The sequence below is a fragment of the Triticum dicoccoides genome, chromosome 3B (assembly GCF_002162155.2).
Source record: "Triticum dicoccoides isolate Atlit2015 ecotype Zavitan chromosome 3B, WEW_v2.0, whole genome shotgun sequence".
In the NCBI taxonomy this organism is placed as follows: domain Eukaryota; kingdom Viridiplantae; phylum Streptophyta; class Magnoliopsida; order Poales; family Poaceae; genus Triticum; species Triticum dicoccoides.
This window is the reverse complement of record NC_041385.1, coordinates 563,770,114-563,842,202: the sequence shown is the minus strand read 5'-3', so window position 1 is coordinate 563,842,202 and position 72,089 is coordinate 563,770,114.

Below are 72,089 nucleotides of genomic sequence, written 5' to 3'. Positions count from 1 at the left end.
CGACAGGCAGTGATGTGGTTCAAGCCTTCAGGTTGATAGGTAATTGGGCTATTGCATCGAAAGGGTGGATTACTGGTGTCTCCGGATCACTGGTCACTGAAGCGGGGCTACAAATTATGATGGTGTTGGATCATCTCTTCGAATGCATGTTGTCTTTGCTACTGGTTCTGGATGGGTAGTTCTTTCTTTTGTTATGCATATTCCTTGTCATTTGCTCATCCTCGTCTATGTCACTCTTACTATGTAATAGTTGCTTCTGTTTAGAATGTCATTCTCGTCTGGATCACGTGAGTCTGAGCGCTGCAGATGGGTGCGTTTTGGTGGTGTAGCAAGACTTCTTATGAACTATCATGTCTTGCTGTTTATGTCAGTAGTAGTCACTAGTCAGTGTTTGAATGTTGTATATATCATTGTTTTGAACTGTTTATTGTCTCGAACTACTGGTGGGCTTAATGAGGGCATCACCATTCTCCAGTTTCAGAGTATATCTCCTTTTTTCAAGTTATATAATTTGAGCTCAATGTCTTTTCGATGATGTACACTTGTTTGGGCCAGTGAGGTGTCGTTGAATATGGGTTGAGTAGTAACGCAATGCCAAACAGGTCAATTATGACTCTCAGGCCGGACTCTCAAAAGATCCTGAAAAAAAAGGTCGGGCTCTCAAGAAAGAATATGGACTCTTAGGCCGACATGTGGGTGCCACCGGTGTTTTCGTGCGCTTGCGCGCCGAGAGCATATTGGCGCGTGCTCGAAATTCATCCTACCTTTTCATCCCCAGTCTCCCGCCCCTCCCCCACCTCTGGAATCTTGATTCCTACTCCAGTTCCCCCAAATCCCCCTCCTGTACTCCCTGAACTCAAGCGCACTATCATGTCGCCGGTCAATGCGGATCTCCAAGCCAGAGATCCTGAGGTCCGTCCTGCCGTCGGTCACTGCATGCTGTTGCTCAATAGTGGCATGGCGGCGCTTGACAACAAGTTTGTCGGCAAAGTGCTGATGGTAAGCATCAACGGCGACCGGATCCCGTCTCACCGGACGACCTTGTCAAAGCTCTTGGCATTGCACATGGCATCCAAATAAGTGACTTGCTCGTCGAAGTCTGTCCGCCACCGGCTGATTTCTTCGTCAGGTTCCGGACAACTTTCGACTACAGTCGTGTGTTCGAATCTTCCCGGTGTTTGTTCTATGATGGCGCGCTGGTGAGCTTTGATCGGTGGCACCCAGGATGGGGCTCGGTGCCCTCTGAGCTTGAGTTTTTAACAAATCTTACCTTCCACGGCATGCCTCGACGTGCTTGGAACAGCGAGTCCATGAACGAGCTTATCAACGACCTTGGAGGTGAGCTTGTATATGTTTGTTCCTCCAGACAGCTGGGCTCTGACGGTTATGGCATGGATGAAGAAGTCGTCCACCATACCGAAGGTGATTGGTGTTGAGATACGGGTGGAGGAACCGGGGTTGTACTATTCTTCGCCACCAAGGCCGCCGCGGACCACGTTAGGGATGTACCTGTATCGAGTGTTCGTGCATGTCGAAGAAGTGGTCAATCCATCAATCGAAGTCCTACCACCGCCGCTGGTGCCAGGGTCCATTGACGACGTCCATTACAGGAGTCAACATCAGACTTTCCCCGTGTTGCTCGAAACGATGGATGGCACAGGGCCTACTCCATCGCGCGGCAGAGGCCACTGCTTGTTTGGGAGAAGAGGCAGGGCTAGCTACCTGGATGTGCTCTAATTTGAGGTAACAACTGAATCTTGTCAGATACTAGTTAAATCCGAGCTATGGGTGTGAAGCACTGATATGCCAGTACATTTGATTGTGACCTATTCTAATTTTGTACCTGAACTTTTTTTAGAAAGGGTTGTACGTCAACTTAATGTGCTAGCAGAACTTATTGTGTTGTCTGTCTGTTTTCTGTGCACAACATTCAAGATATTTCCCCGTCATTAATAAAGATGATGAACCATTATGTACGACTTTGTTGGTTTCAACATAGCCCTTCCCGTAGCGATCCACTGCTTCCATCCTGATTGTGCTGCCTACGTGAAATTTTTGTATGCAAGTTCAGTGTGCTATGATGTTCTATATGATTGTGTCAACTATATAAGTTTTTACTGAGCATCAGCAATGCATATGGCTGAAAGATGTATTTACGAGCATCGACCGATGGGTCTCTCTCTCTCTCTCTCTCTCTCTCTCACACACACACACACACACACACACACATGTGCACACGCACAAGTGGGACCCGTTGAATTATTTATTTGCTCGTGATAGCTTTGAATTAGGTTCCACTGTAATCTAACTTTTTTCTTAAGTTATTAATTGAGCTCAGTGACTTCAAAAAGTTGTACAGAAGCCTTGTTTGGGCCTTTCCGGCGTCGCTGAATGTGCGCTGAGTAACCATGTTAGGTTGTACTGTACTACACAAGCCTTTTTTTTCAACATCAGCAATGCAACTGGGCCGACAGTTGTACACAATATCCGGGTCAACTTGTTATTCTCCGCCCCGCTGGGCTACAAACTTTCCTAGGAGGTATGCATTAGGCTTAACAAGAAAATGGACTTTAAGAAATAACAAATGGGATGTAATTATAATAACTGCACAGTAACTATGCACCAAACATGTAATTAGTTTAAAAAATATATTATTTTTGGAATTTGAAAATTTTAATTTCATTACTTGTTGCGCGTGCAATATTTCGTTGGATTTTAACGTAATACAACTTTATTTTGAAATTATATTTAACCTGACTAGAAATTTCGGATAAAAATATTTCGGATCCCATCAAAATGTGGGAATTTTTTTTGAATTATGTTTTGAGCGGTTGTTTGAAATTATTAATCGTTGTCCTAGCTACAAGTTGGGTTGTGCTTTTAATAAACTGTAAATGGGCTGTAGTAAATTCCATTAGAATTAAAAATTGGGATGTACATTCTTACAAATCGCAAATGGGCTATATGTTCTCTGCCAAATCCGAGCTGTGGGCCTACTAAGTTGATGCGTACCAAGGGCTTTGTCAACTTAGTCAATATAAACGATTCTAGCTGCAGCGATAGTACGATGTCCATCCAACGGCCGTAGTGCTTCTTCAACCTCTGGTCTTCTTGCTCCAGCCGCCCAAAGCAGCGCCGGTCGTGTCGCGTGCTCCTGCCTCCCGTGGCCGGTTGTGATGCCGCGGAGGCCTCATCGCCCCGTACTATTCCCACCGCTGGCCAGGCCCTGCGGCGACGGCAGCCTCACACTGTAGCCGAACCAGTGAACCCTCCTACTCCTCTCTGCGCGGGCTTCCACTGCTGCCTCTTCCACGGCTCTGCATCGTCCCCTTCCTAGGCCTCGCTGTCGGTGTCAAAACCGGCAGATCTCGGGCAGGGGGTCCCGAGTTGTGCGCCTTAGGATCAATGGTAACATGAACATGGGATTTTACCCAGCTTCAGGCTCTTTTGATGAGATAATACCCTACATGCTGCTTGATTGACTATAATGAGTATAGGGGTTACAAGAGTTGATCTACCTCGAGATCATATGTTGTGGTCTAAACCCTAGAGGTATGATGAGTAATGTCATAATCTATCGACTAGCCTGGCCTCGGTTTATATAATGTACCAGAGGCCTAGGATAACAAGAGTCCTAGCCGAATACACCGGTGGGGAGGAGTCCTTGTCTTGATCACCAAGTCTTGTGGAATCTTCCATGTATGCGGCTACTGTCCGAACTGGCCCATGAGTATACGGCCATGGGGGTCCTCGGCCCAATCTAACTGATCGGGAGACGACGTGGTGAGTACCCCCTAGTCCAGGACACCGTCACTCGCCGTCGTCCACCGCCCTGGTGCTATCGGCACGACGTGGTCAACGTGGTCAATGACCGACTTCCATTCGGAAGAGTACTGTACGTGGAGAGGCTGACAGCTGGGTCCAGGCGGCCGCGGAAGTGCCTCCTTATTACGCGCAAAATAATTATTCCTCCACCTGACAGCAGGGACCCACTGGACGGGCCACCTTATTTCGCAAAAAAAGGTTTCCCCCCTAACTGCTAGGACCCACCGGACGGGCCACCGTATTTCGCAAAAAAATGTTTCCCCCGCTGTCAACTCGGACCCACCGGAAGTGCCTCCTTATTACGCACAAAAAAAGAATACTCCCCCTGCTAGCCGGGACCCACCATGGTGGGAGGCTGACTTGTGGGCCTACTAAGTTGACTAGGATGGGGGCCTTTGTCAACTTTAGTCAATATGAACGATTCTAGCTCCAGTGACCGTACGATGTCCATCCAACGGCCGTAGTGCTTCTTCAACCTCTGGTATTCTTGCTCCAGCCGCCCAAAGCAGCTCCTGTCGTGCCGCATGCTCCTGCCTCCCGTGGCTGGCTGTGCTGCCGCGGAGGCCTCACTTCCCCCTACTATTCCCACCGCTGGCCAGGCCCTGCGGCGATGGCAGCCTCACACCGCAGCCGAACCAGTGAACCCTCATACTCCTCTACACGTTGGCATCCACTGTCGTGTCTTCCCTGGCTCCGCGTCGTCCCCTTCCTAGGCCTCGCCGTCGTCCACCGCCCTGGTGCTCTTGGCGCAACGTGGTCAACGTGGTCAAGGAACGGCTTCCATCGGACATGGACTGTACGTGGAGAGGCTGACAGCTGGGTCCACGACCGCAGCAAGGAAGTGCCTCCTTATTACGCGCAAAATAATTATTCCTCCACCTGAAAACGGGGACCCACCGGACGGGCCACCGTATTTCACGAAAAAACATTTCCCCCTGACTGTTGGGACCCACCAGCTACATCTTCACATGCAAGGAAGTGCGTCCGAAAAAAAACGATTTGCCCCGTCACTGCTGGGACCCACCAGTTACATCTTAGCACGCAGGGAAGTGCCTGACAGTCGGGACCCACCTGGTCGAAGCGTACGCAGCGTTGTCATTCTGGTCGCGAGTACATACTGGTGGATGTAGAGGCGCACATGTGTTGTAGTAAAGGCGCGCACGTGTCGTAGTAGAGGCGTGCACGTAGCATGTACACGTACGTACAACGGCTAGGGTGAAAGAAAGAAAATAAGGCCACGTATGTGTACATACGGGCGGGTCTCGAACACCTACTCGCGCATACGTACGGCCAGGGCTCGTGTACATGGCTGGGTCGGAACGGAGAAACAGCATCGTCGTCGTGTTCATGGGGAGCCAACCGGCTGGGTCGGAACGGAATGCGTCGTTGTGTTCATTGGGAGGGCTTGGACGGAATAGGCGATGGAAACGAGGCCTGGCGTACCGCAGAACGGAGGAAACGGCCTTGTGTTCGACCGGCCATGTTCAAAACGGGATCCTGTTCATCCGGAGGGGTCTGGCGTACCGCAAAACGGCGGAAACGGACCTCCTACGGTCGAAACGGGGGTCCTGTTGATCGGGAGGGGTGTGGCGTACCGCAAAACGGAGGAAAACGGACCTCCTACGGTCGAAACGGGGGTCCTGTTGATCGGGAGGTGTGTGGCGTACCGAAAAACGGACGAAACGGACTTGTGTTGGAGCGCTATGGTCGAAACAGCGGTCCTGTTCATCGGGAGGGGTGTGGCAAACCGCAAAACAGGACTCCACGGGATATTGTTCATCTCCACCGTCGACCTCCTCCAGCCTCCACGGGCTACTGTTCATCCACCGTCGACCTCCTCCAGCCTCCACCTGTGACTGTTCATCCACGGGCTCCTGTTCATCCAGCCTCCACCGCGTGCTACTCCACCGGCTACTGTTCAACCACCCCTCTCCATGGGCTCCTGTTCAACCACCCCTCCACGGGCTACTGCTCATCCACCCCTCCACCATCTACTGTTCATCCAGCCCTCCACAGGGTCATCCTGTTCATCCATCCCTCCACGGTGTCCTGTTCATCCAGCCTCAACCGGCTCAATCGATCGGGGTCTTATTCATCTAGAGGAAACGCCACGGGTCCTGTTCATCCACTCCCACTGCTCACTGTTCATCCAGAGAGGCAGCATCGATCGGCTTCAGTTAGCAGTAGCAGCAAAGGAATTGCTCGATCGGGTTCAGTTAACAGCCATCGATCGATCGCTCGGGTTCAGTAACGCGTAGCCTGCAGTGCAATTGCTCGGGTTCAGTTAGAGCCCAACGCCTAGCTCGGGTTCAGTTAGAGCCAACACCTCGCACACATGCGCTTACGTGTACGAGAGAAACGTGCATCACTCGGCCCCTGACCTCCCACCGTAACCGGAAACTCCCCGAAATTTTCCTCACCCTCGCTTCTACCATGGTTTTTTCCGTCATGGACGGCCCAAAGAATGTCATGCAGTCGCGTCTCCGGCCCGCCCAGGACGAAAAGCCCATTTTCTATCATGATTTTTTGTCATAGAAGGAGGAGCCCACCACATCTATGATGATACCGGGTTTTGTCACAATTATCGTCATAGAAGTGTCATATGTATGACAGGAAAAAAATTCGTTCGGCCCAAAATGTCATGGATGTGTCTTTTTTTTGTAGTGTCATTGCTGCATAGAAGAATTATGTCCTTGATGCACCGCTAGGTGACAGACCTATTGCAGGAGCAGATGCAGACGTTATGAACGTTTGGCTGCTCAATATGATGACTACTTGATAGTTTAGTGCACCATGCTTAACGGCTTAGAATCGGGACTTCAAAGACGTTTTGAACGTCATGGACCGTATGAGATGTTCCAGGAGTTGAAGTTAATATTTCAAGAAAATACCCGAGTCGAGAGATATGAAGTCTCCAATATGTTTTATAGCTAAAAGATGGAGGAGAATTGCTCAACTAGTGAGCATGTGCTCAGAATGTCTGGGTACTACAATCACTTGAATCAAGTGGGAATTAATCTTCCAGATAAGATAGTGATGGACAGAGTTCTCTAGTCACCATCACCAAGTTACTGGAACTTCGTGATGAACTATAGTATGCAAGGGATGTGAAAACGATTCCCGAGCTCTTCATGATGCTGAAATCGACGAAGGTAGAAATCAAGAAAAAGCATCAAGTGTTGATGATTAAACAAGACCACTAATTTCAAGAAAAGGGCAAAGGGAAATAAAGGGAACTTCAAGAAGAATGGCAAGCAAGTTCTCACTCCCGTGAAGAAGCCCAAAGCTGGACCTAAGCCTGAAACTGAGAGCTTCTACTGCAAAGGAAATGGTCACTGGAAGTGGAACTGCCCCAAATATTTGGTGGATAAGAAGTATGGCAAAGTGAACAATAGTATATTAGATATACAAGTTACTGATGTGCACCTTACTAGTGTTTATAGTAGCCCCTGGGTATTTGATACTTGTTTGATTGCTAAGATTAGTAACTCGAAACAGGAGTTACAGAATAAACAGAGACTAGTTGAGGGTGAAGTGACGATGTGTGTTGGAAGTGGTTCCAAGATTGATATGATCATCATCGCACACTCCCTATACTTTCGAGATTAGTGTTGAACCTAAATAAATGTTATTTGGTGTTTGTGTTGAGCATAAATATGATCGGATCATGTTTATTCTGATATGATTATTCATCTAAGACAGAGAATAAATTGTTATTCTGTTTACATGAGTAAAACCTTCTATGGTCATACACCCAATGTTGACGGTTTATTGAATCTTGATCGTAGTGATACACATATTCATAATATTGATTCCAAAAGATGCAAAGTTAATAATGATAGTGCAACTTATTTGTGGCACTGCCGTTTGGGTCATATCGGTGTAAAGCGCATGAAGAAACTCCATACTGATGGACTTTTGGAATCACTTGATTATGAATCATTTGATGCTTGCGAATCATGCCTTATGGGCAAGATGACTAAAACTTCGTTCTCCGGAACAATGAAATGAGCTATTGACTTATTGGAAATAATACATACCGATGTATGTGGTCCAATGAGTGTTGATGCTCGTGGCGGGTATCGTTATTTCTGACCTTCAAAGATGATTTGAGCAGATATGGGTATATCTACTTAATGAAACACAAGTCTGAAACATTTGAAAAGTTCAAAGAATTTCAGAGTGAAGTGGAGAATCATCATAACAAGAAAATAAAGTTTCTACGATCTGATCGTAGAGGAGAATATTTGAGTTACGAGTCTGGCCTTCATTTAAAACAATGTGGAATAGTTTCACAGCTCACGCCCCCTGGAACACTACACGTAATGGTGTGTCCGAACGTCATAACCACACTTTATTGGATATGGTGTGATCTATGATGTATCTTACCAATTTACCACTATCATTTGGGGGTTATGCATTAGAGACAGCTGCATTCACATTAAATAGGGCACCATTGAAATCCGTTGAGACGATGCCTTATGAACTGTGGTTTGGCAAGAAACCAAAATTGTCGTTTCTTAAAATTTGGGGTTGCGATGCTTATGTGAAAAGCTTCAACCTAATAAGCTCGAACCCAAATCGGAAAAATGCGTCTTCATAGGATACCCAAAAGAAATTGTTGGGTACACCTTCTATCACAGATCCGAAGGCAAGATCGTTGCTAAGAATGGATCCTTTCTAGAGAAGGAATTTCTCTCGAAAGAAGTGAGTGGGAGGAAAGTAGAGCTTGATAAGGTAATTGTACCTTCTCCCGAATTGGAAAGTAGTTCATCACAGAAATCAGTTCTACTGATTCCTACACCAATTAGTGAGGAAGCTAATGATGATGATCATGAAACTTCACATCAAGTTACTACAGAACCTCTTAGGTTTTCCAGAGTACGATCCACACCAAAGTGGTACCGAAATCCTATTCTGAAAGTCATGTTACTAGACCATGATGAACCTACGAACTATGAGGAAGCAATGATGAGCCCAGATTTCGCGAAATGGCTTGAGGCCATGAAATCTGAGATGGGATCCATGTATGAGAACAAAGCATGGACTTTGGTGGACTTGCCCGATGGTCGGCAAGCCATATTAAATAAATGGATCTTCAAGAGGAGGACGGACACTGATAGTAGTGTTACTATCTACAAAGCTCGACTTGTCGCAAAAGGTTTTCGACAAGTTCAAGGTGTTGACTACAATGAGATTTTCTCAACTGTAGTGATGCTTAAATCTGTCTGAATCATCTTAGCAATTGTCATATTTTATGAAACCTGGCAAATGGATATAAAAACTACATTCCTTAAATGGATATTTCTTAAAGAAGAGTTGTATATGATGCAACCAGAAGGTTTTGTTGATCCAAAGGGTGCTAACAAAGTGTGCAAGATCCAGTGATCCATTTATGGACTGGTGCAAGCCTCTCAAAGTTGGAATGTACGCTTTGATAAGTTGATCAAAGCATATGGTTTTATACAGACTTTTGGAGAAGCCTGTATTTACAAGAAAGTCAGTGGGAGCCCTGTAGCATTTCTAATACTATATGTGGATGACATATTGTTGATTGGAAATGATATAGAATTTTTGGATAGAATAAAGGGATACTTGAATAAGAGTTTTTCAATGAAAGACCTCGGTGAAGCTGATTACATATTGAGCATCAAGATCTATAGAGATAGATCAAGACACTTGATAATATTTTTTAATGAGTAAATACCTTGAAAAGTTTTTGAAAGAGTTCAACATGGATCAGTCAAAGAAGGAATTCTTGTCTGTATTACAAGGTGTAAAGTTGAGTAAGACTCAAATCCCTACCACGGTAGAAGATAGAAAGAGAATGAAAGTCATTCCCTATGCCACAGTCATAGGTTCTATAAAGTATGTTGTGTTGTGTACCAGACCTATTGTGCACCTTACCATGAGTTTGGCAAGGGGGTACAATAGTGATCTAAGAGTAGATCACTGGACAGCGGTCAAAATTAGCCTTAGTGAGGACTAAGGAAATAGTTCTCGGTTATGGAGGTGATAAGGAGTTCGTCGTAAAGAGTTACGTCGATGCAAGCTTTTACACCGATCCAGATGACTCTAAGTATCAATCTGGATACATATTGAAAGTGGGAGCCATTAGCTAGAGTAGCTCCATGCAGAGCATTGTAGACATAGAATATTTGCAAAATACATACGGCTCTGAATGTGACAGACCCGTTGACTAAACTTATCTCACAAGCAGAACATGATCACACCTTAGTACTCTTTGGGTGTTAATCACATAGCGATGTGAACTAGATTATTGATTCTAGTAAACCCTTTGGGTGTTGGTCAGATGGCGATGTGAACTATGGGTGTTAATCGCATACAGATGTGAAATGTTGGTGTTAAATCACATGGCGATGTGAACTAGATTATTGACTCTAGTACAAGTGGGAGACTGAAGGAAATATGCCCTAGAGGCAGTAATAAAGTTATTATTTATTTCCTTATATCATGATAAATGTTTATTATTCATGCTAGAATTGTATTAACCGGAAACTTAGTACATGTGTGAATACATAGACAAAACTTATAGTCCCTAGTATGCCTCTACTTGACTAGCTCGTTAATCAAAGATGGTTATGTTTCCTAACCATAGACATGTGTTGTCATTTGATGAACGGGATCACATCATTAGGATAATCATGTGATGGACTTGACCCATTCTGTTAGTTTAGCACTTGATCGTTTAGTATGTTGCTATTGCTTTCTTCATGACTTATACATGTTCCTATGACTATGAGATTATGCAACTCCCGAATACCGGAGGAACACTTTGTGTGCTACCAAACATCACAAGATAACTGGGTGATTATAAAAGGTGCTCTACAGGTGTCTCCGATGGTGTTTGTTGAGTTGGCATAGATCGAGATTAGGATTTGTCACTCCGATTGTGGGAGAGGTATCTCTGGGCCCTCTCGGTAATGCACGTCACTGTAAGCCTTGCAAGCAATGTGACTAATGAGTTAGTTACGGGATGATGCATTACGAAACGAGTAAAGAGACTTGCCGGTAACGAGATTGAACTAGGTATTGAGATACCAACAATCGAATCTTGGGCAAGTAACATACCGATGACAAAGGGAACAACGTATTTTGTTATGCGGTTTGATCGATAAAGATCTTCGTAAAATATGTGGGAGCCAATATGAGCATCCAGGTTCCGCTATTGGTTATTGGCCAGAGACATGTCTCGGTCATGTCTACGTAGTTCTCGAACCCATAGGGTCCACACGCTTAACGATCGGTGACGTTCAATATTATGAGTTGATGTGTTTTTATGTACCGAAGGTAGTTCGGAGTCCAAGATATGATCACGGACATGATGAGGATTCTCGAAATGGTCGAGACATAAAGATCGATATATTGGACGACTATATTTGGATGTCGAAATGGTTTTGGGTGAGTTCGGGCATATACTGAAGTACCGGTAGGTTACCGGAATCCCCTGGGAGGTTTATGGGCCTTATTGGGCCATAGTGGGAGATAAGAGAGGGAGGCATAGGAGGGGGTGCACCCCCTCAAGCCCAATACGAATTGGGGGGGGGGGGGCGGCCCCCCTTTCCTTCCCCCTCTCTCCCCCTTCCTTCCACTCCTAGTCCAACTAGGGAAGGGGGGATCCTACTCCCGGTGGGAGTAGGACTCCCGATGGGGCGCGCCATAGGAGGGTCGGCCCTCCCACTCCTCCACTCCTTTATATAAGGAGGGGGGCACCCCATAGACACACAAGTTGATCATTGATCTCTTAGCCGTGTGCGGTGCCCCCCTCCACCGTAATCCACCTCGGTCATATCATTGTAGTGCTTAGGCGAAGCCCTGTGCCGGTAGCTTCATCATCATCACCATCATCACGTCGTCGTGCTGATGAAGCTCTCCCTCGACACTCTACTGGATCGTGAGTTCGAGGGATGTCACCGAGCCGAACGTGTGCAGATCAAGGAGGTGTCGTACTTTCGGTACTAGGATCGATCGGATCGTGAAGACGTATGACTACATCAACCGCGTTGTCATAACACTTCCACTTACGGCCTACGAGAGTACGTGGACAATACTCTCCTTCTCATTGCTATGCATCTCCATGATCTTGCGTGTGCGTAGGAAATTTTTGAAATTACTGCGTTCCCCAACAATATCCTCCCAAGGAACACTAGGTACAGGCAAAGGCATATATAAACCATGATGATTGAGTCATGACTTAGCTTTTTGACATGTAGTGCAGCGAGCAATAAAACGCTCAACATCCCTTCTCATCTTTGGCCAAAAGAAATGTGTAGCAAGTACGTCCTCCGTCTTCTTCACACCAAAGTGTCCCATTAATCCTCCTCCATGTGCCTCCTGCAACAAAAAAAGACGAATGGAGCTAGCTGGAATGCATAGCTTGTTAGCACGGAACACAGATCCATCATTAACGACGAACTTGTTCCACATTCTTCTTTCTTTACAATTGTGCATTACATCTTTAAAATCAATGATACGTCTCCAACGTATCTATAATTTTTGATTGTTCCATGGTATTATATTACCTGTTTCGGATGTTTATGGGCTTTACTTTACACTTTTATATCATTTTTTGGACTAACCTACTAACCGGAGGCCCAGCTCGAATTACTGTATTTTTTTGCCTATTTCAGTGTTTTGAAGGAAAGGAATATCAAACGGAGTCCAAACGGAATGAAACCTTCGGGAGCGACCTTTTTGGAACAAACGCAATCCAGGAGACTTGGAGTGGACGTCAAAAAGCAGCCGAGGAGGCCACGAGGGTGGCCGGCGCGCCCTAAGGGGGTGGGCGCGCCCCCTGCCTTGTGGGCCCCTCGTGGCTCCCCCGACCGACTTTCTTCACCTATATATATCTACGTACCTTGAAAACATCCAGGAGCACCACGAGAAATTATTTCCACCGCCGTAACCTTCTGTATCTGTGAGATCCCATCTTGGAGCCTTCGTCGGTGCTCCGCCGGTGGGGGAATCGACCATAGAGGGCCTCTACATCCTCTCCAAGGCCTTTCCGATGAGTTGTGAGTAGTTTACCACAGACCTTCGGGTCCACAGTTATTAGCTAGATGGCTTCTTCTCTCTCTTTGAATCTCAATACAAAGTTCTCCTTGATCTTCTTGGAGATCCATTCGATGTAATTCTTTTTGCGGTGTGTTTGTCGAGATCCGATGAATTGTGGGTTTATGATCAAGTTTATCTATGAGAAATAATTGAACCTTCTCTGAATTCTTTTATGTGTGATTGGTTATCTTTGCAAGTCTCTTCGAATTATCAGTTTGGTTTGGCTACTAGATTGATCTTTCTTGCAACGGGAGAAGTGCTTAGCTTTGGGTTCAATCTTGCGGTGTCCTTTCCCAGTGACAGCAAGGGTAGCAAGGCACGTATTGTATTGTTGCCATCGAGTTTAAAAAGATGGGGTTCATATCATATTGCATGAGTTTATCCCTCTACATCATTTCATCTTGCTTAATGCATTGCTCTGTTCTTATGAACTTAATACTCTAGATGCAGGCAGGAGTTGGTCGATGTATGGAGTAATAGTAGTAGATGCAGAATTGTTTCAGTCTACTTGTTGCGGACCTGATGCCTGTATACATGATCATGCCTAGATATTCTCATAACTATGCAGTTTTCTATCAATTGCTCGACAGTAATTTGTTCACCCATCGTAATACTTATGCTATCTTGAGAGAACCCACTAGTGAAACCTATGGGCCCCAGGTCTATCTTTTATCATATAAGTTTCCCCTCTACTTTTATATGCATCTTTTACTTTCCAATCTATATCATAAAAAATACCAAAAATATTTATCTTATCTTATTATCTCTATCAGATCTCACTTTTGCTAGTTACCGTGAAGGGATTCACAACCCCTTTATCGGGTTGGTTGCGAGGTTCTTGTTTGTTTGTGTAGGTACGAGGGACTTTTGAGGAGCCTCCTACTGGATTGATACCTTGGTTCTCAAAAACTGAGGGAAATACTTATGCTACTTTGCTGCGTCACCCTTTCCTCTTAAAGGGAAAAACCAACGCATGCTCAGGAGGTAGCAAGAAGGATTTCTGGCACCATTGTCGGGGAGGTCTTCGCTCAAGTCAAGACATACCAAGTACCCATCACAAACTCATCTCCCTCGCATTACATTATTTGTCGTTTTCCTCTCGTTTTCCTCTCCCCCACTTCACCCTTGCCGTTTTATTCGCCCTTCTTCTGTTCATCTTTTCGTTTGTTTTGATGTCTTACTTGGATCGTTTGGTTGGAATAGTTGTTTATTTATTGCTAAATAGAGAACCTAAGATCTATGGATCCTCATCCGCTTGCTAATCTTTTTAAGAGATCCAATTATGATGAACCAATTGATAGTGAGTTTTGTGCACTAGATTATCTTTATGAAGCTTTGCTCAAAATTCGTGAATCTGAAAATTATGATGAAGAAATTTATGAAGAGATTCACGATAACTCCTTGAATAAAAAGCATGATTGCAATGATTTTACTATAAATTCTCTTGATGAAAATTGTACTAATAATATGCAAAACCCTAAGCTTGGGGATGCTAGTTTTGCTATGTCTACTACTTGTTTCAATGATCATGATTGGGGTGATTCTTCTTATAATCTTGAAAAATTATTTAAGCCCCATGATGAATATGAGATTGATAATAGTGTATGCAATAATATTGAAAGTGGTTTTGTAAGAGTGTCAACTTTAGATCCCACATATTTGGAGTATGTTCAATCTTATGATATTTTTGATAAAAGTGGGTTTGGAGAGGTCATGACTTTAGTTAATGTTAATCCCACTATCTTGGAAAAGTGTCAACTGTGCATGCATATGGATCGTGTTGAGAATATGTTATGTGATAGCTATTTTTTTGAATTTTCTTATGATCCTACATGTAATTATTATGAGAGAGGAAAATATGGTTGTAGAAATTTTCATGTTACTAAATTACCTCTCTTCATGTTGAGATTGCTATCGTCTTCTTCCTTGCATATGCTAGTTTTTGCTTGCCTTGATAATTTGTTTGCTTATAAAAAACATATGCATAGGAAGTATGTTAGACTTAAGTGTGTTTGTCACATGTTCTATGATGCTCTCTTTATGCTTCAATTCTTGTCTTTCATGTGAGCATCATTGAAATCTCAATGCCTAGCTAAAAAGGCTTTAAAGAAAAGCACTTGTTGGGAGACAACCCAATATTTTTCCTTGCTGTTATTCAATAAATAATTCATATAGCCTCTGTTTAGATGTGGTTTTATGTTTTAATTAGTGCTTGTGCCAAGTAGAACCTATAGGATAACCTATGGTGATAGTTAATGTGACTCTGCTGAAAAACAGAAACTTTTGCACGCACGAGAAAAAATCTAATAAATCACAGAAACTTGCTTTTGCGTTGATTCTTTTTTTTGTAGATCAATACACAAATTTCCTAGTACCTACTATTTTTGTAGGATTTTTAGAGTTCCATAAATATTCAAAAGTTACAGATTGCTACAGACTGTTCTGTTTTTGACAGATTCTGTTTTTCGTGTCTTGTTTGCTTATTTTGATGCATCTATGGCTAGTATCGGGGGGTATGAACCATAGAGAAGTTGGAATACAGTAGGTTTAACACCAATATAAATAAAGAATGATTTCATTACCGTAACTTCTGTGGTGGCCTTTCTTTTTTGCACTAACGGAGCTTATGAGATTTCCTGTTGAGTTTTTTTTTGTGAAGCTTTCAAGTTTTAGGTAAAGATTTGATGGACTATGGAATAAGGAGTGGCAAGAGCCTAAGCTAGCACCCCATATTCAAAGACAACCAAAATCCTAAGCTTGGGGATGCCCCGGAAGGCATCCCCTCTTTCGTCTTTGTCTATTGGTAACTTTACTTGGAGCTATATTTTTATTTACCACATGATATGTGTTTTGCTTGGAGCATCTTGTGTAATATGAGTTCTTGCTTTTTAGTTTACCACAATCATCCTTGCTGTACAAACCTTTTGATAGAGACACACATGATTTGGAATTTATTAGAATACTCTATGTGCTTCACTTATATCTTTTGAGCTAGACAAGATTTTCTCTAGTGCTTCACTTATATCTTTTTAGAGCACGGCGGTGGCTTTATTTTGTAGAGATTGTTGATCTCTCATGCTTCACTTATATCATTTTGAGAGTCTTTTAGAAAAGCATGGTATTTTCTATGTTTATAAATTTGGTCCTAGAATGATGAGCATCCAAGTTGGGTATAATAAAAACTATCATAGAAAGTGCATTAAACACTATGATCAATTTGATGCTTGATAATTGTTTTGAGATATAAAGGTGGTAATGTTAGAGTCATGCTAGTTGGGTAATTATGAAATTGAGAAATACTTGTGTTAAGGTTGGCAAGTCCCATAGCATGCATGTATGGTAAAAGTTGTGTGACAAATTTGTTGCATGGGGTGCTCTTTTAATTGTCTTCCTTATGAGTGGAGGTCGGATCGCGCGATGGTTAACTCCTACCAACCCTTCACCTAGGAGCATGCGTAGTAGTACTTTGCTTCGAGGGCAAGTAGACTTTTGCAATAAGTATATGAGTTCTTTATGACTAATGTGAGTCCATGGATTATACGCACTCTCACCCTTCCACCATTGCTAGCCTCTATTATACCGCGCAACTTTCGCCGGTATCATGCACCCACCATTTACCTTCCTCAAAATAGCCACCATACCTACCTATTATGGCATTTCCATAGCCATTCCGAGATATATTGCCATGCAACTTTCCACCGTTCCGTTTATTATGACATGCCCCATCATTCTCATATTGCTCTTTGCATGATTATGTAGTTGACATCATATTTGTGGCAAGGCCACCTTCATAATTTTTCATACATGTCACTCTTGATTCATTGCATGTCCTGGTACACCGCCGGAGGCATTCACGTAGAGTCATATTTTGTTCTAAGTATTTAGTTGTAATTCTTGAGTTGTAAATCAATAAAAGTGTGATGATCTTCATTATTAGAGCATTGTCCCAAGTGAGGAAAGGATGATGAAGACTATGATTCCCCCACAAGTCGGGATGAGACTTCGGACTTTATAAAAAGTAAAAGAGGCCAAATAAGCCCAGATAAATAAATAAAAAGAAAAAAAGAGGCCAAAGAAGCCCACCAAATAAAAAGATAAAAAAAAGAAAAAAGAAAAAATAAAAAATGAGAGAAAAAGAGAGAAGGGATAATGCTACTGTCTCTTTTACACACTTGTGCTTCAAAGTAGCACCATGATCTTCATGATAGAGAGTCTCCTATGCTGTCACTTTCATATACTAGTGGGAATTTTTCATTATAGAACTTGGCATGTATATTCCAATGATGGGCTTCCTCAAAATGCCCTAGGTCTTCGTGAGCAAGCAAGTTGGATGCACACCCACTTAGTTTCTTTTGTTGAGCTTTCATATATTTATAGCTCTAGTGCATCCGTTGCATGGCAATCCCTACTCACTCACATTGATATTTATTAATGGGCATCTCCATAGCCAGTTGATATGCCTAGTTGATGTGAGACTATCTTCTCCCTTTTTGTCTTCACAACCACCACCCTATTCCACATATAGTGCTATGTCCATGGCTTGCGCTCATGTATTGCGTAAGAGTTGAAAAAGCTGAAGCGCGTTAAAAAGTATGAACCAATTGCTTGGCTGAAATCGGGGTTGTGCATGATGGGAGTATTTTGTGTAATGAAAACGAAGCATGGCCTAACTATATGATTTTGTAGGAATAAGCTTTCTTTGGCTATGCTATTTTGATAAGACATGATTACTTGTTAGTATGCATGAAGTATTACTACTTTTATGTTTTATGGACTTTTATCTTTAATCATTTGGATCTGAACAATCATGCCACAATAAAGAGAATTACATTGAGAATTATGCTCGGTAGCATTCCACATCAAAAATTCTGTTTTTATCATTTACCTACTCGAGGATGAGCAGGAATTAAGCTTGGGGATGCTTGATACGTCTCCAATGCATCTATAATTTTTGATTGTTCCATGCTATTATATTACCTGTTTTTGGATGTTTATGGGCTTTACTTTACACTTTTATATCATTTTTGGGACTAACCTACTAACCGGAGGCCCAGCCCGAATTGCTGTTTTTTTGCCTATTTCAGTGTTTCGAAGGAAAGGAATATCAAACGGAGTCCAAACGGAATGAAACCTTCGGGAGCGATCTTTTTGGAATAAATGCAATCCATGAGACTTGGAGTGGACGTCAAGAAGCATCCGAGGAGGCCACGAGGGTGGTCGGCGCGCCCCCTGCCTCGTGGGCCCCTCGTGGCTCCCTTGACCGACTGCCTTCGCCTATATATATCTACATACCCCGAAAACATCCAGGAGCACCACGAGAAACTATTTTCACCGCCGCAACCTTCTGTATCCGCGAGATCCCATCTTGGAGCCTTCGCCGGCGCTTCGTTGGAGGGGGAATCGACCATGGAGGGCCTCTACATCATCTCCAAGGCCTCTCCGATGAGTTCTGAGTAGTTTACCACAGACCTTCGGGTCCATAGTTATTAGCTAGATGGCTTCTTCTCTCTCTTTGAATCTCAATACAAAGTTCTCCTCGATCTTCTTGGAGATCTATTCGATGTAACTCTTTTTGCGGTGTGTTTGTCGAGATCCGATGAATTATGGGTTTATGATCAAGTTTATTTATGAGAAATAATTGAATCTTCTCTGAATTCTTTTATGTGTGATTGGTTATCTGCAAGTCTCTTCGAATTATCAGTTTGGTTTGGCCTTCTAGATTGATCTTTCTTGTAATGGGAGAAGTGCTTAGCTTTTGGTTCAATCTTGCGGTGTCCTTTCCCAGTGACAGCAGGGGCAGCAAGGCACGTATTGTATTGTTGCCATCGAGGATAAAAAGATGGGGTTTATATCATATTGCATGAGTTTATCCCTCTACATCATGTCATCTTGCTTAATGTGTTACTCTGTTCTTATGAACTTAATACTCTAGATGCAGGCAGGAGTCGGTCGATGTGTGGAGTAATAGTAGTAGATGCAGAATCGTTTCGATCTGCTTGTTGCAGACGTGATGCTTATATACATGATCATGCCTAGATATTCTCATAACTATACACTTTTCTATCAATTGCTCCACAGTAATTTGTTCACCCACCGTAATACTTATGCTATCTTGAGAGAAGCCACTAGTGAAACCTATGGCCCCCGGGTCTATCTTTTATCATATAAGTTTCCCCTCTACTTTTATTTGCATCTTTTACTTTCTAACCTATACCATAAAAATACCAAAAATATTTATCTTATCTTATTATCTCTATCAGATCTCACTTTTGCAAGTTACCGTGAAGGGATTGACAACCCCTTTATCGCGTTGGTTGCGAGGTTCTTGTTTGTTTGTGTAGGTACGAGGGACTTTTGAGGAGCCTCCTACTAGATTGATACCTTGGTTCTAAAAAACTGAGGGAAATACTTACGCTACTTTGCTGCATCACCCTTTCCTCTTCAAGGGAAAAACCAACGCATGCTCAAGAGGTAGCAATCAGCATCATGCACATATTGATCTTTGATGGTCTCCAAACCAAATATTTTGAAGTCAAGTTGTGAAAGCATAGTATAGCGACGAGACAATGCATCGGCAATAACATTTTCTTTACCCTTCTTGTGTTTAATGACATACGGGAAAGTCTCAATGAATTCAACCAATTTAGCATGTCTATGATTCAGTTTAGCTTGACTTTTAATATGTTTCAAAGATTCAAGATCAGAATGTATAACAAATTCTTTGGGCCATAAATAATGTTTCCATGTTTCTAAAGTCCGAACAAGAGCATATAATTCTTTATCATAAGTAGAATAATTTAGACTAGGCCCACCTAATTTTTCAGAAAAGTATGCAACAGGTTTGCCATCTTGTAATAACACACCTCCTAATCCAATTCCACTAGCATCACATTCAAGCTCAAAAGTCTTATTAAAATCAGGAAGTTGGAGTAAAGTAGCATGTGTCAACTTATCTTTCAATACCGTGAAGGCTTCTTCCTGTGCGGTACCCCAAACAAAAGGCACATTCTTCTTTGTAAGCTCATTGAGAGGTGCAGCAATGGTGCTGAAATCTCTCACAAAACGCCTATAGAATCCAGCGAGGCCAAGAAAATCCCTCACTTGTGTGACCGTTTTGGGTTACGTCCAACTCTCAATAGCTTCAATCTTGGCTTTATCAACTTCAATTCCATGTGGAGTAACAAGATAGCCAAGAAAAGATACTCGATTGGTGCAAAAGGTGCACTTCCCGAGGTTACCAAACAAACGTGCATCACGTGGAGCAATAAAAACAACACGTAAATGTTCCAAATGTTCCTCCAAAGATCTGCTACAAATCAGTATATCATCAAAATAGACTACCACAAATCGTCCAATGAAAGCACGTAAAACTTCGTTCATTAATCTCATGAAAGTACTAGGTGCATTAGTTAATCCAAAAGGCATGACTAACCAATCATGTAATCCAAACTTAGTTTTAAATGTTGTTTTCCATTCATCTCCCAATTTCACATGAATTTGATGGTATCCACTACGCAAATCAATTTTGGAGAATATTGTAGAGCCACTCAATTCATGAAGCATGTCATCTAGCCTGGGAATAGGATGACGATAATGAATATTAATATTATTAATGCCTCTACAATCAACACACATACACGATGTACCATCCTTTTTGGCACTAGTATAATAGGAACAACACAAGGACTAAGAGATTCGTGCATATAACCTTTGTCGATCAGCTCCTGTACTTGACGCATAATCTCCTTCGTCTCCTCTGGATTGGTACGGTATGGCGCATGGTTTGGCAACGAAGCATCGGGAATTAATTCAATCTGATGTGCAATCCCTCAAATGGGTGGTAATCCCGGTGGCACGTCTTGTGGAAAGACGTCAGCGAACTCCTGCAAAATGTTAGTTATAGCAGGAGCCAAGGAAGGTACATCCTCGAAAGAAAATAATGCCTCTTTGCACACAAAAGCATAGCAAGCAGATTTGCTGAAATCTAGATCATCAATATCAGATTTGGTGGCAAGTAAACATGCACTTTTCAATTTAATTTCAGAAACAACACTAGATGGTTTATTATTAGGCTTCATTTGTTGTTCATATTCTTTTGCCACAATCTGATTTTCGCTCTTATTTTTCTCCTGTTTTGCTTTATTTGCTCTATTAATATCATTTTTCAAAATGGAATCAGGAGTCATAGGAAGCAAAGTAATATTTTTATCCTTATGAACAAGAGTATACAGATTGTTTCTACCATTGTGTACAGAATTTTTATCAAATTGCCATGGTCTACCAAGTAATAAGGAACATGCTTCCATAGGTACCACATCACAATCAACATAATCAGCATATGTAGAGATACTAAAATGCACACGAACAGTACGTGTTACCTTAACTTTGCCTCTGTTGTTGAACCATTGGATGTACTAAGGATGTGGATGTGGTCTTGTGGTGAGAGATAACTTATCCACCGTCTCCATGCTAGCCAAGTTGTTGCAACTCCCTCCATCAATGATGATGCATACAGAACGTTCCTTCACAACTCCCTTTGTATGGAACAAATTATGCCTTTGGTTTTGCTCAGGTTGTATGACCTGCACACTCAAAACATGTTGAGAAATTAAACATTCATACCTGTCAGCATCTTCAGCAGCCATGTATTGCGTCTCATGATCAGAATCATCTCCACCATGTTCTTCACTTGTAATAAGAGCCAGAGTCTACTCATCATAGTCACTAGCGGACTCATACCCACCATCCTTAGTAGCAATCATCACACGCTTAGATGGGCATTCTCTCGCATAATGACCTCCACCCTTGCAACGACGACACATAATATCATGTGTTTGCCATGTTGATGCCATGGATGAAGAAGAGCTCTGTGCAGAACCGGAAGGTGTACTCCTGGAAGATGGTGGTGATGGTGCCTGTTTTCTTGTATCTCAGTTGGAATTGGAGGCTGAAGTCAGTGGTGTTGTGATGTCTGCTAGAACTACGTCGGTATTTCCCCAAAGAGGAAGGGATGATGCAGTATAGTGACGGTAGGTATTTCCCTCAGTGATGAGACCAAGGTTATTGAACTAGTAGGAGAACCTCCTCACACCACATAAATAGCACCTGCACATAAATAACAAATACTCGCAACCCAACATGTTAAAGGGGTTGTCAATCCCTTCCGGGTACGGGGCCTCAAGATAGGCAAATAATGTGAGGTAAAAGTTGTAGATAAGATAAATAGATCGCGGAACAAATAAATTGCAGCAAGGTATTTTTTTATTTTTGGTTTAATAGATCTGAAAGTAAATGCAAGAGAAAATAGATCGCAAAGGCAAATATGAGAAAAGAGACCCGGGGTCGTAGGTTTCACTAGTGACTTCTCTCGAGAAAAATAGCAAACGGTGGGAAAACCATTACTGTTGGGCAATTGATAGAACTTCAAATAATCATGACGATATCCAGGCAATGATTATTATATAGGCATCACGTCTAATATTAGTAGACCGACTCTTGCCTGCATCTACTACTATTACTCCACACATCAACCGCTATCTAGCATGCATCTAGTGTATAACTTCATGAGAAAACAGAGTAATGCAATAACAATGATGACATGATGTAGATGAGATCCGTTTATCTATTGCGGCAGATATGGATCTCATCTTGTTATCCTTAGTAGCAACGATACATACATGTCAGTTCCTTTTCTGTCACTGGGATCAAGCACCGTAAGATCGAATCCACTACAAAGCACCTCTTCCCATTGCAAGATAAATAGATAAAGTTGGCCAAACAAAACCCAAATATCGGAGAAGAAATATGAGGCTATAAGCAATCATGCATATAAGAGATCAAAGAAGACTCAAATAACTTTCATGGATAAAAACATAGATCTGATCATAAACTAAAAGTACATCGAATCCCAACAAACACACCGCCAAAAGACTTAAATCATATGGATCTCCAAGAGACCATTGTATTGATAATCAAGAGAGAGAGAGAGAGAGAGAGTAAGCCATCTAGCTACTAACCACGGACCCGTAGGTATACAAAGAACTACTCACGCATCATAGGGGAGGCACCAATGGAAGTGGTGAACCCCTCCATGATGGTGTCTAGATTGGATCTGGTGAGTCTGGACTCTACGGCGGCTGGATCAATATTTCATCGACTCCCCTAGGTCTTCTGGAATATTTGGGTATTTATAGAGCAAAGAGGAGGTTTGGGTGGCACCTGAGGTGGGTAGCACCCACCTGGGCGCGCCTGGGCCTCCTGGTGCGCCCTGGTGGGTGCTGCTCCCCTCGAGCAGCCCCTCAGGTGCTTCCTTGGCCCATTCGCTTTCTTCTGGCCCAAAAAAATCCGCCAGGAGTTGCGTTGTGTTTGGACTCTGTTTGATATTGATTTCGTGCGATGTAAAAAACATGCAGAAAATAGCAACTGGCACCGGGCACTATGTCAATAGGTTAGTACCAAAAAATGATATAAAATGATTGTAAAACATCCAAGAATGATAATATAACAGCATGGAACAATAAAAAATTATAGATACGTTGGAGACATATCAGCATCCCCAAGCTTAATTCATGCTCGTCGTCGAGTAGGTAAATGGTAAAAACAGAATTTTTGATGTGGAATGTTTCCTAACATGTTCATCACATTCTTTTCTTTATAGCATGGACATATGGACTTTTATATAATTCAAAGCGATAGTCTAGTTTTGACATGAAGATTTTAATACTCAAGCGTACCAACAAGCAACCATGTCTTTCAAAATATCAGCACTAAAGCAAGTTATCCCTAGCCCATCATGCTCAATCATTGATCCATTTATGAAACACACTCGAATATTAGCTATACCCAATGCTCAAATATGATCATAGTGCCCCTTAGTTGGTGCTTTATAAGAGAAGATGGAGACTCAAGCTCAAAATAAAATTGCATAAGTAAAAGAAAGGCCCTTCGCGGAGGGAAGTAGTGATTTGTAGAGGTGCCAGAGCTCAAAGCTTAAATTGAGAGATAAAATTATTTTTGAGAGGCATACTTTTCCTACCAACGAAAACGACTTGGATCATCCCAACATTTTCCATGCTAGATACATCATAGGCGGTTCCCAAACAGAAAATAAACTTTATTCCTTTTTCCACCATAACTTTCACTTTCCATGGCTAGCCGTATCCAAGGGTGCCCTCCATACCAACACTTTCCAAGGAATTTATTATTTGACAACATAAAGTAAATTCATTATTCATTTCGGGACTGGGCATCCCTAGTACCTTTGTCGTACTCTCGTGCAATGACAAGTGAATAAACACTCATTGTGAGAATAACACATCTAGCATGGAAAATATTGGTTACCCTTTACTGCCTCGGGAGTAGTAGAGCACACAAAAGAGAAATTTATTTTGAATATTAGAGATGGCACATGCAAATTTGCTTAGAACGGCATGGAAATACTGCATATAGGTAGTTATAGTGGACTCATATGGCAAAACTGGTTCAAAGGGTTTGGATGCACAAGTAGTGATCATACTTAGTGCAAAATGAAGGCTAGCAAAAATATTGAGAAGCGACCAACCAAAAAGCGAAAAATCTCATACGCAAGCATTAAGCATAAGTAACAATGAATAATGCACCATAAGTAGGAGGTAATTTCATTGCATAACTATTGACTTTCGTGCTTGCATAGGAAATCACAAACCTTAACATCAATATTCTTACTAAAGCACAATTACTCATCAACATGACTCACATATCATATCGTCATATCTCAAAACCATTACTAAGAATCAAGTTTATTTTGTCCAATGATCTTCATGAAAGTTTTTATTATATCCTCCTTGGATATCTATCACTTTGGGACTATTTTCATATAAGCTCAAACAAATATAAGTGAAGATCATGAGCATAAATTTTTTCTTTCTCTCAAAATAATCTAAGTGAATCAAGAGAGAATTTCTTAAAAATTTACTAACTCCCAAATAAATATAAGTGAAGCATGAGAGCATTTCTTCAAAATTAACAAAGCACACCATGCTCAAAAAGATATAAGTGAAGTACTAGAGCAAGTCCATGGCTCTAAAAATTTAAGTGAAGCATAGGAGCAAGCATAGCATAATTTTTGGCTCTCTAAAAAGGGTGTGTCCAGCAAGGATTCAACACTTAAAACACAAAGCAAAACAAGCAAAGACTCATATCATACAAGATGCTCCAAGCAAAACTCATATCATGTGACGAATAAAAATATAGTTTCAAGTAAAATACCGATGGTTGTTAGAAGAAAGCGGGGATGCCACTCGGGGGCATCCCCAAGCTTAGTTGCTTGCTACTTATTTGAATATTATCTTGGGGTGCCTCAAGCATCCCCAAGATTAGCCTTTTGCTTATCCTTATTCCTTCATCCATCGTAAGATAACCCAAAACTTGAAAACTTCAGTCACACAAAACTCAAACAAAACCTTCGTGAGATCCGTTAGTATAAGAAACCAAAACACTACTATAAGTAATGTAGCAAACCTATTCTTATTTTGTTTTTGCATTACTAGCAAAGAACCCGTGCGTTTCAACGGGAGAGAAAACATAACACACACTCTTAACCCAACAACCATCACTCAAGACCACAATAGGTCCATCTCCTTTATTTTCGCGAGGCATCATATTTTTGTTGCCGCTTATCCTCCTTCTCACCCTCGCCGGCGAAGGCCTCGGTGTTCACACAAAACAAAACAAAAATGTGTTTGAATATATTTAATCCTAAGGTGTCTCTCTCTCCCTCTCTCTCCTCCCTCTCCCTCCCTCCCTCTCTCTCTCTCGCTCGCTTTCTCTCACTCTCGCGATGAGAAATTTTTTGTTTTCCCCTGCGAGATTTTTCAAAGGTATGCGTGTGTAGTTATTGATGTTTTCTTTTCCTTATATTGTTATAGTGGGGTGTTTATTTGCAATCCGAGTCGCCGCTGATACGAAAGGAAAAGGGATATTACGCTATAAATTATAAGTTTGCTCCCAAAATGATATTTTAAAAATATTTAACAGGTAAAATTAACATCATATTTAGATTCCACATATTTTTCTAATAAAATTTCATATATAATATGTTAAAATCAAAGTTACAGTTTAAAAGATATGGATAATTTAGAAAATCATTGGTTTGACTTAAATATATTCCAAAATAATATTTAAAAATACTTAACAGGTGAAAATAATCTCATATTCATATTCTAGATATTTTTCTAATCAAATTTGATATATAACATGTTCAAATCAGAGTTACGGTTTAAAAGATATGGATGATTTAAAAAACATTGTTTGACTTAAATATGATCCGCGGATGAATTACCTAAAACATAGGGGGGTTTTGAAAATGTAAAATAATGGTTTGGGTGTGACTTAAATCCAGACTGCGGGTTGATTTCAACAAAATACAGGGACTATTGTGTAAAATATGAAAAACGATTCGTTTTAACTTAAAACAGGACTGTGGGTTGAATTTTCTGAAATAGAGGGACTTTTCTGAAAAATGCCATGACGGACGAAAGAAACCCAATTTGCTTTATTATTAGGTAAAGATATCTACTATATTCCAACTTTTATCTGGCAAAAACTCATCAAAGAAAACCATAGAATCATCAAAACAAGCACACAATGCAAAGAAAACAGAATCTATCAAAAACAGAACAGTATATAGCAATCTGAAAATTTAGAATAATTCTCTAACTCAAAAGATTATGAAATAAATTGGTGGACATGAGTAATTTGTCTATTAAACCTCCGCAAAGAGAATCAACTTAAAATCACTCTTCTGTAAAAATAACAACAAATCTCGTGAGCGCAAAAGTTTCTGTTTTTCAGCAAGATCAAATAAACTTTCACCCAAGCCTTCCCAAAGGTGTTACTTGGAACAAACAATAATTAAGACACAAAAAACACAATCATAATAGTAGTATAATTGTTCTAACACTCAAGAACAGAAAGAAAAAAGCAAAAATGAATTTTATTCATCGGGTTGCCTCCCAACAAGTGCTATTGTTTTACGCCCCTAGCTAGGCATAACGCGTAGGATCTAAGTTTTGTCACTCTTATCCTTGTTTCCCTTGGAGGTATTTGTGTCGGGAGGTTTTGTAAATAAGACATAGAACACATTATCCATGGAAACCATAGCACTATCAAGTTGCTTTTTTTCGTAACCCCTTTGACTTCTGGCAGTGATCCAAGAATAGTGTTCGTTAAAAACTTGTTGAATCATATCTAAAACGGGGACTTGCTTTTTAAGATTCTCATCAAAGATTTGGTTGTCTCCAAGAAAATGTCTGAAAGCATAATCACTATTATAAAGAATTTCATCAATCACGGGTTTTTCATGATTCATGCCATAAAAATCAAAGATTTCCCTAGCTTCCCGTATTATGTAGTCAAATTCATCCATCAAAACAAGAGTGGCTAAATTTTTTAGCTTTAGGATCCTTTATAATGGGCAACTCATAAAACAATCTTCGCAAGGTAGAATGATTACTAATAAATCTAGTTTCAAGTTTCAAAACAAGTGCCGAAATAACTTTCGCATAAGATTTAGTCCTTTTAAGTATAGGGATATCATCAAGACTTAATTTTCCGACACAATTGAAAAATTCTTGTATATGTTCTTTTACCATAAAATTCCCTTGCCCCAAAAAAAAGTTTTGGCATCCAGATTACCCATACGCTCCACTTTAGGAGTTAGGTCATCATCTGTTTCTGCCATGCCAAAGTCACTCATGGTGACAAGTTCAAGCGAATAAAAGAACTGACGAGGAAATGATGAACGAAAAAGAGGGCGAATAAAACGGCAAATTTTTGTGAAGTGGGGGAGAGGAAAACGATAGGCAAATGGCAAATAATGTAAATTGTGAGGAGATGAGATTTGTGATTAGGAAGCTGGTTGATGTTGAAGATCTTCCCCGGCAACGGCACCAGAAATTCCTTTTGATATCTGCTAGAACTACATCGGTATTTCCCAAAAGAGGAAGCAATGATGCAGTATAGCGATGGTAGGTATTTCCCACAGTGATGAGACCAAGGTTATCGAACCAGTAGGAGAACCTCCTCACACCACATAAACAGCACCTGCACACAAATAACAAATCTCGCAAACCATCGTCTTAAAGGGGTTGTCAATCCCTTCTGGGTACAGCGCCTCAAGATAGACAAATAATGTGAGGTAAAAGTGGTAGATAGGATAAATAGATCACGGAACAAATAAATTGCAGCAAGGTATTTTTGTATTTTTGGTTTAATAGATCTGAAAATAAATGCAAGAGAAAATAGATTGCAAAGGCAAATATGATGAAAAGAGACCCGGGGGCCGTAGGTTTACTAGTGGCTTCTCTCGAGAAAAATAGCAAACGGTGGGAAAACAGTTACTGTTGGGCAATTGATAGAACTTCAAATAATCATGACGATATGTAGGCAATGATCATTATATAGGCATCACTTCCAAGATTAGTAGATCGACTCCTGCCTGCATCTACTACTATTACTCCACACATCGACCGCTATCCACCATGCATTTAGTGTATAAGTTCATGAGAAAACGGAGTAATGCAATAAGAACAATGGCATGATGTAGATGAGATACGTTTATCTATTGCGGCAGATATGGATCTCATCTTGTTATGCTTAGTAGCAAGGATACATACGTGTCGGTTCCCTTTCTGTCACTGGGATCAAGCACCGTAAGATCGAACCCACTACAAAGCACCTCTTCCCATTAAAAGATAAATAGATCAAGTTGGCCAAACAAAACCCAAATATCAGAGAAGAAATATGAGGCTTTAAGAAATCATGCATATAAGAGATCAAAGAAGACTCAAATAAATTTCATGGATAAAAACATAGATCTGGTCGTAAACTAAAAGTACATCGTATCCCAACAAACACACCGCCAAAAGACTTACATCATATGGATCTCCAAGAGACCATTTTATTGATAATCAAGAGAGAGAGAGAGAGAGAGAGAGAGAGAGGAATCCATCTAGCTACTAACTACGGACCCGTAGGTCTACAAAGAACTACTCACGCCTCATAGGAGAGGCACCAATGGAAGTGTGAACCCCTCCATGACGGTGTCTAGATTGGATCTGGTGATTCTGGACTCTGTGGTGGCTGGATCAATATTTTGTCGACTCCCCTAGGGTTTCTGGAATATTTGGGTATTTATAGAGCAACGAGGCAGTTCGGGGGGCACCCAAGGTGGGTAGCACCCACCTGGGCGTGCATGGGCCTCCTAACGCGCCCTGGTGGGTGCTGCTCCCCTCAAGCAGCCCCTCAGGTGCTTCCTTTGCCCATTGGCTTTCTTCTGTCCCAAAAAAAATCCTTCAGGAGTTGCATTGCATTTGGACTCCATTTGATATTGATTTCCTGTGATGTAAAAAACATGCAGAAAACAACAACTGGCACTGGGCACTATGTCAATAGGTTAGTACCAAAAATGATATAAAATGACTATAAAATGATTATAAAACCTCCAAGAATGATAATATAACAGCATGGAACAATCAAAAATTATAGATATGTTGGAGACGTATCATGCCGTAGTAGGACGTGTGGGAGTAGAGCATGCACGCAGTGTCCATGATGAAGGTCGACCTGCAGAAAAGTTAGTTCACGCCAATGCCTGTCGATCCTACACTTCACGTTCAGCTTTGCAAGCAAGATGGAATAAATGAGTGATATTATTATACTCCTTATACTCTAGAATGGTCTGAATCTCTTTATTTAATCCACCCATAAAACTTGCAAGCATAGCTTCATTATCCTCAACAATACCACATCTAATCATTCCAGTTTGTAATTCCTGATAGTATTCTTCTATAGAATTTTTTTTCCTTGTCTTAAACGCTGCAATTTTTGAAGTAATTCACGTTGATAATATGGTGGAACCCAATGAGTATGCATAGCATTTTTCAAAGCAGCCCAAGTAGTTGAAATGTTATTCGGATATAATCTACGATGTTCAGATCACCACACACAAGCAAAACTAGTGAAAGCACAAAGAGCAGCAGCAACACGTCTCTCCTCGGGGTATTGCAAACATGTAAAACATTGTTCAGTTTTTAACTCCCAAGTGAGATATATATCAGGAACATATCTACCCTCAAATGGTGGAATATTCAATTTCAGTTTAGGAAGATGGTCATGATCTCGTAACTGAGCTGGTAGTGCAGCCCTACCATTGCAATTATATGCCTGTGGATGACCTGGTGCTGGTGGTTTCACGTAGTTTTGATTTTGATCAACCTCATCCTCGTAATCGCCCGCATAATTGTCACCCTCCTAGGCACCAGTAGCAGCAGTAGCAGGAGCCAAAGAAGCATCAACAGTAGGTGCAGCAGCACCAGAATTTTGACCAAGCTCAAGGGGAACATGTAGTGCTCTTCCCACTTGATTTGGAAGGCGTTGTTGTTGTTGTTGTTGTTGTTGTAGAGGTGAAACAGGTGCAGCCGGCGATGGTTGTGGAAGACGCGGGAGCAATTCATTAAACTTGTTATCGAGCTTTGTGTTGAATGTCTTCTCAATGCCATATATCTTCTCCGTGGCCTCTTCAAATATGTTTAGCACATCTTGCACCTGTCCACTCATCATTTGCTAAAATTTATCATGAGCTGTTTGTTCATCATGTTTGCCCAATCAGTCTCATGGGCTTGTGATCCTGCCATGGTTAGCAGCACTAGAAACACACAAGAATATGATCCTACAGACTAGTAGGAACTGGCGGTGGTCACAAATCCATCAAGCAAATCTCAAATTCTTACCAGTTCTTACCCAGCAGCAGGTGGTGATCAGCAACCGTTGTAGTCAAAACTCTCAAAGCTTGGATAAAGCGATTACCAGGGAGAGTCAAACGCACGACGTAGATGTATGTGGAGCTGGGAAGGCTTATAATATGGTAGCAAAAAGGGTCAACAATAATCAATTCAGAGATACAAAGTTGAATAAATGCTCAACGACGGTACTGTGCTGGTCCTAGGCTAGACCGTGCGAGAGACGTGAGCCTAGAACACTAACAAAACCACGGCGCGGCACGTAAACAAGGGAGGAGCACACTTTGAAAAAAAATCCTTTTTTCACTTTTTTCCCTCTATTTTTTTGCTTTGCAACAATTTTTTTCGAAAAAGTCTACAAATGGTCTAAAAACTGCCTAGCCAGAATTTTTCCAGAATTAGTTTTTTTTTTTGAAACTGGAACTATTTTTCTACTGCGGGTAGCACTAAAGTTGGCGATTCCGACTTGGTCATGACTCGGAGTATGGCGTGATCCTGAAATCGAAAACAAAGGAACAAATACTGGACTCGGACTAGGACTGGTGGCGGAGATGAATCTGGTGGAAACTCGGACTGGTGGCGGATATATGTTGGGCGGTGGAACACGGACTGGTGGCAAATCTGTGATGGAGGTGGACTCGGATTATCGTGATGGTGGTGAATATGTGGTATATGGCAGCGGTGATAACGACAGTGGTATATGGCAGCGGTGTCGACAATGGTGGTATATGGCAACTGTGATGACGATGGTGGTATATAGCAGCGGTGATAACGATGGTGGTATATGGCAGCGGTTATGACGATGGTGCGGCAGCGGCGTGACAACTTGTGAACAGAACTCGAAACTCTAAAGGACTAGACACTAAGACTAGCAACTAGACACGATGATGCAACCGCAAATTCAACAATGCAAAACCCTAAAAAGATTATGCAAAGGCTCAGATTGGTTCGGATATGATGAACTAACCCTAATTGTTTTTTGGCTTTTTCATGGACTATAGGTAGGAAGAACAGACTCGATCTAAACTACCAAAAAATTGTAAAATCTCACCGAGCAACCTGGAAATCTGATACCACTTGATAGAGACAAAGGTGTCCCGTCTTTCGATGAGATGGTGGCTATCATTTTGGTGGAAGTCGACTTTGATGATCCAACTACGAACGTGCGAGGACGTTGTGCCTTGGCAATCGCTAAACCAACTCCGAGAGGTTATTGACCATGCCAGAGCACGATTAGCCTGACCACAAAGATCTATTTCCTGCAAGCAAATGAAGAACAATCAAGAAACTAAGATTGCAATCTGGATATTGCGAATAAAATAGGAAAGCTTTATTAATGAAGGTGGGGTTCTGTGACATCTTGGTCTGGTCGTTGAACACAAACGAAGTATGCGAAGTTGCAGCTATGGCACACTTTTAATCTAAACAAAACCCAAAGTCTAAACGGTGCCCTAAGGGCTGTATATATGGAGGAAGAGGGGGGAATTTCGTGGCCCTTGAAGGAGGGGTCCGAAACCAACCCTATATCTTGTTTCCCCACACATACGGACTCTAAAAACATCCTATACTCAAGTATTTCGAAATTACATGGGCCTGGACCAAAAATAAGGTGACGCAGCACCAATAATAGCCTCTGGACTAAATTTATGAAGTGGCATCTTGTATATTTTGTCCAAGGCTTCATGCACTCATTATGGTGGCTTAAAAGTCCTGAAATCATCACTTGTAACTCTGTTCTTGTTCCCCTTGCGTGTGCCATCATCTCCATGCTTGATCTTGCTCCAATGTTCATCCTTCTTGTCCAAGTTAGGCCCTTCATTTGTAAGCAAGACAAATGTATCCAATTTAGGCAGCATCACATTCTCATGAACATTAGAATCATTACCAAGAAACGAAAGTACCTGATAATTTAACTGGCATGTGTGAGCTCTAGTAATTGGTTCAGTATGTATAGCAGCAGGGGTTGTGGGTGTAACAATGGTATTGATGTCCTCATCAGGGTTTGAGAGGAGATGGTGTTGTTGAGGATGTTGATGGAGATTGCCCTCCTAAAGATGAGAGGGTTATTGGTGATGACGATGCTTCGATTTCCGCCTCCGGGAGGGACGCTCCCCCGATGGAATCGCTCCGCCGGAGGGCAAAAGTGCTCTTTCCCAAGTTCCGCCTTGAGACGGCGGCGCTCCGTCTCGAAATTCCTCTCCTGATTTTTTTTCTAGGTCAAAATGACCTATATACCAGAAGATGCGCACCAGAGGTGGGCCGGGCTGAGCACAACCCACCATGGCGCGCCTGGGGGCCTGGCACACCCTGGTGTCTTGTGCTCACTAGGTGGCCCCCCTCTAGTAGTTATTTGCTCCGGTATTTTTTATATATTACAAAATAATTCTTCGTAAATTTTTAGCTCATTTGGAGATGTGCAGAATAGGTAACTCCGACGTAGCATTTTCAGGTCCAGAATTCCAGCTGTTGGCATTCCCCCTCTTTGTGTGAACCTTGAATATTATGCGAGAAAAGGCATTAGAATTACTCCATAAAACATTATTACGCATAAAAACATTATAAATAACAGTGGAAAACCATGATGCAAAATGGACGTATCAGTCTCCCTCGCTGTGCTTTCTTTAAAGCCATTAAGCTAGGCATAAAGTGCTCAAGTAATGGATCCATCCAGATCCCAAGGTATATCAAAGCCAATTTTATTTAGCAATGATTTTTAATTTAGTAGTGATCACAAAGCAACATATATCATGCAATGACAAAGTCTAACTCTCTTCCTGTGCATTGTCATGTCATAAAAGAACAATCCATGCACATCAAGTAAAGGCCAATACATAGCATAAGCAGTTTCTTGCAATTTTATAGTATTGGAAACATAGAGAGGCGGAGATGTAGTTCCTCTCTCATAATAATTGCAAGTAGGAGCAGCAAGCACATGCATATTATATTCATCAAAATCATCATGTGTAGTGGTAAAATGCAACCCATCAATATAATCCTTAATAAGAGCAAACTTCTCCTATATAGTGTAGTTGGGAGAATTCAAAAAGATAATAGGACTATCATGTGTGGGTGCAATAGCAACAATTTCATGCTTAACATAAGGAACTATAGCAATTTCATCTCCATAAGCATAATTCATATTGGCATCTTGGCCACAAGCATAGCAAGCATCAATTTCATCAAAAAGGGATATTTCAAAAGAATCAACGGGGTCATAGCAATCATTTTAGCATTCATCCTTCGGTAAGCACGAAGGAGAATTAAATAATGTATGAGTTGAAGAGTTACTCTCATTAGAAGGTGGGCGCGGGTAGCTAATCCGATGTTCCTCCTTTTGTTCTTTGCTCTCCTCATCATCTTTTTCATCCAATGAGCTCACATTTTCATCAATTTCTTCTTCCATACTCCCTCTGTCCGAGTTTATTAGGCCTAAAGACAACTTCTCTTAGACCAAGACACAAGGTAATTTTCTCACATTAATTCTTCTATTCCACTCCCAATGCACTCTCTCACATGCATGCAGCCAATGGAAAGCACGCATGAAGTGTATTAATTTTCCAGCCATGGCACCAACAACAATGGCTTTCAATGCAACCGATGAAATGGTTGCATGCATGCACCTTTCCAAAGCGGGTCCTTATAAAAGGGGACATGCTTGTGATGCTGAGAGGCCTAATAAACCCGGACGGAGGGAGTAGATTCTTGCAAAATATTAGTCTCCTATTGGACAGCGGAGGAGTCCCCAATATACGACTTAACATAAGCATTAGAAGCATAATTATCATAGCAATATTTAAGTATGACTAAATTTTCAGATTTGTAAAGAGTAGCATCATACTTTTCAATCAAAGAGGAAATTTCATAAGCACCCTCAAAAGCAACAAATTCTTCTATTTGTTCAACATCATAGTAATTATAAACACCCTCGGCATAAGAAGACAAGATCCCATTATCACTAAACTGACATTGGTAGGTAAGGTGTTTCTTAGGGTCTTCAGAACAACAAGTAAAATCATATAATTCACATAAATTCCAATCATAGCATTGCATAGTATTAATTTGATGGCATAAAAGTTTCCCTTTTTGAGATAAGCGATGTTGCACATAATAAACATGTTCATTTAATGATTTCCCCTCGACTAAGCTAGTTGGGTTTTCAGCACGAGCACAAATGGATCAAAGATGATCCAAGTAGAAAGCTTCAGCAATATGATAGATTGTGGGTGGTTCTTCAACCATTGGTTTAGTAGGCACAACTAATATTTTTTTTGGTATTTTGCATTTCCTACCCATAACTAAAGATAGAAAACAAGAGCACAAAATAGAAACTACTTAGTGATAAAGCAAACAAGCACACACAAGAATATTCAACTCACGCTATTGCTCCCCGACAACGGAGCCAGAAAAAGGTCTTGATAACCCACAAGTATAGGGGATCTTTTGTAGCCCTTTCTGATAAATAAGAGTCGAACCTAATGAGGAGCTAAAGATAGAACAAATATTCCCTCAAGTTCTATCGACCACCAATACAACTCTACACACGCTTAACATTTGCTTTACCTAGAACAAGAATAAAACTAGAAGTACTTTATAGGTATGAAGGGGTAAGTTTGCAAGATAAAAAAGAACGTAAAAATAAATGTAGGTGTTGTTCTAATTAAGGTACAATTAAATTAGTATAGCGAGTGTGGATTAGTGGTGGTAGGATTTACGGAATTGTCCCTAAGCAATTGACTACGTTACTAGACCGATAGCAAGTTTTTATGTGGGAGAGGCCACTGCTAGCATGTCGTGCCTTACTTGGAATTATATGAACTTATGATTGGAACTATTAGAAAGGATCTGCAACTACTAATGTTCATTAAGGTAAAACCCAACCATAGCATTAAGATATTTATTGGCCCCCCTTCATTCTGCATGCATCAATTTCTATGGTAGGAAGAAGCTTTTGTCACCCTTGCCCTCCAATGCATAGTCCTATCAACATACAACTAACCCTATGGTTTGATCCACACGCACGCTCATATGATGGGCACCAAAGGACAGCAACATAACCACAAGCAAATTAAACCAATCATAGCAATCACCAATTACCGGTAGGACAATAAAAATCTACTCAAGCATCATAGGATGGAAACATATCATTGGATAATAATATGAAGCATAAAGCACCATGTTCAAGTAGAGGATATAATAGGTTGCGGGAGAGTGGGCCACTGAATATAGATGGGGGGAGGGGATGGATTTGTTCGTGAAGATTGAAAGTGCAACTATCCCTGGGTGGTTTTGGTAATGATTAACAACATATAGCTCATTGAACTAATGCCTTTTCAAGATGAATATTTCAGGAAAGTTCAATGATTGGCATGGCATGGATTAGGAATGTGGACCCCTCAAAATGCTAAGGACAAAGGATTGGCTCAAGCTCTAAAGTTCAAGACTCTACATTTTACTTTCAATGATCCAAGATCACATTGAGTCTATAGGAAAAGCCAATACTATTAAAAGGGGATGAGGTGTTGCTTAATGGCTTGCTTGCTCGAAATGCTTTGTGATATGCTCCAAAAAAACCTCAACCACTTTCTCATATCCACATGTGTCCCAAACCAAAAGTCAAACTCGGCCCCACCGATTTGATCCATCGGGCGTCACCGAGTTCTTTTGACATAGCCACTGCTAGAAACCCTAGTCAGTTTGGTCTAAACGATAGGGATCTTGGTCTCACTGAGATGGGATTGCAAACTCTCTGTTTCCCTTCGTAACATTTTGGTTCAACCGAGATGAGCGATCGGTCCCACTGAGTTCGCAATGCAAACTCCATGTTACCCTTTTGTAACGTTTCGGTCCCACCGAGATGAGCGAATCGGTCCCATCGAGTTTCCCTGACCAACTCTCTGGTTAGCTTATTACCAAAGTCGGTCCCACTGAGTTTGTGTAATCGGTCTCTCGGAGATTACGTTATGCCCTAACCCTAATAAATTTGGTTCCACTGAGTTGACGTGTTGGTCCCACCGAAATGCCTATTGGTCACATTATGAACTAAATTGGTCCGACCGAGTTTTCTGATTCGGTCCCACCGAGTTTGCTAAATTGTGTGTAACGGTTAGATTTTGTGTGGAGGCTATATATACCCCTCCATCCTCTACTCATTCATGGGGAAAGCCATCAGAATGTGCCAACACTTCCAGCATTCATTTTTTGAGAGAGAACCACCTCCTCATGTGTTGAGGCCAAGATATTCCAATACAACCATATGAATCTTAATATGTAGCCTTCCCCAAGTTGCTTTCCACTCAAATCATCTTTCCACCAAAATCCAATCCTATGATAGAGAGTTCAGTGTTGGGGAGACTATCATTTGAAGCACAAGAGCAAGGAGTTCAGCAACAACACACCATCTATTACCTTTTGGAGAGTGGTGTCTCCTAGATTGGTTAGGTGTCACTTGGTAGCCTCCGTCAAGCTTGTGGAGTTGAACCAAGGAGTTTGTAAGGGCAAGGAGATCGCCTACTTCATGAAGATCTACTCTAGTGAGGCAAGTCCTTCGTGGGCGATGACCATGGTGGGATAAACAAGGTTGCTTCTTCATGGACCCTTCGTGGGTGGAGCCCTTCGTAGACTCGCGTAGCCGTTACCCTTCGTTGGTTGAAGTCTCCATCAACGTGGATGTATGATAGCACCGCCTATCGGAACCACACCAAAAATCTTTGTGTCTCCAATTGTGTTTGCTCCCTCCAAACTCCTCCCTTTACCTTCATATGCAATGATTTACATTCCGCTGCTATACTCTTAGAATTGCATGTGTAGGTTGATTGCTTGACTTGTGCTATGTTGCTAAAATCTGCCAAGAACTAAAATTGGGAGGAGGCTAGATTTTTATTTGGTCAAGTAATCTAATGACCCCCCCCCTCTAGACATACTTTCGATCCTACAAGTGGTAAAGTGGTATCAGAGCTACGGTCTCCATTTGCCTTGTTTTCCATAGCTTTTGGTGATCATAGCCTTGGTTTCACAACCTAGGAGAGTATGGCGTCTAGCGAGGGAAATTACCACCATAGAGGTCCTTACTTTGATGGTACAAATTTTGCTAGTTGGAAGCATAAGATGAAAATGCATATTCTTGGACATAACCCCGCCGTTTGGGCTATTGTGTGTATTGGCTTGCAAGGTGAATTCTTCGATGGGAGAGAACCGAACCGTGAAGCTACCGCGGAAGAGTTGAAGATGTTGCAATACAATGCTCAAGCTTGTGATATCCTCTTCAACAGATTGTGCCCTGAAGAATTCAACAAAATCAGCCGCCTTGAGAATGCAAAGGAAATTTGGGATACTTTGGTTGATATGCACAAAGGTACCGACTCCGTAAAGGAATCCAAATTGGATGTGCTTCAAAGTAAACTTGACAAGTTGAAAATGAAGGATGGTGAAGGTGTCGCTGAAATGTACTCTAGGCTTGCTCTCATCACAAATGAAATTGTCGGCTTAGGAAGTGAAGAGATGGCCGATAGATTCATCATCAAGAAGATCCTAAGATCCTTGGATGGAAAATATGATACCGTGTGCACATTGATTCAAATGATGCCCAATTACAAAGATCTCAAGCCAACTGAAGTCACTGGAAGAATTGTTGCTCATGAGATGTCACTCAAAGATAAAGAGGAACTTCACAACAAGTCAAGTGGTGCTTACAAAGCCTCATGTGATGCTCCTACCTCATCAAGTGAGAAACAAACCTTCAATGAAGAATTGAGCCTAATGGTGAAGAACTTCAGCAAATTCTACAAGAGTAGAAGCTAGGAAAGAAGTTCCAAGTCATGGTCCTACAATGACAAAAGATTTTCGAGTCGTGAACGTAATTGCTACAATTGTGGAAGACCCGGACACTACTCCAATGAGTGTACGGCTCCCTACAAAAGAAGAGAAGATTCACCTAAAAGAAGAAGTAGAAGAGAAGAATCACCACAAGAGAGAGAAGGAGTAGAGATCATCGTTATGAATGAAGAACCTCCCGTAGAAGCAAGGATTCGGAAAGGAAGGACAAATCATCAAAGAGATACACAAAGCAAAGACATCAAGCTCATGTTGGTGAACGGGTATCCGGATCCGACTCCGACCATCACTCTGAGAGAATTTATCACTCCGACTCCGAATATATTCAAGATGAAGGTGTTGCCGGTCTAGCACTTGTGTCAACCAACTCCTATGACATATTTGACTCACCAAATGAAGGAATTGGAAGATGCTTCATGGCTAAAGGCCCAAAGGTATCACATCCCGAGTATGTTGATTTCAATAGTGATGAAGATGATTTGTTAGGTGATGATGATTTACTTGTTGACAACTCTAGTGATGAATACTATGATGAAACGTCAATTATTCATGCTAATCAAGATAAAACGAATGACAATGATAAGGAGAAGATTGAGCATCTAACTAAAGAACTAAACACTCTTAAGTTAGCTCATGAAACTACCTTGGAAGATCATCGAGAACTTTTAAAGACTCATGAGAAGTTACGCTTTGAAAAGCTCAACCTAGAGCAAGAGCATGAGTTTTTAAAGGCAATCAATGATGATATTCGCAAGAAAAGTTGTTCTTACATTGCCAAGCGTTTACTCTTGTCTACTTACATGCCAGAAGTTAAATCTAGCAACAAAAGTAAGAAAGATTCTTCTTCTAGTAGTAACAATAATCATGCTAAATCCAATGTTGTCACTTCTAGTAGTTCTCTTGATTCCACTAATGATTCTCTTAGCCAAGTTACACTTGAGCAAGAAAATAGCTTATTGAAGTGAATTATAGAGAAAGGTGTTTACAAGAGCTTTGCCAAAAGTAAGCAATTTTAGGAAATTGTACGCAAGCAAGGAAGGCACCGGAAGAATCAAGGTGTTGGTTTTGAATGAAAGTTCAATGCCAATGGAGTTGAGTAGGAAGAAGATCAATACCCCAAGATGAAGTTTGTTCCTCAACAAGAGAAGTATGATCCTACTTATTTCCAAGGGACACAAGCTCAAGATGATCTTCCACCACAAGACCACAAGCAAAAAGGAAAGGATAAGCTTCAAGAGGAAATTGATGCATTTGAAGAAGCTCCTAAGGCCTTGGTCAAGTGGGTTCCCAAGACTACATCAAGTTCTACTTCATCAAGTATGACTACAACCCCAAGGATTCCCATCAAGATGATGTGTATCCCCAAGAAGAACTAGAGAGTTCTTGAGGGTGACTCCGCCAACACACTTCACTCACATCTTTTTGGCAAGAACAAGTGCAAACAACTTTCACATCTTGCACTAGCTCAAGGAGTCACAAACCCTCTTATTGGTAAGACAAGGGACAAGGTAACCTAATGCTTTCATGGACATCATCTTGTGTGTACTTCACTCTATGTCTATGGATATCCTTGTTTGTTCCTTGTGGGACTAACTCGTGTAGGTATTGAAAGTGCAACTCACTCCAATGGATAGCTCCGAATGATCTACATCAACATTGAGCATCCACATCTTCAACACCTACATGAAGTCAACATCGACAAAATCCAAGGTTAGTTCATCCCTCTTAGGGGGGATATCACATCTAGGGGGAGCTTTACTCTAAGAATTGAGCTAAAGCAACTCTAATGGTATGAACACAACAATGTGTTATGTAAAAGTGGTAACCCCACTTGTGCTTAAACAATGAGTATGACCTATGATCAAATGTTCTCATTTGACTCCTAAGTCAATATACTCATATATAGATGACCTAGTCATTGCAACTTGCTTGATATATGCTAGAGTGTTTGTGCATGCTTTGCCACATATTTCATTTGCCATTTTATTGTGTGAGCATGTTGGTTGCATATTTTACTCATTTGAGGACATCCACTTGTTGTTTTGATTGATTGCCTCTTTCTCTTTTGCCAAGTGGATGGACAAGAATGCCTAAGAACCTTCTCTAGCTATCTATGCTTTTCTCGTCTCAAACTATGTTCATGCTACATCACAAAGTTTGATCAAGTCAGATTTGAACCACTCTGTGTGAGGAGCACTCGGAGTCCCCGATTCGTCATAGACTTAAACTTCACAAACCTCTTTGTGCATTTCGGTCTGACCGAGTCATCCATTTCGGTCAAACCGAGTTCACTAAGTTGATCTAGGTTTTCATCTAGGTGCAACCAATTTGAACACTTCGATCACACCGAGTTGCAGCAACCGCTTGCGATTCTGCAATCTCGGTGCCACCGAGTTGTTTCACTCGGTCACGCCAACAGGGTCAGGATATATATACCCACGGGTGAGATTTTGGAATTTTCTTCAAAACCCCTCAGACCGCGCGTGTCCTTCTCTGCCTCCTCGGGTCTCCGGATCGCCTCCTCACCGCCAGCGACCTCCCGCCGCTGGTTTCTACCGTCGTCGACGGAATCTGCTCCGTCGTCGCCGCCGTAGCGAACACCCGCCGAACTAGGGTATGTTTTCGACCCCTTGTGCTATCTATTTAAGTCCGATTCCTAGCACGAGGACAATGCCATGATTCTTGCCACGAATGTAATCGATCTATCCAACTAAAACTTTCTTAGGCCTAGTTTGATTCGAAAATTTTAGGGTTAGTTCTCCGCCGAACTCATCTTGGACCGACCGAATCGTAGAAATCGGTCTCACCGATTTGGCTTAGGCCATTGCACATGTGTTTTTCGGTCTGACCGAAAATTGCAAATCGGTGTGACCGAGTTCAATTCTCTATGAAACCCTAGCAATCTCGGTGCCACCGAACTGTGACTCGGTCTGACCGAGTTCACTAGTTTAGGTTACAAATGTTGCTTCGGTATCACCGAGTTTATCAATTCGGTAGCTCCGAGAACATTTCTGTAGAGAACTGAAACTAAGTTTTTTGACTCATTTGTTTTGCAAAATCTCTGTACTTTGTGATGCTCATCTACTCTACCTCATCTATAATCTATTCACAGGGTTTGTTATCAGTTTGCCTGCCAAGATGTCTGACCAAAGTGATAGCCAAAATAAGTCTGAAGAGCAAGTGCAAATGAGTGAGGGCAATAGTACCTCGAGCAGCTATGATGAGGGCAGCAGGAGCACACCATGTAACTTGCCCAAGGCAGCCACTAGAGCAAGGAAGAAGAGAACCTCAGACTCAGAGGATGAGGATTATATTGCAACTAAGGATGAGGCCATCTCAAAGAGGAAGGTGGTGAAGAAGGAGTTTGGCACTGCCGCATCTAAAAAGCCTGGCATGAACAAGAATGCACCAACTAGGAGAATCCCTACATCCAAGCCAAGAAAAGTTTCCACAGAAGAAACCATGAAACCCACTATAGAATCAAATGATGGTGAGGCAGTTGGAGATGGCAAGAAGAAGAGAAAGGAGAGGGTCAGGAAGACCATTGCCAGAGTCATTGGCAAGCCCTCCATGATGAGAGATTCTGAAGAGGAAGAGGAAGAGGATGCTGCACCAGCACCCAAGTCCCAAAAGATTATGGGAGGTGCAACCAAGTCATGGGCTGTCCCTAAGCCCAAACCTGCTCCCAAAGCTGCTGCTCCAGCCACCAAGTCTGCACCCAAGAGAAGCACAAGAAACATCCCTGCTGAAGAGAAGAATAAGGCCCTAGTGCCTGAAGCTGAAGAAGAAGAAGCTGAAGCCCAAGTGCTGAGAAAGCTCAAACGAAAGATCCCAGACCACAATGACACTCAAGTGTCATCCAATGGCAGAGGACATGAGCATCAAGAGATGTAGGTCTAAGACTTTGGAGAAAGAGTGATCCTTATGCTGTGAGAAGGAGAACTGCTGTGGATTATAGGTTCCACACCAAAGAAAAACAAGACTTCTATGAGACCATTCTGCTTGACAAGAAGCCAATTGTCTGTGACATGAGATGGGTTGACTGGACATACATCAGAGAGAATGAAGATCACTTCCCAGGTGTATGATACCTTCAAGGCTTGTGGAGTTGACAAGTTTGTTGGACAGAAGCTCACCAAGTGGAATGATGAGTTGATCATGCAATTCTACTCCACTACTCACTTCTATTCAGATGGAAGGATAGTATGGATGTCTGAAGGTACAAGGTACCAATCAACTGTTGATGAATAGGACAAGTTGATAAATGCCCCAGCAGCTCATGAGGATGACTTGGATGTGTATGACAAGAAGAAGAAAGACCACAACTCAATGGCAAGTATGTACAAGGAAATTCCTGATGAAGCACTAGAAACTCATAAGTTGGGCTCAGTGAAGTTTTTGTTGTCTGGTCTGCCTACAATCAACACCATCCCAAGGCATACTCTTTTGCCCAAGTCTGGAGATCACAGGATGATAAGAGGACATTCAATCAACTTGCTGCACATTTTTGATGTTCCTCGGAAATTTAAGGTGATGAGTCTGATTGTAGAGACAATCAAGAGGACATTTGCTGATCAGAAAAGGTCTTGTGGGTATGCTCCACAAATTCAGGTGCTCATCAACTCAAAGATGGGCACAGGCACTTATTTGTTGAACAAGGAGCACTTACCTCTCAAGCCAGAATTTGAAGACAACACAGTGGTCATGGATGAGAATGATCCTTCATCAGTGCAAGCACATGAGAAGAGAGCAAAGGCAAGGGCAGAGAAAGCTGCAAAGATGCCAAGTGCAGAAGAGACATCTCAGGTGTTCTTGAAGAGCAAACAAGATCAACTTGGATTTTTGATCCAATCTACCTTGAGGATTGAGAAGGGCTTGGCCACCTTGACTCAGAGTCAGGAGAGTTTGGAGAGAATCATTGAGAAAAAAATTTACGATCTTGATGTAAAAGTAATTGAGATTCAGTTAGTAGTTGAGCAGCTCCAGGAGGAAGTAGAGGAGAAGAAGGGAAAGGCAACTACAGAAGCTTTTTAGTATGTGCCAAGAGGTCAGAGGTCTGCTGCAGTGCCAGTTCCAGACACACGAGCTACTACATCTGCACCTGCAGCCACAACTTCAGTGCCACCTCCAGCAGCCACTTCACCAGCTCCAGCTACATCAATTGAAGCAAGCCTGAGAGACGCATAGCACTATGCATATTTAAACTTTTTGGTAACTTGTTGCCAAAGGGGGAGAAATATGTATACATCATAGTCTTTGAGAGAGAGAATGTGTTGCTTTTTGTCTCTCTTGCACTCTATTTGGTTGAACTTTATTGTATGCTTGCTTGATACATTATGTTTTTTTGTGAGATACTTGGATGATCATGTGTTTGATCATATGCCACTTCAATGTGTGCTTGAATGACATTATCCATCATATTCATATATGATCATTCACTTTGGTTGGTGATGAGTGCATGCTTTTAATTGTTATCATTTTGAGCGCTCCACCAAGATGTACATGACATGGAAGAGTAACCCATGATACTAATCAATTGTGCATTTGCATTCAAAAGCAAATCTTAAATAATGCACAAATTTAGGGGGAGCTCTTGCTTATCACATACTTCTCAAAGCGATGATGTATTTCAATCTTATTATCATTTGTAGAAGCTTTGATCTATATGTTGTCATCAATTACCAAACAGGGGGAGATTGAAAGTGCAACTATCCATGGGTGGTTTTGGTAATGATTAACAACATATAGCTCATTGAACTAATGCCTTTTCAAGATGAATATTTCAGGAAAGTTCAATGATTGGCATGGCATGGATTAGGAATGTGAACCCCTCAAAATTCTAAGGACAAAGGATTGGCTCAAGCTCTAAAGTTCAAGACTCTACATTTTACTTTCAGTGATCCAAGATCACATTGAGTCTATAGGAAAAGCCAATACTATTAAAAGGGGATGAGGTGTTGCTTAATGGCTTGCTTGCTCGAAATGCTTTGTGATATGCTCCAAAAAACCCTCAACCACTTTCTCATATCCACATATGTCCCAAACCAAAAGTCAAACTCTGTCCCACCGATTTGATCCATCCGGCGGCACCAAGTTCTTTTGACATAGCCACTGCCAGAAACCCTAGTCACTTCGGTCTAACCGATAGGGATCTCAGTCTCACCTAGATGGGATTTCAAACTCTCTATTTCCCTTCATAAAGTTTCGGTTCAACCGAGATGAGCGATCAGTCCCACCGAGTTCGCAATGCAAACTCCCTGTTTCCCTTTCGTAACATTTTGGTCCCACCGAGATGAGCGAGTCGGTCCCACCGAGTTTGCCTGACCAACTCTCTGGTTAGCTTATTACCAAAGTTGGTCCCATTGAGTTTGTGTAATCGGTCACACCGAGATTACGTTATGCCCTAACCCTAATAAAATCGTTTCCACCGAGTTGACATGTCGGTCCCACCAAAATGCCTAACGGTCACATTATGAACTAAATCGGTCCGACCGAGTTTTCTGATTCGGTCCCACCGAGTTTGGTAAATTGTGTGTAACTGTTAGATTTTGTGTGGAGGCTATATATACCCCTCCATCCTCTCCTCATTCGTGGGGAAATCCATCAGAACGTGCCAACACTTCCAGCATTTATTTTTTGAGAGAGAACCACCTACTCATGTGTTGAAGCCAAGATATTCCAATCCAACCATATGAATCTTGATCTCTAGCCTTCCCCAAGTTGCTTTCCACTCAAATCATCTTTCCACCAAATCCAATCCTATGAGAGAGATTTGAGTGTTGGGGAGACTATCATTTGAATCACAAGAGCAAGGAGTTCATCAACAACACACCATCTATTACCTTTTGGAGAGTGGTGTCTCCTAGATTGTTTAGGTTTTGAAAGTGCTAGTTATCGACTAGAGGGGGGGTGAACAGGCGATTTTTATCAAAGTCTTCAAAACGTGGAAGTTTTGAGGACAAACAATAGAAATGACCTAATTGATATGCAGCGGAAGATAAACTACAACAAGCAAGCCATAGTCAAGTATGCAATAGTGTTAATGTACGAAGACTAATAGCAGCTAGGTAGTAAGGATCAGGATGGAAGATAGTATGAAGCCAATCAACAATAGTAGTCAAGCAATGAAGTCAAACAGATAAGACAGATAAGCAATGACTTCACGAAGACAAACTCAAAGTAAAGGAGGGAAGGGATAGAACCAGACACTTGTTGAAGACACAGGATTTGTTGGACCAGTTTCAGTTGTTGTGACAACTGTACGTCTGGTTAGGGAGGCTGAGATTCAACTCAGAAGACCGCATCTTCACCTTATTCCCCTTGAGCTAAGGACACACAGTCCTCGCCTAATCACTCTGGTAAGTCTTCAAGGTAGACTTCCGAACCTTCACAGACTTCGTTCACCGGCAATCCACAATGACTCTTGGATGCTTAGAACGCGACGCCTAACCGGCTGGAGGATACACAGTCCTCAAGTGTAATAAGTCTTCAGGTCACACAGATAGAAAGACTTCAGTGATGCCTAACACTCTTTGGCTCTGGGTGTTTGGGCTTTGTCCTCGCAAGGATTTCTCTCTCAAATGCTTCGAGGTGGATTGCTCTCAAAATGACAAAAGCCGTAAACTAACTCTGAGCAGCCACCAATTTATGGTGTAGGGGGTGGGCTATTTATAGCCACAAGGAAACCCGACATGGTATGTCCGAAATGACCCTGGGTCACTAAGGAACTAACACGTGTTCCAACGGTCAGATTTCAAACACACATGGCAACTTTACTTGGGCTACAAGCAAAGCTAACTCATCCAGCTCTGGATAAGATTTGCTCTCATTGTCTTTGCTCGAAGACATAGGATTTGGGTTGGGCATCACTTCAGTCACTCTGACTTAGTTCACTTGGAACCCACTTAACAGTACGGTGGTTCCTATGACTCAACACAGAAGAAAAGGAAACAAGGAAACAACTCAGTCTTCGCGCTCCATAGTCTTCACTCAATGTCTTCTCATGTCATAGTATTCAATGTGAACATCTTCACACACCACCATTGTCTTCAATGTCTTCATACATTTTTAGGGGTCATCTCCGGTAGGTAAACCGAATCAATGAGGGACACTACCTGCGTTATCCTGCAATTCTCATGAACGCATTAGTCCCTCAACCAACTTTGTCGTCAATACTCCAAAACCAACTAGGGGTGGCACTAGATGCACTTACAATCTCCCCCTTTTTGGTGATTGATGACAAACTGGTTGAAGTTTTCAACGGGAAAGAAGTATGTGAAATTGTAAAGTATAGCGTATTATCTTCATAAGTGGCAAGGGCTCCCCCTGAAGATGTGCATATAAATAATTTGCTTTTGGAATGCAAATGCACATGGCAGGTTGTACTTGTGGAGATCCTCTTCAAATTATGAAGATAATTCATCATGCACGAAATGATATAGCTAAGAGAATGACATGCATAATGAAAAATGGACGTCTGCAGAATGATCTAAGTGTGGAAGTTATCATCGCACGTGGAAACGCAAATAAGTAGCAGACGACCATCGAGTTTAAGTGTTACAACTCAAAGAACGAAGTGTATCAAAATAAAGAGTTGTAAGCACTAGGCAAAAATATAAAGAAACCGCCCTTATGAACCCGCTTGAAGACTATCAACTCATATGCTTCTCCCCCTTTTTTCAGGAATGACCAAAAAGGTTTGAAGACATAGAGCATCTACTCGTCCTCTCGAGGAGTAGGTGAAGCAGCAGGGTTGACGTTGTTGGTTGGTGGTGCAGACGAACTTGGTGCAGTGTCGATGCGTGCAAAAGTAGGGGGCGGTGAAGTTGCATCGTCTTCATCATCGATCACATTGGCATTTACAGTTGCCATGAAGGAAGAATAGTCAGAGTCTTCAAGAGATGGAGTTCTATGTAGGACAGCATTCCGTGGAGGAGTGGAGTCAAACTTGAATCTTTCAGTGAAGCCATCGTCTTGAAGATCTGCTTCAACACTGAGCAGGGTCAAACTCTTCCATGATCGCCGACAAGTTTCGTGAGTGACAAATGCATTCTTGGTGGCAAGGTTTCGAATGCGATTTACATCCACCAAGAGGATTTGCATCTAACGCTTGAGCCAAAAATGATGCTTATCTTGCTTCTGATGCAGGGCCACAAGAAGTTCTCGGTCATTTAGGACCCGAGAGCGCTTCCGAGGCCTTTGAGAAATGGTGCTCTCAGTAGCTTCAGTTGGCGCATGATGAGGTAGACAAGTGTTACCAGCCATTGGATAGACACGAGTTACTGCTTGGACTCCTTCAATAGGCTGAGTGAAGCTTTGGTGTTCAGCATTTTGAAGACTAAGAGGCTTCTTGGCAGGTTCAGGGTATATGGCTTCAACCGACATATCAACCTCTGGTAGAAAGATCACATGATTGCGAGCAGAGGGTTGATAGTTGACAGCGGAGTGTTGCTTGATGAGGCGCATGACCCATGGAGCATAGAACTTCAGGCCAAACAGATCAGATCCAGACGCAGCCAGTTGCCTAAGGAAGAAATCTTGTGCATTGAAGTTGATGCCATTGAGGATGTAAAAGACCAATGTCTTCATGGCTCCTTCAAGTTTCGTAGCTGAGGAATGTCCTTTGATCGGCCACAGAGTCCGCCTTATGATGTGATATATGGTGCACGGCAGATACTCAAGGTCATCAACAAAGAACTCCTTTGGATATTCAGCATCATGTGGCAAATGCTTCATCATGCTCAACATCTGGCTCATGTTTGGTTCTGGCTTATGGAAGATGCTCTCCAGTGCATTGCGGTGGTTTTGGCAACCAGGTTCATATAGCTCTCCGAGAGTGGATAGGCTTGTAAGCTCAATGATGTCAAGAGCTTTGGCTTCATGATGAACATTTCCTGTCATCCACTGAAGAACCCAGGTCTTTGTATCTCTGTTATATCCGCGAATGTGGAGGGTAGCATAGAATTGAAGCATAAGTTCTTCATTCCAATGTTCTTTGTCTGTCACAAAGCTGAGCAGACCAGCATCACGAAAGCAGTCAAGTGCTTCTTCTAAGAATGGCAGTCCAGCAATGGCTTCAGTGTCGAGGCGCATATGAGGGAAAATGCGCCCTTGATCATACAGAACACAGGAGTAATAGCTTCGCTGCTGATGACTCCAGAACCGATCTGATGATATTCTTGGCCTTGTGTAGGGGTTCTTTGAGATGTCAAAGAATGTGTTGGGGCTCTTGAAGCCATTTGCATTGAAGGACCCAACAGATGTGGCAGTACCTGGAAACCTTGGCGGTCTTGGCTTTGGCTTCTAGACTTGAGGCCTATGATCAATGTGATAGTCAAATTGAGGACCAGAGACATTAAGCGGAGGGACCAGAACGGGCCATCTTACTGTGATTAGCTCGCCATGGTTGTATGCTTGCTCGATTGTATAGGGCCTTGGTGGCGGAACAAGAGTAGTGGCAGCAACCGTGGCTTCGGGCTGCACAACAGAAGCTTCAGGAGCATTTTTAGCATTGACTTCTGGTACAGTGCTTGGGACAGGCTCCACATTAGCTTCAGCCATGACTATGTCATTGGCTTCATTGGTGTTGGTGGTGGCAGCCTCAAGGTTTTCAACCTCCACTTGCTGAGCTGGAGGGTCAGGCACAGATACGTTCACTTCATGAACAGCTTCTTCGGGAATGGGGGGAGTAGGGACAAGTTCTTCTTGACGTTGGTCATCGGCTGATGCAGCCGGATTGTCTTCAGCAGCTGGGGCTTCAGACATGGAGACATTCACAGTTGGAGTGGCTTCTAAAAACACTTGACGTGCAACAGGTTGATGGTGCACTTCTCCTTCTGGAACGCTCGAAAGAGGGACTTGAGGCCTTGGTCCTTTGCGAAGCCTTTGTAATACAGGTGACGCCTTTGGGGATGGAGTGGGCAGGCCCTCATCCTCTTCAACTTGCACGGATGGTGTGGCTTGTTGTTGTTGGGGAGTACTGGGGAAGTCTTGTTGTTGCGGGCGATCAGCCCATGAAGCATCCTGAGCAATTGGCGTCAGAGGACGACCAATGCTGATGATTTCTCTATTCGTGCGAACAGGCGATGATACCACATTGTATTACATATGAGGAAGAACTTCATCATCTTCAACATTGTCATGATGACCAATGTCTTCAGCAGTGATGGGATCAACTGCTGGAATCTCTTCAGCTTCAGGAGCCTCTGTGGAAGCAGGCTCATGAACAGTCATTCGTAGTTCTTGGGTAGCGGATGCAGGACGAACCACTAAGATGGGTTCAACAACAAGGGGCTCTGTGGGAGCAGCCCGATTCTTCTTGGTCTTGCGCTTCTTCTTGGAGGGAGCAGCATCAGAGGCTTCTGAGTTTTTCCTTTTTTTGGCTTCAGCCTCTACAGCCCTTGTTTTCTTCTGTTCTGAAGCGGTTGACGTGACCTTAGGCTTCGAGCCAGTCATGCTGCTTGGAAAGACAATGCGAGGTTCATCTTGCCTTGAAGGTGCAGGTTGGACAGTCGATTTCTTCTTCTTCTTTGCAGCCATCCTGGGGTCGATGCCAGGACGACCAAAAGCCTTGCGCTTTTCAGCCTCATTGTAGGCAAGCACACAATTGTCAGCCAGATCTTTCATGCACTCACGAGAGCCTCTAGCTTCTTCACGCTTCTTGTGAAACGCCTCTTTGAGCTCGTGAAGCATGATCTTGAAGTTCTTGACATCTTGCACACTGAGTTTGGCCACATGCTTCTTGAACTGAGCCTTTTCATAGTCAATTTTGTGCTTCAGTTCAACGATGCGCTGAGCAATAGCTAGCTCAGAAGCAATGGCGCCATTGAAGGCGACGCTGAGGCCAATTGGAAGTTGCGGATCATCAAAGCTGAGATTTGGTGTGTCAAACCATTCATCAATGAAGTTATGGAGGACGGCCACATCAAAGAGAGGCAAGTTATTGAAGATCTCTGCTTCTTCCTTGCTCTTGATCAGTTGCTCAAGAGCATCATCTGCAAGATCGTCATCGCTGGACAGATCAATGTGCTCATCACGCAGAATGGCAGCAGGAGTCAAAGCCTGATCAGTACTCTTCACGATTTTCTTTTTCTTCTCCATCTTCTTGGAGATGCATGAAAGATCTTCAGACTGCACACTGTCTTCAGGAGGTGCAGTGGCCAGTGGCTTCACACGAGAAGCTTTTCGAGGTGTAGCTGATGATGAAGCCTTAATCTTCTTTGGCTTCTGCGGCCTTGGAGGAGGAGCTGGGGCTTCATCAGAATCAGCATCATTATCAGAATGATCCACTTTGGCACCTTGTACCAAGACGTATGAGATGAGGCCATCAAGGTTTGCAAAGGGGCCAATTCTATTTTCTTCAGCTTCATGTGTGCCATCATCACGGGGAGCAGAGGGATCAGGATTGAAGCCTAATCCCCATGACTTCTTGTTTTCCTTTGCTGAAGCCTTAGCATACTGGAAGTTGCGCTTGAAGAGATTGTCGTCACGACACCAGAGCAATGATGATGGGTCGGCATCTTCAGGCTGTGGTCCATGGACCATGCAAGGATAGAATTCTTGCGCAATGGCTTCAGCTTTGTTCTTGGGGGAAGGCCTCAATAGAGAATATCACCCCAAGGAATCTTGATATCATTCTTCTCAGCGTACTCCTGGGTCACGAACTTGTACTTGAACCATTGTTCATCCCAATAGCATCGAATCCATTGGATTCGAGTCTTGCGCTGATTATAATCCTCTTCGGGATCTGTCTTCTAAAGTTCTGCAAGATCATCAGGCAAATCCTTTGATGTTCCCCCACGATGCTGTCTGCCACCCTTCCTTACTGATTTCTCTGCAGCCATGAACTTCAAACTGAATGGTTTCAATAGGTTCAAAGGCTTCAAATGCTTTTTCTTGCTGGTCAGACAGGAACTGGCTTCGGGAGATTCATTGTGTTGCTGTAAGAATTCTGCAAACGAATGCAGACTATGAGAACCTAGGGATTCTCCCACGGACATGTACCTGTGACAGCATTAGAGATGCGAGGGAAGGGGAAGAGGTCATATGCATTCTCAGAAGATTTTGAAGATAAATCAGTTTGAAGACATTGACCTCATGTTGCAAAGACATTCACTTATATGTTGAGAGTCGGTTCCAGATTTGTACGAATCCGTGAATAAGTACAAGTGAGGAATCTAACTAGATGTGAAGCTTAAGTGAATATACTAGGCAGTATGAGATGCAGACAGAATAGATCTAACTTTGTATAGGCAGAAACCAATTTTGGTAAATTGGATGAATCATTGAGGATCAAAAAGCTGGTAAAAATAGAGTTATATTTACCACACGATGAACTGCTAGATGGGATGAATAGGAGACCGAGCAGTTCAATCCACCGTGCCCTAACTTGGCGACGGAGGACACCTACGGCGGCGGCGGAGAGGACGATACCCGCGGCCGACGTGAGGACGACGTCGGAGAAGTCGCGGCAGCTAAGCGCTTCGTCGCCGGCGTCGTCGAGAGCTAGCGGTGGCGCTAGGGTTTTGACGAGGCGGAGAGGTGGAAGAAGGTTTTATTGACCGCAGGGGACATGTATTTATAAGTAGGTGTGCAGCATAGCTCAATTACGCAGGTGCCCTTGTCTATTCACATCTGTGGGACACGTGGCAAGCATGCAACATACTCAGAGTTGTCCCGCGTTCCCACGCCCGCCAAGTTTGTCGGATGGTTGTTCCGGCTTCTCCGGATATCGACAATAAAGATGAATCATTTAAAGAGGACTTGATGTTTGTCTCTGTGTCTTCTGCTGACAAGGATCCAGAGAAGACATTCGACAGTTTCAACATAATGCATATGATTTGGACAGATAGAGTTTGAGATAGTAAGCATAGAGAGATTAGGGTCCGATCACATTCACTTAGTTCAAAAGATTCAACAATGAAGACATAGCTATAAGTGAATGCTGTAGAGGACAGAATACTAGTATATATATATATATATATATATATATATATATATATATATATATATATATATATATATATATATATATATATATATATATATATATGAGAAAGCAATCAACTCAACATAGTGAAATAAATCATGAAGATAAGTTGAAAGTTGAAGACAAATCAATATTCGAAGATATTCAACAATAACGCCATGAGTGAAACACTTCAAACCAAGAAATTTGGTGGTGGCGTTACCCACCGTATAGGAAGTATTAGACCCAGACACGGCGCACAATTATCGTGGTGCTCCAAAGTCAAATTCCACGTTAATGTATTCACACTCAGAATGTAAGTCTTCATTGATTGAAGATATACTTTACTTCATGTGTTGTACATCTAAGTCATCAACATGCACAAGTGTTAGGATGTGTGCCTGATCACAGGACATTTGAGGATTCCAAGATATTTAGCTCACACCGTAACTTGCAAAACCTTTTCTCATCCAGGGGCTTTGTGAAGATATCTGCCAGTTGCTCTTCATCGTTGACGTGAGTGATGTCAATATCTTTCTTCATGACATGATCTCTGAGAAAGTGATGACGAATTTCAATGTGCTTTGTCTTCGAGTGCTGAACTGGATTGTTGGCAATCTTGATGGCGCTTTTGTTGTCACAGAAGAGAGGTACTTGTTTCAGATTGACGCCATAGTCCTTGAGAGTTTGCTTCATCCACAGAAGCTGAGCACAACAAGATCCAGCAGCAATGTATTCAGATTCAGCAGTTGAGAGTGATACACAGTTTTGCTTCTTTGAAGACCAACAGACAAGTGATCTTCCCAGAAAGTGACATGTTCCTAATGCTGACTTGCGATCCACCTTGTCACCAGCATAATCAGCATCCGAGAATCCAACCAGATCAAACCTTGAGCCCTTTGGATACCATAATCCGAGTGTTGGGGTGTAAGCCAAATACCTAAGAATTTGCTTCACAGCTAAGTGATGCGATTCCTTTGGTGCCGCTTGGAATCGAGCACACATGCAAACATTAAGCATAATATCTGGCCTAGATGCACATAGGTAAAGTAAAGAACCAATCATGGAGCGGTATACCTGTTGATCAAACTCTTTACCATTGTCGTCGGGACCAAGATGATGTTTGGCTGGCATTGGCATCATGTAACCTTTGCAATCTTGCATGCCGAACTTCTTCAGACAGTCTTTGAGATATTTTTCTTGAGATATGAAGATGCCATTTCTTTGCTGACAAATTTGAAGACCAAGGAAGAACTTTAGCTCACCCATCATGGACATCTGATATTGCTCTTGCATCATGTATCCAAACTCATCACTATACTTCTGATTGGTGCAGCCGAAGATTATGTCATCCACATATATTTGGCATACAAACAGTTCACCATCATATGTCTTCATGAAGAGTGTGGGATCGAGGGATCCTGGTTTGAAGCCTTTGCTCTTCAGGAAGTCTTTAATTGTATCATACCAAGCGCAAGGAGCTTGTTTGAGGCCATACAGTGCTTTGTTTAGTTTGTACACCATATCAGGATGTTTTGGATCTTCAAAGCCAGGTGGTTGAGCAACATACACTTCTTCTTCAATCTTGCCATTGAGGAAAGCACTTTTCACATCCATTTGATATAGCAAGATGTTGTGGTGATTAGCATCGGCTAGCAGTATGCGAATAGCTTCAAGCCTAGCCACAGGAGCAAATGTTTCATCAAAGTCAATTCCTTCAACTTGAGTATATCCTTGTGCCACTAGACATGCTTTGTTTCTGACGACTTGACCATGCTCATCTTGCTTGTTCCGATATTCCATTTAGTCCCAATAATGTTATGCTTGCGAGGGTCAGGGCGCTTGACAAGTTCCCAAACATTATTCAGCTTGAACTGTTGAAGTTCTTCTTGCATGGCTTGAATCCATTCAGGTTCCATAAAGGCTTCAGCAACTTTCTTGGGTTTAGATATTGATACAAATGAAAAATGCCCACAGAAATTTGCTAGCTGTGTCGCCCTTGAGCGAGTAAGTGGACCAAGTGCATTGATGCTATCAATTATCTTCTCAATTTGTACTTCATTTGCAACACGAGGATGAACTGGACGAAGACTTTGCTCATGCTGATCATTGTCATCATTGGAAGGATTGTCTTCGGTCTGAGCATTGTCTTCAGGTTGGTTTGGTGCAGAAATGATAAGTTCCTCTTCAGGCTGTGCTTCAGAGGGCATGATTTCACCAGTTCCCATCAGCTTGATAGATTCACTGGAAGGAGCTTCATCTAATGTGCTTGGCAGGAGCTCTCGTTGTGAACCATTGGTTTCATCAAATCGCATGTCCATAGTTTCAACGATTTTGTAGTGAGTGTGAATCCTTTCCATAACCGAGCATGAAGCCTTCATGTGCTTTAGGATCAAATTTTGACTTGTGATGGGGATCCTTGATCCAGCATCTAGCACCAAAAACTCTGAAGTAGCTGACATTCGGCTTCTTGCCAGTAAGGAGCTCATAGGATGTTTTGCCCAGAAGCTTATGGATGTAGACACGGTTGATGATGTGACAAGCTGTATCAATAGCTTCAGGCCAGAACTTTCTTGGTGTCTTGTACTCATCGAGCATTGTTCGAGCCATCTCAATGAAGGTTCTGTTCTTGTGCTCTACAATGCCATTTTGCTGAGGTGTGTATGGGGCAGAGAATTCATGAGTGATTCCCATTGTATCTAGATAAAGATCAAGCCCGGTGTTCTTGAATTCAGTGTCGTTATCACTTCTGATATGCTTGATCTTGACGCCATAATTGTTCATTGCTCGATTGGCGAATCGTCTGAAGACATCTTGTACTTCAGTCTTGTAGAGAATTATGTGCACCCATGTATATCTTGAGTAGTCATCAACAATGACGAAGCCATAGAGACACGCCGTTGTTGTGAGGGTAGAGTAGTGAGTAGGGCCAAATAAGTCCATGTGCAACAGCTCAAAGGGTTGAGATGTCGTCATGATTGTCTTCGAGGGGTGCTTGGCCCTGGTCATCTTCCCGGCTTCGCAAGCACCACACAAATGATCTTTCTTGAACTTGACACCTTCGATGCCTATGCCATGCTTCTTCTTGACGAGAGTGTGTAAGTTCCTCATGCCAGCATGTCCCAGCCTTCGATGCCAGAGCCAGCATTCTGAAGCTTTTGCAAGAAGACATACGGCAAGCTGTGGACCTGCTGAGAAATCTACCATGTATACGTCACCTTTCCTATACCCTTCAAAGACTAGAGACTTGTCAGATTCCATTAGTACAAGGCAACGATATTTTCCGAATATCACAATCATGTTTAAGTCACAAAGCATCGAGACAGACATTAAGTTGAATCCAAGGGATTCAACAAGCATCACTTTATCCATGTGTTGATCCTTTGAGATTGCAACTCTATCTAGACCCAATACCTTGCCTTTACCAGTGTCAGCAAATGTGATTTGACTCTTGTCGGCTGGACGTAAGGTTGAGTCCATGAGAAGACTTCGATCACCAGTCATATGATTAGTGCATCCGCTGTCCATAATCCATTCTGGAGCACGAGGTGTCATACCCTACAGTGCAGTTAGGAGGATAGGCTTCACAAGGTATGTTGTGAAGCATAAGCATTTGATGTACACATGGATTATCACAGCTCTTAGCATAAGGTTAGAACTCATAGTATGACTGGTAAGCGATTCACATGTGAAATATATGGTAAGATCATTTAATGCGTCCCTTATAGTGTTTTAGGTCCCCAGCAATAACATCGGACGCCTTTGATTGCTGGCTGGAGACCATGTTCTGCAAAAGAGAGTTAGTTCTTCTTCACCACCCACATCTTTAGGGGTGGCTTAGAAGCAATAAGTCTAAGTGCAGCATCTGAGAATTTCGGCTTTGGAGCCCTAGCAAATAGCCTTGCAGGAGATGAATGATACTCATATGAATAAGCAGAAAAGTTCTTAGTCCTATGAACATAGCGGTTTGAAGACACGCGCTCATATTCATAGGTTTGAGTATGATTTCCCTGCAAAACATTGGTGTTAGGGTGACTCAGGTGAGTCATGTTTCCGTATGAAGCCGTTGGACCATGTGACGCCTTTGGTCTGGGGTTTGTCTTCTTCCCAGGTGGTGTCATGACAACATTCACAGTAAGATTCTCAAGACAGCTTTTGGGAACCCAGATCTTCTTCATTGGCGGTCCATTCCTGCAGTTAGTGTCACGCCCAATATGCGACCCTATCCAAAAGGAACTCGAAGGTCCCACCAAGGATAGACCCGCATATTGAAATGCTTTTGCAAGGTGGATATCATTACATCAACATTACATAATAGATGGGGATACATACATAAGGCATACAATGCCACATTAATACAACATCATCATACACAAGATCATCATCCGACTATGGATGAAACACAAACAGAAACTCAAATGACATCCACCCTGCTAGCCCAGGCTGCCGACCTGGAACCTATCCCCTGATCGAAGAAGCAGCAGAAGAACTCCAAACAAGTAACATCGCTCTCACGTCAAGATCATCGCATGAACCTGTACCTGCAACTGTGTTGTAGTAATCTGTGAGCCACGAGGACTCAGCAATCCCATTACCATGGGCATCAAGACTAGCAAAGCTTAATGGGAAAGGAAGGGGTAAAGTGGTGAGGCTGCAGCAGCGACTAAGCATATATGGTGGCTAACATACGCAAATAAGAGCGAGAAGAGAGCAAGCGGAACGGTCGTGAAGCTAGCAATGATCAAGAAGTGATCCTGAACTCCTACTTACGTCAAACATAACCCAGATACCGTGTTCACTTCACGGACTCCGCCGAAAAGAGACCATCACGGCTACACACACGGTTGATGCGTTTTAAATCGGGTCTGGTGTCAAGTTATCTACAACCAAACATTAACAAATTCCCATCTGCCTATAACCACAGGCATGGCTTTTGAAAGATTATACCCTGCAGGGGTGTCCCAACTTAGCCCATGACAAGCTCTCGCGATCAATGAAGGATATACCTTCTCCCAGGAAGACCCGATCAGACTCGGAATCCCGGTTTACAAGACATTTTGAGAATGGTAAAAAAAGACCAGCAAAGCCTCCCGCTATGCCGACAAATCCCGATAGGAGCTGCACATATCTCGTTCTCAGGGCACACCGGATTGTCCAAACTTCCGGTAGGCCAGCCCAGAGTTGCCCCTGGTGGCCACCGGCGGCTGACAGGTTGGACCAACACTCACGACGAGCACTGGCCCGGGGGGATAATATAAAGATGACCCCCAAGAGCGTGACTCCCAAGGGAAAAAGGGCTAGGTGAGGCAAATGGTAAAACCAAGGTTGGGCCTTACTGGAGGAGTTTTATTCAAAGCGAACTGTCAAGGGGGTCCCATAAATCACCCGACCGCATAAGGAACGCAAAATCCGGGAACATAACACTGGTATGATGGAAACTAGGGTGGCAAGAGTGGAACAAAACACCAGGCAAAAGGCCGAGTCTTCCACCCTTTACCAAGTATATAGATGCATTAATAATATAAGAGATAATGTGATATCCCAACCAAAATCCTGTTCACCATGGAGCAATCTTCAACTTCACCTGCAACTAGCAATGCTATAAGAGGGCTGAGCGAAGCGGTAACATAGCCAAACAATGGTTTGCATAGGAAAGGTGTCAAAGTTAGAGGTTCATGGCAATATGGGAAGCTTGATGAGCAACAGATAGGTAACGCAGCATAGCGATAGAGCGAAGCAACTAGCATAGCAATGATAGTAGTGAGATCCAGGGTAGTGGTCATCTTGCCTGAAATCCCGCAAGGAAGAAGAAAGAGTCCATGAAGAAGACAAACGGATGAAGCCGAACCAAGCGTAGACGAACGACTCCTCACGATCGCACGAAACAGGAACCATCGAAAAGAAGCACACAACATAGTAAACACACCACACATGAACAAGGCATGATGCACAACAAGCATGATGCATGACAAAGCTACATGAAGCTACTCATGGCAAGAGATGATGCAAACAAGAGCAACACATCAAGGCAAGTTTAAATGAGGCCGAAAGCAAAATATAACAATTCCGGTAAGTCCTCATATGCATATTTCGAAATTGGTCCAGATCTGAATAAACCTCATGTTCAAGTTTTTAAACAGCAATTTAAGATGCATAAAGATGATCTACACGAGATTCTAGTCAAGTTACATATAAAGTTCATTTAGTTCGGAGCTACGGCCTAGAAGATATGAGCAAAACAAGTTAAACATGGCATTGATGCAAAATGCACTCAAACATCAAGCAAACACCTCAAAACAAGGATGCAACATGATAATATGAAACTACATGCAATTCTAAGCAAGTTTCATATAGAGCACACTCAAAACGGAGCAACGGTTCAAACACATACACTCCATACAAGTTTAAAGGACAAGCTGTCCAAAACAGCAATGTCGGTGTACTAGAGTAGGGGTACCCTAGTATCCCGAACTTGTGCACGGGCAGTTGCAGCACCCCGCGGCAAGGCTTGCCGGGTGACCGCCAAGGTCCTCCGTGGTTCCCTTGGAACCATTCAAGAACAAAGTATTTAAGCTCAGGAGACAAGGCCCCGGCAAGAGGAGCCTGCCGGGAAGGCCAACCAAGGCATCCCAAGGAACTTGCCGCGACGCGCCACACGTCCCGGCAAGGCAACAAGGCCCCGGCAAGAGGAGCTTGCCGGGAAGACCAACCAAGGCATCTCGAGGCCCGGTGAGCGACAAGCTTCCGGACCCGACAAGACAACGGCCGCGGCAAGGCGTTTGTCGCGGCAGGCGGCCACCCTGTACCCACGCTCCAGCACATCCACCAACGTGTCGCTCTGGAAGCCTTTCCAGGCGCACGTGGCCGAGGGCTGTGCAGCCAGCGGTGCGCGGTGGCATGCGAAGCTGACAAGATCGCCATCGTGGCGAGCGGTGGCGCCCCTGACGGTCCTTTTCTGCACTGTTTGGGCTACACAGACGGGCATTTAATGCCCTTGTCCCCTGCCGTCAGGGTTAGGTAGGAAACACTATACAAGTAACTGTACCAACCACCTCTCTTTTTACATTTGTACCCTTGTTTACGTTGCCACTTGTCGGTGACCCCTTGAGCATATAAAAGGAGGCCCATGCGCAACGTAGAGGGGGTTCGGATCATTCGGAAGCCAGAAAAACACTTAGCTCTCTCGAGCAAGAACACAATAGAATCAGACAAGCAGCAGTAGGAGTATTATCTCTCCGGAGAGCTCCGAAGCTGGGTAAACTGCTCGTGTGCTTCGCCTCGATCCGCTCTTCGTGCGACCTCCGCCCCCCGCCGAACCGAAAGGGGCCCGGTCCGCTAGCCCCATAGGTGTTCGTGGATCAGTTTCCCCGACATCTATGGCGCGCCAGGTAGGGGTCGTCGAGGTTGTGTGAACCTGATCCGGCGTCCACACGAGCTAGATCTTCATTTTCTTCATCAACATACCACCGAAGAAGAAGGCTTCGGAGGCAGCTGTTCCGTCCACGTCGATCCCACCGCCACCGGAGCAAACGGGTGGTGGGGTAGACGTCGGCGGAAGGACGGACGTCGACGAGGAAGCTCACGATGCTGCCAGGTCCAAGGGCAAGGCGGCGTAGACCTCGACGTCCGCGCTTGTTCCGCACCCATCTCAGGAGGCGCAGGAACGACAGCGTCATGGTACTCGCAGTACCATACGTTTGTTGGGCCAAGATCAAGCTGGTGGATCCCGGGGCGCTCAAGACCAGCATGCACGCCAGCGTACCAGCACGAGCGGGACACGGTCGCCCGGACGGGATAATGCTCCTTCTAACATAGTTAGAAGTCCGAGCACATCCCGCTCCTCGCGCCGTCCGCCACTGCCACCCACCACTCCGGCAAAATCTTTGGCGCGAGCTCAACTGCTCTTGGATTACCCTCCAACGTCGGACAAGATCGACAAATGGAGGGCCACCATTCAGAGTCTCATCGACTACGCCAACGGCGACACTCCGCGGAAGCCGAGCGCGTCGCTGCCGCGGCAGGGTTGCCAGGCGCGAGCCGGTGGCGAAGAAACTGGTGGAGGTGCAACCACCATGCAATCACCACCCCGAAGGCCAAGATCGCCGACTCGCCGGATCCACCTCGACAGCGACTCCACCGCATCGTTGGATCCACGAGCTCGTCGCGATCAGCGCCAAGTTCTTCACGATCGACAGCAAGAAGACGCTCGTACTCGCATCAAGCGCCGAAGAGAAGCACGGCGTCAATCCGACAAGCGCACTGGGCCCTCTATAGACATGCATGCGCCCGGGGAACTAGGCGACTTGCCGTACGCGGTGGGTTGCCCTGCGTTCACTCGTGAGCTGCGGCGAGTCCAGTGGCCCAGCACGAAGAACTTCAAACCAGACGTACCGGAGAAGTACGACGGCAAGACGCATCCGTCGGAGTTCCTCAGCATCTACACCATTGCGGTGCAGGCTACCGGGGGACGGGACGACAAGATTCTTGCCAACTACTTCCCGCTGGTGCTCAAGCCCAACGTCAGATCCTGGCTCATGCACTTGCCGGACAACTCCATATCCTCTTGGGCCGATCTATGCCATCAGTTTGTCGGTGCCTTCACAGGCGGCCACAAGCCTCATGGCCAAGAGAGTGACCTTCATCTACTCGCCCAGAAGGAAGGAGAATCCCTGCGCAAGTACATTCAGAGATTCAGCAGTGTACAGCACAACATCCCAGACGTCCACCCTGTCGTGGTGATCAGCGCGTTCCATCAGAACGTGCGAAACCGCAGGATGCGGGAGGAAATGGCGATGTGCAAGATCAGAGACATCAGTGAGCTATATGCCCTGGCCGACAAGTGTGCACGCGCTGAGGAAGGGAGGAGACTCCCCGGAGAGAACATAGGAGCAGGAGGATCTGACAGCGATGATGCAGCCCCAGCAAGGAAAAACCGGCGGGGAAACAACAGGAGGAAGAAAGGAAAAGAGGTGCTAGTCGTCGAGCAGTCCGGCAACGGTGGTGGCGCCAAGGAAGCCAAAGCTGGTAACTCCGGCAAGGAGGTTGTCACAGCTGTAGCAGTTGCCGACAAGCAGGACGGCACCAACAAGCAGTACTGCAAGATCCACCGCAACAAGGGCCATGACCTCCAGAGCTGCAAGAAGGTCAAGCAGCTTGTTGAGCAGCAGAAAGCTGAATACGAGCGGCGCGACAAGGAGAAAGCCCAGGAAGGTGCTGGAGGGACCGGCAAGAAACGTCCCGGCCGAGGAGGACGCCGCAGCAAGGCTAAGCAGCGGCAAGGAGACAGACCTCCCCGCGGCCGCGACAAGGATGAAGATGACGACGATGATGAAGACATGGATGATGAGGAGACTGATGAGCAGGAGTTCTAGAAAGCCACAGAGGTCCTGTGCATTGACGGTGGTGCTTCTCTGCATACTTCGCACCGCAGCTCAAGCAGTGGGTGCGGGAAGTTAATGCAGTAGAACCACCCGTCGAGTCACGCAAGCCTCTGAAATGGTCCAGCACGCCTATCATCTTTGATATTGAGGACCACCCTGATCGCATAATTGCGGTCGGGTGCTTGCCGATGTTGGTTTCACCAACTATCCGCAACCTCAAGGTCACTAAGATGTTAGTTGACGGCGGGACCGGCTTGAACCTGATCTCCTCTGCGGTGCTCCAGAAACTCCAGATCCCTGACAGCGAGCTCGAAGAAACTGGTACATTTCAAGGAATCAACCCGGGAAGGAGCAAGCCGAAGGGAAAGATCACGTTGCCGGTAACATTTGGCAGCGAGTTGAACTTCAGGACTGAGAAGGTTACTTTTGACGTTGCTGACTTTCCATTGCCTTACAATGGGATACTCGGCCGTCCAGCACTCGCCAAATTCATGGCAGCCTCTCACTATGCCTACAACATGCTGAAGATGTCAGGCCCGATAAGCGTCATCTCTGTCCTTGGCGACAAGAAGGATGCTCTTATCTGCGCCGACAAGATCTACCGAGAAGCAGCAGCCGCAACAGATCGCAAATCACTTGCCGTTGAAGCTCCCGGGGGGAAGAAGAAGACCAAGTCCGGCAAGAGTTCTGATGCCCACTCCGGCAAGCGCACCTCTTCGGAGTGCTGCGCTACCGTCGAGGACGCACCATCGAGCTCCACCGGCAAGTGTAAGAAAGCAATGGCAGCTCCACCTGAGACCAAGAAGGTGTCCGCCAAGGAGGACGGCACTGGTGGTACCTTCACCATCAATGCCACTCTCGACCCTAAATAGGAAAGCGCGCTCGTTGCTTTCCTGCGGGCGAACGTCAACGTGTTTGCATGGCAATCGTCTGACATCCCCGGTGTTCCCAGGAAAGTAATTGAGCACCACCAACAGGCAGTGGAGCGCCAAGAATTCATCGCAGAAGAAATCAAGAAGTTGGAAGCAGCAGGCCTTGTCAGAGGAGTGCTCCATCCCACGTGGTTGGCCAATCCTGTTGTCATGCGCAAGGCTAACGGAAAATGGAGGCTTTGTATCGATTTCACTAATGTCAATAAAGCTTGTCCAAAAGACCCATTTCCCTTGCCGCGCATCGATCAGATTGTCGACTCCACGGCCGGATGTGACTTGCTTTCGTTTCTTGATGCTTACTCAGGATACCATCAGATCTTCATGGCAGAAGAGGATGAGGAGAAAACCGCATTCATCACCCCGTGTGGCATGTACTGTTTTGTACGGATGCCTTTCGGTTTGAAGAATGCTGGTTCAACGTTTGCAAGGGTAGTCCACCACGCTTTTGAGCCGCAGATGCATAGAAATGTGGAAGCCTACATGGATGACATAGTGGTCAAGAGCAAGGACAGGGCGACCCTGATTCAAGATTTAGACGAGACATTTGCAAATCTGCGCAAGATCAACCTCAAGCTTAACCCCGAGAAGTGCGTGTTTGGGGTCCCTTCCGGCAAGCTTCTCGGGTTCTTTGTGTCTCAGCGGGGAATTGAAGCCAATCCCGACAAAATCAAGGCCATTGAACAAATTGAAGCACCAAAGCGCGTCAAGGATGTACGAAGGCTCGCCGGTTGCGTGGCTGCTCTCAGCAGGTTTATCTCTAGATCTGCTGAGCGCGCCCTGCCATTTTTCAAAATATTGAAAAAGGCAGGTCCAATGAAATGGACTCCGGAGGCGGAGGCTGCGCTGCAGGACTTGAAGAAATACCTGTCCTCCACTCCAACACTTGTCGCACCTAAGCCACAAGAGAAGTTGCTACTGTATATAGCGGCAACCAATCAAGTGGTTAGTGCTGCGTTAGTGGCGGAGAGGGAGGCAGATGATGAGCCAGCAACCACGGCAGATGCATCCGGCGACAAGCAGGGGGCTTCGCCGGCAAGCTCTGGTCCCGACAAGGATGGATATGCGCAGGAGCATGATAAGATGCAGAAGAGAATGGTGCAGCGCCCAGTTTACTTTGTCAGTTCCCTTCTGCAGGGGGCTAGGTCAAGGTACTCTGGTGTGCAGAAATTGCTTTTCGGCCTCCTCATGGCCTCGAGAAAGCTGCGCCATTACTTCCAAGCACATGAGATCAGAGTCGTCACTCGTTTTCCGCTGAAGAGGATACTGTAAAATCTCGAAGCAACAGGCAGGATTGTAGAGTGGGCGCTGGAACTGTCAAGCTTTGGCCTCAAGTTTGAAAGTACTTCAACTATCCAAAGCAGAGCATTGGCAGAATTCATAGCAGAGTGGACGCCAACGCTAGATGAAGAAATTCCAGAGACAAGCATCCCCGTCAAGGAAGCGAGCAAAGAGTGGCTGATGTACTTTGATGGTGCCTTCTCGCTGCAAGGCGCCGGTGCGGGCGTGCTGCTTGTCGCACCCACTGGAGAGCACCTCAAGTACGTAGTCCAGATGCACTTTCCCAAGGAGCAAGCAACCAACAATACTGCAGAGTATGAAGGATTGCTTGCCGGTCTCAGGATTGCAGCAGACCTTGGGATCAAGAAGCTCATTGTCAGGGGTGACTCACAGCTTGTCATCCGCCAAGTGAACAAGAACTATCAGAGTCCATTGATGGAAGCATATGTTGATGAAGTGAGGAAGCTGGAAGAGCACTTTGACGGCCTACAGATGGAACATGTTTCGAGAGCTCAGAATGACATTGCTGATGGCCTGTCGAAGTGCGCCGCACTAAAGTTACCTGTGGAACCAGGGGTCTTTGTGCTCAAGCTGACTCAACCATCCGTAACGCCATCAACTGGACAGAACAAGAAGAGGAAGTTGATTTCTGGTGACTACTTTCCGGCAGAGCTCCCCGAAGCCGCCGCCAAGAAGGTCCCCAAGATCAACAGCAAGGGTGCTGAGGAGCAGTCTGCTCCGGCAAGCCTTATAGTTTGTTCCATAGTAGCAGACGCTCCCGACAAGCTTTGCTCCGGCAAGCTTGTCGGGGAACATCAAGCTCCGGCAGAACCGCAGGTTCTCGCCGTAGAAGCGGATGCTCCCGCAGCAGCAGATGTGCCTTTAGTCCTTGTTGTCGAGCCACAAGCTCCAGCATGGGCACAGCAGATTGCCCATTTCCTTTAGACAGGAGAACTTCCCGAAGAGCAAGAAGAAGCGGAAAAAGTAGCCCGGCAGTCAAGTATGTACCAGTTTGTTGACAGCACACTATACAGAAGAAGACTCAACGGTGTGAAATTGAAGTGTATTTGCCGGGAAGACGGACAAAAGCTGTTGGCAGAGATACATGGAGGCATATGTGGCCACCACATTGGCGCAAGAGCACTTACCGGTAAAGCGTTCCGGCAAGGTTTCTTTTGGCCGACAGCCCTCCAAGATGCAACTGCACAAGTAACCAAGTGTGAAGCGTGCCAGTTCCATTCCAAGCAGATACACCAGCCAGCTCAAGCTCTCTAGACGATCCCTTTATCCTGGCCATTTTCGGTCTGGGGGCTCGATATCCTCGGCCCCTTTCCCTGAGCTGTCGGGGGCTTTGAGTACTTGTACGTTGCAATCGACAAGTTCACAAAGTGGCCGGAAGTGGAACAAGTGAGGAAGGTGACGGCACAGTCAGCAGTCAAGTTCTTCAGGTCGATCGTTTGCCATTTCGGGATCCCTAACAGGATCATCACCGACAACGGCACACAATTCACGAGCCGCACCTTCATGTAGTACGTCCAAGATCTTGGCGCCAAGGTCTACTTTGCTTCTGTTGCTCACCCGAGAAGCAACGGTCAAGCGGAGATGGCAAATGCTGAAGTGCTGCGCGGGCTCAAGACCAGGACTTTCGACAGGCTGCGCAAGTGCGGAAGAAACTGGATCGAGGAGCTGCCGGTGGTTCTTTGGTCGATCAGGACGACGCCAAATCGAGCCACTGGCCAGACACCTTTCGTTCTAGTCTATGGAGCAGAGGCAGTTCTCCCCACGGAACTCGTATACGGGTCGCCTCGAGTGCTCGCTTATGATGAGCTTGAGCAAGAGCAGCTGCGACAAGATGACGCGCTGCTCCTTGAGGAGGATCGTCTTCAGGCTGCTATACGAGTTGCTCGATACCAGCAAGCTTTGCGGCCGCTACCATAGCCGCAAAGTTAAAGCCAGAAGCTTCGAGGAAGGCGACCTTGTTCTTCGGCGCGTTCAGTCCGCCAAGAATTCCAACAAGTTGACGCCGAAGTGGGAAGGCCCTTATCGGGTGAAACGAGTCACTAGGCCCGGCGCTGTCCGCCTTGAGACCGAAGATGGCATTCCGGTGAGCAACTCCTGGAACATTGAGCATCTTCGTAAGTTTTACCCATAGGGCGCGGTTGCCGGAACCTGTTCCGACAACCACCTTTTGTACAAGTCTTGCCGATGTTGCATGTAATCCTTTGTACGAAGCCGGGCGCAGATCCCGTGCATAAGTAAAGCTCATGTGCTCCGCACATCTTGTCAATTTCAAGCTTTATGTTCTTTCTTGCATGCGTTATCTGACACTTTGTGCAGTACCTACACCCAGTAAGCAATAACGAGCCGAAAGGCTCCATATCTTTATTTTTCTCTTCTTTCTTTCAACAAAGGAAAGGAAGGTTCCCTCGCACACAAGTTTGCCGGGGGGAAGGAGAAGATGATGGTGTGGGCCAGGAAGTTTCGCCTTGCCGGGAAGCAAACGGCAGAAAAGCTAAGTTGCCAAAGTTTGAGCAATTAGTTTTAAATTTTTAAGTTATCTTCCTTGAACGACCGTGCTTTGTATGGAAAACCTGTGCGCGGAGGAACCAACTCGTAGCTAGTTGCGCCCTTACTTTGTTTCGAGTCCGCTCAACAACTTAAGTGTGCTGCAACTAGTCGCGACAAGGTTTCTTGTCGGAAGCGGCACCGCCAGCAGGCTGCTGACGTCCCGCACTCAGCGCTCGCGGCTCGGGTGCCTGCGCCGACAAGTTCCCTAAAAGCGTAGGGTAAAAACATACAAAGGAAGGAATCTAGTAAAGGAAATAACGTAGCAATTGATAACAGAAATAGTGTTATATTACAAAATAACTTATCGCAGCTCTAACAGATTGATCTTATAATATGGCTAGCAGCGACAAGGAGAAAGAGAAAACGAGCGGCCTAGTCTACGCGATCGCCCTCAACCCTCTTGATCTCGCTCACCTTGTCCACAATGGGTGTGACAAGGGCCTTGAGCGCATCCAGATCGGCGTCAGGCGGCAAGGACCTGAGGACGTTGGTGAGGTTGAGGCCTGGGTTGCGGAAGGCCACCTTCATCAGCACCTTCTAGAGAGCCCCCGCGCAAATCCTATGCGACTCGTCGGCCAGCTGCTTTGGGATCCTCTCCCGGAGTCGCTGGAGTGCCGTCGCCACGCCCTTGAAGAACAGGTTGAGCTTGGCGCTAGGTTGGAGATGCTCGTCGGAAGGATACCCAAAGTCCTCCATCCCTAGCTGCGCCAGCTCCCCGTCAATGACTGCGGCGATATTCACCAGACCCTCGGTCCAATGCTCCACCGTCTCCCTAAATGAGTTCTGGGTAACAGTGATGCTCGCCAGCAGCGCCTTGTCGGCCTTGATCTTCTCCGACAAGGTCACCTCGCGCTCCCTGGCGGCGTCCAGCGTCTGAGTCAACGTGGCCAGCTTCAACTCCAAGTCTGCATTGGAATCCTTGGCGGCGCTGAGCTCCTTGCCCCTCTCAGCGAGAAGACCCTGCAGCTCGCCATGGGCGGCAGCATCCTTCTCGCGCTCGCGCTTGAGCGCGGCAAGCTCCTCGCCGCTCTTCCTGATATTGGCCTCCAGTTGCGCCACCTTCGCCTCCAGCTCTTTCTTGGCGGCCTCTGCAGCTGCGGCAGCGTCCTTTGCTTCCTTGAGCGCCCCGCCAATCGCTTGCTCGTGCTCGGCAAGCTCCTCCTCGTAGCTGTCAAGGTTGGCCTTCCGCTGCACCAACTCGCCTTCTCGCGCGGACTACTTCTCGGCAGTGAGCCTTTGCTCCTCCTCAGCTTCGGCCTTCTCGAGAAGGAAGGTTGTATGCTCCTTGGCGAGTCGCTCCCGCTCCTATGCCAGGGACCGGAGGGCTTCTTGATTGAGGCCCCGGAGCTCCTCCGTGCATTTCTCCATATCGACTCCCACCCTCGCGACAAGCGCTTCCCGGGAAGCCAGCTTGGCTTGTCGTGCGTGGTAGAGTGACAGCAGCTTCCGCAACAGCTGCTCCTCCTCAGGCTCGCCACTGCTGCTGCTTGGCGCGTCGACCAACGACAGCCCGGCGGAGGCGAGCAGCTCCTCGTCAAAAGCTTCTCCTTCGACCGGCGGTCTGGAGCTTGACGCCCAGGGAAGCTTGATGAAGATGCCTTCGCCGGCCTTCAAGTAGGCGCCGGGCTGGGGCTCTTCAGAGCCTGGCTCCGCGGCAGCGGCGGAGGGATCGATGGTCAGCGCAGCGCCTGGCGCTCCTGCGGCCTCAGGGCCGTCAGTGCGATCGCCCGACCCCTCGCCAGCCTCTGCGGGGGCAGCCTTGGCGGCCTCTTTGCCGGCGGGCTCATCAGCACTGGCCCTCTCTTCGTTGACGGCGGCGTCTTCATTGCTGCCACGCGCGCCTTCCTTGCCGGCGTCCTCAGTCTCCATTGGCTCCGCGGCAGATGGATCTAAGGAAAGAAGAAGGGAGAAAAGTCAAGCAAAAATCCAGGAAAGGGAATTCAGAAGAAAAAGAGCCCAAGGGAAGTTTTCAGGCAAGGAGATTACCTATGCTAGGATCTGCGGTCGCGGTCTCGACCGCCGGAGGATCACTGGTGCCATCCCTTGCCGGAGAACTGTCCCTTGCCAGGGAGTCCTCCCTTGCCGGAGAGCGCTCCCTTGCCGGGGACTCCTCCCTTGGCGGCGTAGTTGCAGTGGATGGCACTTCGGGGGCGGCTTCCGGGCCCTCCTGGTGAGGCTGTTCTGCTCCTACACAAATCAACAAGCAAGATATCAGTAGAGAAAAGAGCACCCATGCGCGCCCGAAAGCAGGAAGTAAAACCACAAACTTACGTTGGGGGCTGCGCTAGGGGCTGCTTTGGGGAGTGGCTGCAGGGTCCGTTAAGGTGGTCTCAGACACACCCCCTGCTGACACGGTGGGATCATCTTCGATGACAATCACCGGAGCCTTGGCTCTCTTCGCCGCTCTCTGGGCCAGCGTCCTGAAAAGGAATGGATTCAGATCGAAGCAAGTCAGATACAAGACAAAAACAGCAAGAATTGAAGAACTACTAGAACACCAAAGAAACTTACTCTTCTTCCTCCTCGTCGGAGCTGAGCGCGGAGAGATCGAAGTCCGGCTCCCCTCCGGTGCGGCGAGGCAGAGGAGTAGGATCCCTTGCCCGCTTGGCAGGGGCAGGAGTAAGATCCCGCTCCAGTTGCCGCAGCAGCGTGAGGCGCTCCCGCGGCAACATTGCTTGCCGCGGTAGAGCGTGTCGCACGGCTTGGCGGCTGTTGGCTTGTTTGCCGCCCCTCTACGTCCCCGGCCCTGCGGAGACGCCTTCTTGGCGGGGCCGGGGGCTCCGCCTGCGGCAAGCTGTCTGAAGGCTCGGGCTCTTCCTCGCTGGCCTCGCTCGGCTCAGCTTCAGGGCCGGCAAGATCTTCCTCACCGGAAAACTCCTCGCGCTCGGCAAGGCTTGCCGCCTTTGCCGCCTCTGCATCCTCTACGGTGAACCCGAACGCGCCCGCGGCAGCAGCTGCCGCAGCCTCTTCCACCCTGGTGGCGATGCGCTGCAGCTCCGCATCGGTAGTGTCGCGGGTGAGGCTCTTCTGTTCGTCGGCGCGGACCAGCACTTCTACCAAGTTGTCGAAGAACGCCTGCACGACGTCATCCGCAGGTTCTTGCCAAGTTGGAACGATTCTGTGGGAATCACACAACGGCATCATGGCGCGGATCCGGTCAAGCGATGAATTATTGCACAATGGAACGATGCTCCTCGGCAAAACGAATGGGGGCTGGGGGTCGCGTTTGAACAACTCCAGGAGCATCACATCCAGCTCCAGGACGGTGAAGTTGAAGTTGAGGCCCGGACGCAGCCGCATTATATCCGCCGAGTTCTTGAACTCCCAGGCGGGTCTCCCCCTCTCCTGCAGGGGGGCGATGCAGCGGCGAAGGAAGTCTGCGCCAACTGCGCCTACAGTGAGCCCGGCAAGCCTGAGGCAAAGGATCCGGGTGACGGCGATCTTCAATTTGTCGTCTTCTGGGGCCACGTTGCTCCAATTGTTGCCGCGCACGATTGGGGCTTGGCGCAGGATAGTGAACGGCTGTGGGTCCTCCTCGACGATCCAGCACCACTCCGCTCTCCACTCCTCCCACCTGCTGCGGAGCTCCCCCTCCAGATACGCCTCCTTCTTGCCGACTCTCGAGATCCAGGCGATCCCTCCGGCAAGTGGCTCTCCTCTCTCGACCCGAGGCATGAAGAAGTGGCGGAAAAGGGCTACATTGGGGTGGACTCCGACAAAGTTTTCGCACAAATGTGCGAAAACTGCCATGGTCAGAACAGTGTTGGGGGTGAAATCAAGGAGGCGGAGCCCGTAGGTGTTCATTATGTCGCGGAAGAACTCCGAGAAGGGCAGGCAGAGCCCGCAATAGAAGAACAGCGCGAAGAATGGGTACCCGTTTGGAGCCAGTTCCGAAGCGGCGGCCGGGAGTACCCTCGTGCGCGGATGCGCTCGCGTCTCCGTCGACCAGAAGAGGTAGTAGTACTCCCTCAGCTCCTGCGCACCGAGCTGAGGGGAGAAGATCGCCCGCTCCTTCCGCAGCGCCGCGAGCCGCTGCGCCTCGGCCGACTTCACGCCCTTCCCCTTGTCGGCTTTTGGAGCCATGGCGGAGGTGGTGGGGGAGGTCGACGGCCTTGGTGATGCTGGTGGCAATGGGGGGCGGAGCCCTGCTCTCTTTTTGCTTCGAGAAGAGGAGGGGAGCGGTGGAGATTTCTGGAGTTGGAGCAACAACCGGTGAAGTGGACGGACTGCCCCTGTTTCCCCTGCTTATAAAGAGGGAGGGGGCGGACGTTTCGCCCTTCCAAATAAAGAAACCACCCACGATCTCTCCCACGATGCCGCATTCAACGCATGCCGTTAGGGGAGGGCGCGGTGGATACGGAGTCAGATACAGCGTGGCCCAGGCCGCGTGTGCCCATGCCCTGTTTTGGGCCTGGCCCAACAGCGCTCGGCACCGTGTGTCGCCCAGGCCCGGGGGCTCCTGTCAGTGTACTAGAGTAGGGGTACCCTAGTATCCCGAACTTGTGCACGGGAAGTTGCAGCACCCCGCGACAAGGCTTGCCGGGTGACCGCCGAGGTCCTCCGTGGTTCCCTTGGAACCATTCAAGAACAAAGTATTTAAGCTCAGGAGACAAGGCCCCGGCAAGAGGAGCCTTCCGGGAAGGCCAACCAAGGCATCCCAAGGAACTTGCCGCGACGCGCCACGCGTCCCGGTAAGGCAACAAGGCCCCGGCAAGAGGAGCTTGCCGGGAAGACCAACCAAGGCATCTCGAGGCCCGGTGAGCGACAAGCTTCCGGACCCGACAAGACAACGGCCGCGGCAAGGCGTTTGCCGCGGCAAGCGGCCACCCTGTACCCACGCTCCAGCACATTCACCAACGTGTCGCTCTGGGAGCCTTTCCAGGCACGCATGGCGGAGGGCTGTGCAGCCAGCGGTGCGCGGTGGCATGCGAAGCTGACAAGATCGCCATCGTGGCGAGCGGTGGCGCCCCTGACGGTCCTTTTCTGCACTGTTTGGGCTACACAGACGGGCATTTAATGCCCTTGTCCCCTGCCGTCAGGGTTAGGTAGGAAACACTGTACAAGTAACTGTACCAACCACCTCTCTTTTTACATTTGTACCCTTGTTTACGTTGCCACATGTCAGTGACCCCTTGAGCATATAAAAGGAGGCCCATGCGCAACGTAGAGGGGGTTCGGATCATTCGGAAGCCAGAAAAACACTTAGCTCTCTCGAGAAAGAACACAATAGAATCAGACAAGCAGTAGTAGGAGTATTATCTCTCCGGAGAGCTCCGAAGCTGGGTAAACTGCTCGTGTGCTTCGCCTCGATCCGCTCTTCGTGCGTCCTCCGCCCCCCGCCGAACCGAAAGGGGCCCAGTCCGCCAGCCCCATAGGTGTTCGTGGATCAGTTTCCCCGACAAGCAACTAGGCATATTGCAAGCATCAAAACAACATGCTACAGTACCACAATATGAAA